Below are 65,349 nucleotides of genomic sequence, written 5' to 3'. Positions count from 1 at the left end.
CTTTGTATAACTATTATTTGATAGTGAAGATTTTTTTGGTGGCTCGTGATTTTTTCCCTCTACATTGGAGGGTTTTTCACGTAAATCTTGGTGTGCTTTATTTTTCTTGCGTGTTTGATTATTGATTGTTGTCTATTGCTTCTGTATTGTTGTGATTATTGCTTCAGGAGCAACAAGTGGTATCAGAGCGAGGGTTATTTTGAGACATCGATATAGAAGCATCCTAGGATAGAAGTAAATTCTGTTTGAGATCATGGAGGGTGATACAGGTTCTATGATAAAATTGACATCATCGAATTATTCAATTTGAAGGCCTATGATGGAGGATCATCTATACTGCAAAGATTTGTATGAGTCAGTATTGGGTGATTTGGCTAAATCAACAGATATGAAAGATGAAAGCTGGAAGAAGTTAGGTAGAAAGACACTGGCTACAAACAAAAAATGGGTTGATATCAGCGTGTTCCATCATGTAACGCAGGAGTTAGATGCTCACATTATTTGAAAAAAATTGACAGCATTGTATGAGAGAAAAATATATATGAATAAAGTTATGCTTGTTAAAAAGATTACAACTTTACAGTACAGGGATGGACGATCTGTTACAGAGCACTTGAGTGATTTTCAAGATATATTTAATCGGATGACTACTATAGAGCTTAAGATGGATGATGAAATGAAAGCATTATTTTTTTTGGGTTCATTGCCAGACAGCTAAAATACTCTAGTTGTGACTGTTCTTAATTCAGCTCCTGATTATAAGGTGACATTGGAGATGGTAAAGGACAGTATGTTTAATGAAGAAGCAAGGCGAAAAGATGTAGACCCTGAGAATCAAGTTCTAGTCACAGAGAACAGGGGTAGAAACATCGACAGAGGTCAGGACTCAAAAGGCCGTGGTAAGTCTAAACATAGATCCAAGTCTAGAGGTAAAATGAAATGTTTTCGTTATGGTAAGGCGGGTCATATAAAATGAAACTGTAAAATCTTGAAGCAAAAGTGAAAAGATGAGAAATGTAAGAGTTCAGATGATGGTAATATTGCAGCAGTGAATTCAGATAGTGATTCAGTTACTTTGATTTGTACACATAGTGATTGTAATCATGTTAGTGATCTCGGCATTGAGTGGATAGTTGACACAGGAGTGACATATCATTGTGTTCCTAAGAGAGAGTTGTTTACAACTTACAAAGTAGGAGACTTTGGTTGTACCAAGATGGAAAACAAGAGTGTGTCGCAGATTGTTGGGATTGGTGATATTATTGTACAAATTAGTACAGCATGTTGACTTGAGGGATGTCAGACACATTCCAGATATGAGAATGAACTTGCTTGCTATTAATGTCCTTGATAAGAAGGGATATGAAAGCCGACAAAAGAATGGACAGTGGAAGCTTCTCAAAGGATCTATGGTAGTTGCAAGGGGAAAACTATGCTGCACAATGTATAAGATATGGATGCAATTGAACGGTAACCAGGTAAATACCGTTGAAAATGATGCTTCAGTAAACTTGTGGCACAGGAGGCTGGCACACATGAGTGAAAAAGGGTTACAAGTTTTGGCAAGGCAGTCTCTCATTCCCTTGACCAAAGGTATGTCTCTCGATTCATGTGATTATTATTTGTTTGGTAAGTATCATAGAGTTTCTTTTCGTAAAAGTTCTCAAAGAAAAAGAAAATAGATTGGAATTAATTTATTCTGACGTATGTGGTCCCATTGAGGTAGAGTCATTAGGTGGTAGCAGATATTTTGTTACTTTTATTGATGATGCTTCACGTAAGACTTAGGTGTATATGTTGAAATACAAAAGTCAGGTACTGTAGTATTTTCAAAAATTTTATGCCATGGTTGAAAGGATGACAGGGTTACCCTTGAAGTGTATTTGAACTGATAATGGTGGAGAATACACATCTAAAGGCTTTGAAGAGTATTGCTCAAAGCATGGGATCAGGCATGAGAAGACAGAACCTGAAACACCGCAGCATAATGGTATAGCTGAAAGAATGAATCGCACCATTGTGGAAAAAGTCAGATGTATGTTGAGGATGGCAAAATTACCAAAGCCATTCTAGGGTGAAGCAGACAACACAGCTTGTTATTTACTTAACAGGTCACCATCAGTTCCTTTGGGCTTTGACATTCCAGAAAGAGTGTGAACAGAATAAGATACTTCCAAGGGAAAAACTTGAGCTTTGCAGTAACTTGGCCGGAATGAGTTTCCTGGCCAAGGTAAGTTCCAAATGAAACTGCTATGGTGATGAATCTCCTCCTAATAGGGCTGGAGGGGGAGATTGTTAGGAAAATGGGGTCCAGTCCCATGTAAGTGGTTTTGGACCAAGTAAAGGTCATGGGCTTTGATCTTTTATTTTACACAGAGCCCTAGCTACTTAATAAAAAAGAGGTGGGGTTGTTTTAAGTGTGTGTCAAAAATCAAGCAGAGAAAGAAGAAAAGTCAGGAAAAGCAGAGAGAGAAAAAAGAGAAGGGAGAGTTGGTTGAACGGAAGTCGATCTGTGATTCGATTGAGTTAGAACATTGTCATGAGGTTTATGATTCAGAGTTCTACATTCTGAACGGTGAAGATCGGGTTTGAAGCTCTCTAGGAATAAATCCATGGTGTATTTGTTGAGTCACTTATTTGATGAAATTTCTCCAATTGTTTCTCTAGTTGTTGATTAGTTCTAGTTTTAGCTAGAGAAAACTTTGTATAACTATTATTTGATAGTGAAGATTTTTCTGGTGACCCGTAGTTTTTTCCTTCTATACTAAAAGGTTTTTCACGTAAATCTTGGTATATTTTATTTTTTCTACGTATTTAATTATTGATTGTTGTCTATTACTTCTGTATTATTATGATTATTACTTCAGACACAACAATTTCAACATCTCTTCTCTTTTAGAGTTTTTTCAAGTTTTCTTAATTTTTCTTCTCCAAGAGATAACTATGGATAAAAATTGTGGATAAAAATTTTTTTGTCCTCTTCTCCTTTAATTAGTATGACTATCTAAAGTCATAACTAAAGGCAAATAAAAAGCATGAAGGTTCATTGAATCCAATTTCACTTTTCTATATGCCTGTTGATAATTTTTTGCAGGCGTGGAAAAATTAAAGGGGAAGGACAGCAGTGAATTTCATTGATCCAACCTTGATTGATGGTCCCAGGAATGAAATGATGAGATGCATCCACATTGGATTACTATGCGTTTAAGAAAACGTAGCTGACAGATCAACCATGGCTACAATTATTCCGATGCTTAATAACTTATCAATCTCCCTTCCGGTGCCATCACAACCAACTTTTCTTATGCTCACCAATATTGAATCTGGCATGTCATCCTCGTTGGGCTATGATTCCATGGTGTCCAAAAGTGAAACACTCTCATTGTCCAAGAACGAAGCTTCGATTATTGATCTATGTCTTCGATAGAATTTGAGAATTAAATGTTAAAATTACAGACATTTCGATTTAAATTTACTCTACCGTCTCATGCCTTTATAAGAATTCTACATTAAGCGTTTTTTTTTTCCCTTTATGGAACTTATGCTAATAAAATACTGAGTGTAAAAATTGTGGATGCATATATAATTCTTTTGATTAGAAATGAAAAAATTAAAAGATTTTTTTATGAATTCGAAATTTAATTTATGTAATTATGTTAAGATATGATATCAAATAAAATTCAATTTAAAATTTAATACTTATAATAATTTTATTCGTTACATTCTTTTTTGAAAAAAAAAAACTCCTATGATTATGTTTGAAAAACAATTACTCCCTCTATCTCTTTTTTTTTCATAATTTTTTTTAATGTTTCAAAATTATATTTTTCTTAATATTTAATTTTTTTTTTATATTTTAAGAACGAAGAGAGGATAAGTTTTTAATGTCTTAAATTTTTGTTGTAGATTTGTCTTACGAATCATCTTTCGATTTAGTCTTCCTAGTCAACATCTGTTCACCTGCTTTTTAGTCTGCTCAACAATTAATTTACGCCGTCAAGCTGTCAATTTTTCCTTGACCAAAATAAAAAATGTTTATATCCGTTTGCCCTTAACCAAAGCATTGAAATATAAAACATTAAAATATGAAAAAGGTTCCTTGTTTTCCTAGATCTTTTACAAAGACGTGCATGTATATACAACTTAAAACTTTGAATAGTTCAACCATTTAAAATATTTATTATCAAGTTTGCTATTTGAATAATAAATTTTTTAATTATTTAATCATTTCGAATAAGTATTTATTATTAAATAAAATTAAAATTTTTAATGATAATCTTTACTAAAATATTGATTAAAGTTCGACAAATAATTTACTAACAAAAATTATCAATGAAACTTGAAATAATTAACCAATAAAAAAAATACAATTTTTTATTACTTTATACACGATAGTTTTTAAATATGTTTTAGTAAATCTGTAATTTTATCTTTGTTTAATTTATATAACTATTTATTTAAAAATTAAACTATCACTTATGCATTATTCAGATTAAAGCACGCATCACATAATTACATAATTAAACGTAACTTATGCGACAAATCAGTAATGAATAATTTAAAATCTGACGTAATTTCAATTAAACTAATGTGAAACTCATTCAATTTTTTTTTTTTTTTGGAACTTGAGAAATATTACTATTCAAACATGCAATGAATTATTTTATGTATTACTTAATTTAAAGTTCTTTTTTTTATTGTTTACTTTGTTTTAGAAGTTATTTTGAAAAGCCAGTTAAGAATCGGTTGACAAAATTTTTAAGCAATATAATTTAAAAGAATTATTTTACCCCAATTTGTCAGTTAGTTGATGAGCCGTGCATTCTTTTCTATCATTAATTAATAATCAGGTGGAGAGTCATGAACAGTCGTTGGTGAATGGCTGGCGTAGGCCAAGGGACCACACGTATATAGTTGGTAAATAAATTAGTTTCCTAGGCCAAAAATTATAGACACTGGGAATGGGATCTTCAACATTTCTTCCGTTTTTTTATTCAGTTCTTCTATCCCTTGCTACTCTTACCCTTTCGGAGGATGTTTATTTTGAGCATAGCTGTAATGAAACCAGAGGCAACTACACTGCAAACAGCACTTACCAGGCCAACCTCAATAGCATCGTTTCTCAGTTCTCCTCCCTTACAGAATTCAATTACGGGTTCTTCAATCTGTCTGCTGGTGTAAGCCCTGACAACGTTAACGTAATCGCCCTTTGCAGGGGTGACTTAAACCAAAGCCAATGCAACAGTTGCCTCAACTACACCGCAACCGAGCTCGAGCAATTTTGTCCCTCCAACAAGGAGGCGACCGCGTGGTCTGAACTTTGTTTGGTGCGGTACGCCAACAGAGACATGTACGGAATGCTGGAGAACGATCCTCGCACTTGTGCATACAACCCAGCGAATGCATCGAACCCTGATCAGTTCAATCAGGCATTAAGTGAACTATTGAATAACCTGAGCAGCGAAGCTGCAGCGGGGGGTCCTCTTCGCAAATATGCGGCAGGTAAAGCTACAGCTGGTAACTTGCAAACGGTATACGCAACGGTGCAGTGTACTCCTGATTTGGAAGAGATAAATTGCACTACTTGTCTAAATTTCGCGATGAGCGAGCTTCAAAAGTGTTGCTATGGAAGGATAGGATGCAGGGTTCTCAGACCAAACTGTGTCTTGAGGTTTGAATCTAACCCATTTTATAATCAGATTGCCGTTCCTCTACCGCCTTCTTCTTCTCCGACTTCAACAGGAGGTAAAGGATCTTGCCTTTCCGCTAAAAGATATCGTTCTCTTTCCTTTTAATGCTAAGAATAATCAGATCTTGACTATATAAGGATTCTCTTAGCATAAGACATGTAATTTACAATTTACAAATGGCATATATCTTGGCTTTTCCGTTTTTGGGTACAAAACGAATTTTTGATTATTCCCTTGAATCCCTGCAAATTGGCTTTTTTATTTATTCATTTTCTTGCTTTAAGTTGCATGCTACTGATCCATAGACAAAACCACAAAGTTTTTGTTATAAGAAAGGAAACAGCCATTCCCTCAACAATTTTGTTGTTTTCTTCAATTTTTTATTGGGTTAAGATTTATTAAACCACTACTCATTTGCTGGTCTTCTAGGAATTGTTCTATTTCCTTTTAAGTGCTTTGCTCTGCTTGTCCTGTTTTTACATGATCTATTCAAAATCCTTTTTATTACTATAATTTTCTACAATACATGCAATTTAATTAGCTGATTTATATTAGCTTTATTAAAAAAAAAACTACTAAAATTTACTTTTCCTTTGCTATTAAGTTTTCAATTAAAAAAAAAACAAAGTTTTTGAATCATCATTATTGTAATTTTTCATCGCGGAGACAAAGAACGGTCAAACTTCAAAGTTGCAAAGAGATAGCCGCTCTTGAATAAATGAGTAGAAGTCTTCTGTGTAGTGCTTGCCAGATTCCAAGGGATCTTGCTTATTTATTTATTTATTTCTGTTTGTGGCATTAATTGCGGGGATTGTCTTATTCTAACATTGTGTTTTGCAGGAAAGGGGAACAACACAACAAGAACAGTAATCATTGTTATTGCTTCAGTTGTTGGCGTTCTGATACTAATCATCATCTCCATATGCATTTTTATGAGACGTAGAAAGACACCAAAACAATTTGAAAGTAAGTAAATTGACTCCTGACATTAAATTTGGCTTGATTCACTAAAATATAATGACAGAAAGACATTCGACGAAATTTTCTACCGCTAAAAACAAACAGCACACTACTGCTATGGTCATAGAGCAGATGGTGAAGAAACTGTACAATAAACATATTGCTTTTTGCAGCTAAGGATGAGATTATTGGGGCTGAGTCCTTGCAAATCGACTTTGATTCTGTTCTGGCTGCAACTAATAACTTTTCAGATGCCAATAAGCTTGGCCAAGGAGGATTTGGAGCTGTTTACAAGGTAAAGATCAGCACTGCTATCAGAAAAGAATGTAGTATATTTTATCTCAACGAGAATCATATTTCTAAATCCATCAGAAGTCACTTATGGTACATTCTACTATATTTCCAGGGTCAGCTTCCAAATGGAGAAGAGATTGCTGTGAAAAGACTGTCTATGGAATCTCAACAAGGAGACATAGAATTTAAAAACGAAGTCCTATTATTGGCCAAGCTTCAACACCGCAATTTGGTTAGGTTCGTTGGTTTCTGCTTGGAAGGACACGAAAAGATTCTCATTTATGAGTTTGTGCCAAACAAAAGCCTTGATCATTTCATTTTTGGTAAAGTTTCTGTTTCATTTTCATTTCTGATTGTATTTATATCAGTTTCCTTTTCCTAGCAAAAAACAAATTGGGTTTCATGTTTTCAAAGGCTATAGTACTTTGTATATTTTGTCTTTTAGCTGCCTAGCCAGCAATAGAGACATGTTAAGACTGATAATACCTGAGCAAAACCTATATTAATCCTAGAATTTGTTCCTATGCAATACGATTGATCTAAAAATTTTGTGATGATATAGATCAGATCAAGCGAGCAGAACTAGATTGGGAAACACGCTACAAAATCATCGAAGGCATTGCTCGTGGACTCCTTTACCTTCATGAAGATTCTAGACTTCGGATAATTCATCGGGATCTCAAACCAAGTAATATTTTGTTAGATGCAGATATGATTCCTAAAATTTCCGATTTTGGGATGGCAAGGCTGTTTGGACAGGACGAAACGCAAGGCAGTACTATGAGAATTGTGGGAACCTAGTAAGAGCTTGGAATTGTTGATGTTGTTTTTTTTCTTTTATTCATGCATTAATCTAGTAGTATTTTATCCAGCAGAAACAGCATGAAAATCCAAAATAGAATAAAAAACTCACGAGTTTTCCATGATGCAGTGGATATATGGCTCCAGAATATGCTATTCAGGGGCATTTCTCAGTAAAATCAGATGTCTTCAGCTTTGGTGTATTACTTTTAGAAATTATCAGTGGTCAGAAAAATAATAGCTTCCACCATGGGGAGAATAGTGAGTTCATGCTGAACTTTGTAAGTATATGATTTCTAAAGACTAGAGTCATGTTTATTTCCTCATGCAAATAAAATTGTAAATGTTAAGAGTCATATTTGAATGTTTTAAGTGGACATTGATGATTTCTTGTCAGGCGTGGAAAAATTGGAGAGAAGGGACAGCATTGAATCTGATTGATCCCACATTGAGTGATGGTTCAAGAAATGAGATAATGAGATGCATGCACATCGCACTGCTATGCGTTCAAGAAAACGTAGCTAGGAGACCAACCATGGCTTCAGTTGTATTCATGCTGAATAGCTTCTCGACCACCCTCCCAGTGCCATCACAACCAGCGTTTTGTATGCAGAGTAACATTGAAACTGACATGTCATCTTCATTGGCCACTAATTCATGGGCGTCAGAGTCCAAAAACTCCAACATCGAGTTACTTCCGGCATCCCTCAACGAGGCTTCAATTACTGAGCTATCTCCTAGATAGTGTTTGGGATTTGTATACAATAAGTTTATTATCTTGAATTTCATTTCAATATATATTTTATTCCAGTTAAAGGCTTTGCTGTATATCTCACCACCAAGAGGTGGGGGTGAAAGTTTGTGTGGAAATCTCACATCCTATACTAATATATAATCCACCTCTGTGATCAACGGTTTTCAACTTTTAGGATATCTAACTTCAGAGATGGGGCAAACAAATTGACCCAAATTTACTAGCTCAAGATACTCTTTCAGTCTTTCATTCTTTTCAGCCTACAAAATAGAACTCTACTGAGCACAATCAAGAAGAATTAAATAACCAAGAGCCACCTAATTCTCCTGGAAATTGAAGCAATAGCGATGCATCAAATACAAATTTTAACATGCATCACTTGTCCATGCATACCGGCACATAAAACGTAGAATAAATGAACATTAAAATCCAGGCTTACCTTTAGTTCATTAATCTTCTCTTGCAGACTCTCATTATACTCTCAGTTTGTCCGAAAATTAAATATGCCGCAAAAAAATCACCAGAAGGTTGTCAGAAAATTAAAAAAAACAAAAAACAGTAATTTAATACATGGGTTATCTGACAAAGAACAAAATTGAAATGTATAGAAGACAAATCTTACCTTAATCATTCAATTGTAGGCTTAATATACCAAATTCCAACATCTCTTATACTCCTGTGGGTTTCTTCAAGTTTTCCTAATTTTTTTTCTATCAGAGATGAAAACTGTGGTAAAATTTTTTTTCCTCTTGTCCTTTAATTTCTAAAGCATGGCTATCTAAAGTCATATCTAAAGCCAAATAAAATCATGAAGGTTCATGGAATCCAATTTCACTTTTCTATATGCTCATTGACAATTTTTTGCTGGTTTGGAAAAATTGAAGGGAAGGGATAGCAGTGAATCTCATTGATCCAACCTTGATAGATGGTTCCAGGAATAAAATGATGAGATGCATCCACATTGGATTACTCTGCGTTCAAGAAAACGTAGCTGACAGACCAACCATGGCTGCAATTATTCTGATGCTTAATAGCTTATCAATCTCCCTCCCGATGCCATCAGAACCAGCGTTTTTTATGCACACCAACATTGAATCGGACATGTCATCCTCGTTGGGCTATGATTTCATGGTGTCCAAAAGTGAAACACGCCCATTGTCCAAGAACGAAGCTTCGATTACTGATCTATATCCTCGATAGGATTTGAGAATTGAATGTTAAAATTACAAATATTTTGACTAAGTTTATTCTTCCGACGTATGCCTTCATAACAAATTTACATTTAGTGTTTCTTTTTCCTTTTTTTAACTTATACTAATAAGAAACTAAGTGTAAAAATTGTGTTTGCATATTTAATTCCTTTTATTAGGAAAAAAAAAGAAAATTAAAAGATCCTTTTATGAATTTAAATTTAAATTTAATTAATTCATGCAATTATTTTAAAAAATGACATTTAAATTCAAATTTCAATATTTATAATTTTTATTTTTATTCATTGCATTCTTTTAAAGAAAACAAAATCTCCTTTGGTTTGTTTGAAAACAATTAAAAATTTTTAATGTCTTGAATTTTTGTTATAGATTTGGTCTTATGGATCATATATTTTTGAATAAAGATCTATTTGAATGGACGATGAAATTAAAACCAATAATAGTGATAAAATTTATTATTATAATAGTGAGATTGATTATTATAATAAATAAATTAAAATTAGTGATATAATATATGTTTAAATATAAACATAATGCTGATAATATAATAAAGAGTAGTGAGAAAAAATGATTATTAAAGATAGTAGATTAAAGTTTTTATATAATAAAAAATTTAAATTTTTTAATATTTTTGAAGTTAATAAGTAATTGAAATTTATTAAAATAATTTATTCAATTTATTATTTATTTATTTATTCAATTTCTGGTTTTTTATTAATTAATTTATCCTATAATTATAAACAATTCTTTATTATTTTTAATTAAAGAATTTATTTAAAAAATACAAAATAAAAATGAAAAAATCTGACATCATAATCGTGGATGTAATTGGAATAGAGGCGGCGGTTGAAGATTCAAAACCTTCACTGAACCTTTTAGCCCCAGCGGGAAATTAAGACAGCAGCACAGTGAAAACAGTTTCATCACATCATAATCAACTGATCCAAATGAAATTCTAGCGTGATTGATAGTGCCAACCATGTCAAACCACGGTCAACTGAGGAGCCAAATGGACGGTTAAGTTTTGCCGATCAACGGTCAAGAATCAATTTGAACGGCTTTTTTGTTCGAGTTGTCACTTGTCAACCTTATCTGTTTGTCCTTAACTAAAGCATTGAAATATGAAAATAAAATTTGAGAAAGACGTAGCAACTTAGAACTTTGAATGTATAGCTCACATTATGAATAATTTAAAATATTTATATATCTAGTTTTTTATTTGAATAATTTTTTAAAATACTCAAAAAAATTATTTTATTAGCTATTTGAATAATAAACTTTATAATTATTCAATCATTTCAATTAAATATTTATTATTAAATGAAATTAAAATTTGAATGACAATCATTACTAAAATATTGATTAAAGTTCGCTAAATAATTTACTAACAAAAATTATCAATGAAACTTGAAATAATGAATCAATAAAAAATATAAGTTATTGTTTTCCTTATTACTCTATACATAAAATAGTTTTTTAAATTTTTTTAGCAAATTTGCAATTTTCTCTTTTTAATTGATTTAAATTTTTATGTAAAAATGATAATATAAAAAATAAATTATCACTCTTGCATTATACAGATTAAAGCACATCTCACATAATTAAATAATTAAAACTAACTTATGCCACAAATTAATTATAAGATATTTAAAAGCTTACATAATTTCAATTAAACTAATCTAAAACTCATTCAATTTTTTTCAAAATTGAGATATATTACTATTTGACCATTCAATTATAAATTATTTTTTGGATGAACAGAAAGATTTATTTTGGTGAGATTAAAGATAGCAGTGAAAGTAATATTGATTATTAAAGTGATTGGATTAAAATTAATTACAAAGATATATATTTGAATTAAATATAATGATAACGATGAGATAAATTATAATGAGAATGAAAATAATTCTTAAAAATATTAGATTAAAATTTATATGTAATAAAAAATTTAAATTATTAAATATTTATAAAATAAATAAATTATTAAATTATTTTTATGTTAAATAATAGTTTTATTAGTAAATATAAATAATTAATAAATTTATCTTTTAAAAAATTATTTTTAAAATTTTTAAATAAAAAAATTAAAAATGAAGAAAGTTGAAAAAAAAAAAAAAAAAAAAAAAACAAATGAAGGTCATTTCAGTGAACCTACCCTTGAAATTAAGAATCTTTCACGAGACTAATAAAGTTTTACTGAAGATGTATCATAGTAAGAGGTGCAGCACTGTTGTCACCCGAACGCGATTTCGTCCTTTAACAGTGCCTCACCATAACTCCGTTTAAATCCAAATCAAGCCGTAGGCGGTGGGACCAAACTTATACCATAAAAGGCGGTATTAGTTTCCCTAGGCCAAAATTTGTGACGGGCGAGGACTGGACGCCGGGGATGGGATCTTCAACATTTCTTCTGTTTTCTTATGCAGTTCTTCTATCCCTTACTACTCTTAACCTTTCGGATGATGATGTTTATTTTGAGCATAACTGTAGTGAAATCAGAGGCAACTACACCGCAAACAGTACTTACCAGGCCAACCTCAATAGCATTATCTCTCAGTTCTCCTCTCTAACTGAAATCAATTATGGGTTCTTCAATCTGTCAGCTGGTGTAAGCCCTGACAAAGTTAACGTTATCGCACTTTGCAGGGGTGACTTAGACCAAGACCAATGCAACAATTGCCTCAACTACACCGCAACCAAGCTCGAGCGATTTTGTCCCTCCAACAAGGAGGCGACCGCGTGGTCTGAACTTTGTTTGGTGCGGTACGCCAACAGAGACATTTACGGAAAGCTGGAGAACGATCCTCGTGAATGCAAAAACAACCCAAAGAATGCATCGAACCCTGATCAGTTCAATCAGGCATTAAGTGAACTATTGAATGCCCTGAACAGCAAAGCTGCTGCTGGGGGTCCTCTTCGCAAGTATGCAGCTGGTAATGCTACAGCTGGCAACCTGCAAACGATATTCGCTACGGCGCAGTGTACTCCTGATTTGGACGAGGGAAATTGCACTACTTGTCTAACTTACGCTATGGGAGTGCTTCGAAGCTGTTGCTATGGATGGAAGGGATGCAGGGTTCTCAGACCAAACTGTGTCTTGAGGTTTGAATCTAACCTATTTTATAGTCAGATTGCAGTTCCTCTACCGTCACCGTCACCGCCACCGCCACCATCTCCAACAGCTTCTTCTTCTCCGACGTTAAAAGGAGGTAAAGGATCTGGCCTTTCTGCTAAAAGATATCGTTCTCTTTCCTTGAAAATTAATGCTCAGAATAATAAGATCTTGACTATATAAGGATACTCTTAGCATGAGAAATGTAATTTAAAATTTGCAAATGGTATATATCTTGGCTTTTCCGTTTTGGGTACAAAATGGATTTTTCATTGTTTCCTTGAATCCCCTGCAAATGGCCTTTATATTTATTCATTTTCTCGCTTTAAGTTGCATGCTATTGAATCGTTGATCCATTGGTAAAACCACAAAATGCTATTGACCGTTCTTTGTCTCGACGATGTAGAATTATAATAATGATAATTCAAAAACATTTTTTTTTAATTGAAAACTTAATAGCAAAGGAAAATAAAAATTAAGTAGTTTTTATTTAAAAAGGCAATATAAATCAGCTAATTACATATGCATGTGTAGTAGAAAATTATACTAATAAAAAAGATTTTGAATAGATCAAGTGAAAATAGAGCAAGCAGAGCAAGCACTTAAAAGGGAATAGAACAATTCCTATAAGACCAGCAAGCACTGGTTTAATATGTGCCTACCAGATTCCAAGGGATCTTGCTTATTTATTTATTTCTGTTTCTGGCATTAATTGTGGGGATTGTCTTCTAATTCTAATATTGTGTTTTGCAGGAAACGGGAACAACACAACAAGAACAGTAATAATTGTTATTGCTTCAGTTGTTGGCATTCTGATACTAATTATCATCTCCATATGCATTTTTATGAGACGCAGAAAGACACCAAAAAAATTTGAAAGTAAGTAAATTGACTCCATTAATATGACATTAAATTAGGCTTGATTCACTAAAATATAATGACAGAAAGACATTCAACGAAATTTTCACCTGCTAAAAACAAACAGCGCTCTACTGCTGTGGTCATAGACCAGATGGTGAAGAAACTGTACAATAAACATATTGCGTTTTGCAGCTAAGGATGAGATTACTGGGGCTGAGTCCTTGCAAATCGACTTTGATTCTGTTCTGGCTGCAACTAATAACTTTTCAGATGCCAATAAGCTTGGACAAGGAGGATTTGGAGCTGTTTACAAGGTAAAGATCAGCGCTGCTATCAGAAAAGAACGTAGTATATTTTATGTCAACGAGAATCATGTTGTAACCTGCATTTCTCAATCCATCATCAGTCACTTATGGTACAGTCTACCATATTTTCAGGGTCAGCTTCCAAATGGACAAGAGGTTGCTGTGAAAAGACTGTCTAGGGAATCTCAACAAGGAGACTTAGAATTTAAGAACGAAGTCCTATTATTGGCCAAGCTTCAACACCGTAATTTAGTTAGGTTCCTTGGTTTCTCCTTGGAAGAACATGAAAAGATTCTCATCTATGAGTTTGTGCCAAACAGAAGCCTTGATCATTTCATTTTTGGTAAAGTTTCAGTTTCAGTTTCAATTTCATTTCTGATTGTATTTATATCAGTTTCCTTTTCTTAGCAAAAAACAAATTGGGTTTCATGTTTTCAAAGACTATAGTACTTTGTATATTTTATGTCTTTTACCTGCATAGCCATCAAGAAGGACATATGATAATACCTGAGGAAAACCTATATCAATCATAGAATTTGTTCGTATGCAATACAATTAATCTAAAAATTTTGTGATAATATAGATCGGATCAAGCGAGCACAATTAGATTGGGAAACACGCTACAAAATCATTGGAGGCATTGCTCGTGGACTCCTTTATCTTCATGAAGATTCTAGGCTTCGGATAATTCATCGCGATCTCAAAGCAAGTAATATTTTGTTAGATGCAGATATGACTCCTAAAATTTCCGATTTTGGGATGGCAAGACTGTTTGGACAGGATGAAACGCAAGGCAGTACTATAAGAATTGTGGGAACCTAGTAAGAGCTTGGAATTGTGTTTTTCTTTTTATACATTCATTAATCTAGTAGTATTTTATGCAGTAGAAAAGCATGAAAATCCAAAATAGAATAAAAAATTCACGAATTTTTTCATGATGCAGTGGATATATGGCTCCAGAATATGCTATTCATGGACATTTCTCAGTAAAATCAGATGTCTTCAGCTTTGGTGTATTGCTTTTAGAAATTATCAGTGGTCAGAAAAATAATTGCTTCCGCCACGGGGAGAATAATGAGTACATACTGAACTTTGTGAGTATGTGATTTCTAAACACTAGGGTCATGTTTGTTTCCTCATGCAAATAAATTGTAAATGTTACATGTTTCAATGTTTTAAGTGGACACTGCTGATTTCTTGTCAGGCGTGGAAAAATTGGAGAGAAGGGACAGCATTGAATGTGATTGATCCCACACTGAGTGATGGTTCAAGAAATGAGACAATGAGATGCATCCACATCGCACTGCTATGCGTTCAAGAAAACGTAGCTAGGAGACCAACCATGGCTTCTGTTGTTTTCATGCTGAATAGCTTCTCGACCACCCTCCCAGTGCCTTCACAACCAGCGTTTTGTACGCAAAGCAACATTGAAACTGACATGTCATCTTCATTGGCCACTAATTCATGGGCGTCAGAGTCCAACAACTCCAATATGGAGTTACGCCCGTCATCCCTCAACGAGGTTTCAGTTACTGAGCTATCTCCTAGATAGTGTTTGGAAGATGTATACAATAAGTTTATTATCCCGAATTTCATTTGTATTTCTTATATTCCAGTTAAAGACTTTGCTGTATATCTCACCACGAAGAAGGGGGTGAAAGTTTGGGTAGAAATCCCACATCCAATAATATTATGTAATCCACCTCTGTGATCAACGGTTTCCAGCTTTTAGCGTATCTAACTTCAGAGATCGTGCAACGTAATTGACCAAAATTTATTTGTACAAAATTAGAATTTATCTAAGCAATTAATGATGAAAGTTTCAACTTCCAAAGCTTCGAACAACATGGCTCCCAAATCTTCGAACAACATGGCTCCCAAATCTTCGAACAACATGGCTTCCTGTTCTCACACTCTTCCAAAGGAGAGGAGTAAAAAGACAAAGTACAAACTAAAAATTAGAAGTTATCCGACCAATAAATGATGCGAGTTTCAACTTTCAATCTTCGCCCAACATGGCTTTTAGTTCTCATACTCTTCCAGAGGGGAATAAAAAGTAAAAGGTACAAACTAAAACGAAAATCACCAAGATCAATGACAAATATAAGTTTGAACAATGGTTCTTTGTGCTGAGGACGGCAGGCACAAAATAACAGCTTGCCAGCTTGTGCAACCGGAGGACGGAGAATATTATCCTGTGATGCATCAACAGCAGCAGGAGGCAATAACGGCCGCATGGAAGCTCCAGGATAGACAACAAAGGGCACTAGCATGCCACCAACAACTTGGCCTGGGTTAAAAAATGGAGTTGGAAGAGCAGGAAGATGAGGTAGGAATCCTGGCTCAGAACCAAGGTCTTGACTTGCCGCTCAAGATTCTCTTTCTCAGTCTTTAGTCTTTGTTTCTCATGACCAAGTTCATTCTTTTCAGCCTACAAAATAGAACTCTACTCAGCACAACCAAGAAGAATTAAAGACTCTAGCCACCTAATTCTCCTAGAAATTTAAGCAATACCGATGTATCAAATACAAATTTTAACATGCATCACTTGTCCATGTATACTAGCACATAAAACGTAGAATAAATGAACATCAAAACCTAGGCTCACCTTTAGCTCATTAATCATCTCATGCATGACAGGTTTCTAAGATTAAGATCATACCAGCTTTTCAGACACTTCCTCGCAAAGCTTTTTCAGACACTTCCTCGCAAAGCTCCTCCTTTGAAGACGCATTATTATCCCTTAACTCAGAAACAACAGCATTCAACTCTTCTTCGTTTTTCTTCTCTAGCTCTGCAGGACAGAAAATTAAATTTACAAAATCTAGCATTAAAATAAACCAACTTTTCAAAAGCAGTAAAAATTACCTGTATCAATGCATTTTTTCTCAGCAGATTCCATTGAATTCTTTAGCTTCTATTTATCAAGTTCATGATTCTCTTCACATTGTTGAAAGCTTAAGCCTTTTATCATGTTCAGCTGGGTGTTTATATTTTGCCTACACCAAATAATCACCTACAGCAACAATAATAAAAACAAATTTGGGTCGGGTTGTTTAGCCCATTAATATAAACCTGCTCGACCCAGGAGTTGACCGATTGGCCCACCTTAACTTGCCTCGTTATATTTTGGTGCCGTTTGTTGAAGTCTGACAGTTTTGTAGCAAAGCATATGCCGATTCCACGTGTCAAAACACAAGCAGGCCACCATGGAACGCAATCCAACATGTCAAATGCCGAAATCATTGACCACCACATGTCTATGAACAATTGATATCCAGGTTATGCAAAGTAGAAAATAACAGATAAGGATCTGCCCGAAACCAATCTACGTCACAAAAAAAAAGAAAAAGATGCGAACAAACCTGAACAAATTCGTTAGTCGAACACCCCAATCCCATATAGTGATACTTATCCCAAAACAAAAATATAATTCTTCATCTCTTCTCTAAGCCCTGTCATATTGAAAACACTTTGTTGTGGAGATGGCAGAAGCAGTGGCATCCATGGCTGGCTTACTTGGATTCTCACAGGCTGTCCCGGAAGTCAGTCTCCAATTCAGTGGCCAAACCCGCTTGAACATTGCTAGCAACAATAAAGTGGCTGTGGCTAGGTCTGGTTTCATCGTTAGAGCTCAACAGGCACCTACTGAGCCTGAAACTGGACGCAGAGCCGTGTTGGATCTTGTTGCTGCTGGTTTGGCCACAGGCTCCTTTGTTCAAGCTGTGCTTGCCGATGCAAAAAGCATCAAGGTTGGCCCACCTCCACCACCCTCTGGTGGATTGCGTAAGTCATCAATTCTTTTCAATTTCTACAGATCTTCTGATGATTTTTTGCTCTCCCTGCAGTTAGCTTTGTTTGGAATGGTAGTTTGGTTAAACTTGTAAATCAGCACTGTACTTTGCTACGAGAAGGTAAAGAAAGTACATAAAATTGGAATGAAAATGACAAGATTTTTATCATTAGTTTTATGGATATTTGTCAATTGGGCTCCGTTTGCTAGAATAATGAAAGGAAAATGATTTTGCATATAATGAAAGGAAAATGATTTTGCATCGGAAACTTTTTCTTAGTTTCTAGTAGAAATCATTCATAAACAATCCCTTATAAATTGCTAAGAGGATTAACCACCAATGTAGTTTCCCAAATTTAATCAAAATTGCTTTGTAGTGTAGGGATCGTAAAGAACATGACAACTGAAATTGTAGGTTGAAAATGCAATTATTATATATTTGATACAGTTCAGTAATTTGATGGTCAAATCGGCATGTTGGCAGCTGGAACTCTCAATTCTGATGAGCCAAGAGACCTTGGTCTCCTATACAAATCCAGGTTCTTCCTCCAACCACTTACTCCAGCTCAGGCAGCTCAGAGCGCAAAGGAGTCAGCCAAGGACATTCTTGGCAGGGATTCAAAAAACGGGTTGATAGCGGAATAGCGGCCGCAAAATTGCGGTAGCGCTGCCTTCCGCTACCGTTAATGTATAGAAAGCGGTTGAAAAATTCATTCCCATCAAAAACGGAGAATAACGGCCGTAAAATAACAGCGTAACGGGCAATAGCGGCAATAACGGACCGTTATTATCGCTATTCCATTTTTCTACTCACGGATCTAATAGTTTTAACAAAAAAATAAAATTTTACGCCTGCAAAATAAAACAACAAACCTGCAAAAGTAAAAGTAAAAGTCAAATCAAAAAATAAAGCTCACAATCTCAAATCTTTATCATAAAAAAAAATTGTAAAACGAGCTAGAAAACAGAGTTTCAAGTTTCAACCATTTAAACGGCATTTTCGGCATTCAAATTCAAATCAACCTCAAGTTTTCGATCAACATTCAAGAATCAAAATCAAACAAGGTAAGAAAAGAAAGTTAAATTATCTTTTTTTTTTTGTAAAATTTCTGTAAAATGATCGATCTGCTGTGTCTTGTGAGAGTTTGAAAGATGAACAAGATCTGTAGATACTAGGTAAGTCAGCAAGTGATAGTGATAAAGGGATGTGAGAGAAAATGAGAGACGAAAAAAAAATTTTTTTCTGGAAAGCCAGAGAAAGTAAAGATGAAGAAGATGATGAACAGTAAAATGAAATGTTTCTAGAATGGTCTCGGCTCGGGTTGTTAGAAAGAGTCAAACAGATTGATATATTTAGGCACGTGGAGAGATTGGAGGGGGGTGGGAGGATTGGGTGTGGTGGGGCGTGGGGGGGGGAAGGTGGGGAGGGATTGGGTGTGGTGGGATGTTGGGAGGGAAGGTGGGGAGGGATTGGGTGTGGTGGGATGTTGAGAGGGAAGGTGGAGAGGGATTGATGGGGTGGGGAGGGATTGAGTGTGGTAGGGTGTATGGAAGGTGGGATTGAATTTTTTTATTTAATTTTGTAATTAATTTTTGAAAATTTTTTAGATAAAATTTAATTAGTGGTTTTGAAAATTTATAATTAATATAATATATAGATATTTTAAATGAAAATTTTGATAAAATTTTTTGTATAAGTTAGATGAAAAATAATTAAAATTAAATATTATATTTTGATTGTGTTATATATTAATTTATAATTTTGCATATGAATTTAAATTTTTTTTGTTGTTTTGATATTTATATTATTGTCAATTCTTTTGATGTTATATTAATTCTTGTTATTTTTGTGTAATTATTGAAGATTGTGTTTATTATATAATTATTAAAAGTTGTTTGTGATAAAAAAAATTTTATATCAATTATTGTATCAAAAAAATTAAGTTACTTAACAAATTTAGCATTTTATGATCTATTATTCTTATTAAGATTAAAAACTAAAAAATAAAAATATAGGTTTGAAAATTTTATTAAAATATAAGTTTGAAAACTTTTAATTTTTGAAATTTTTTTTAGATAAAATCTAATTAGAGGGATTGAAGATTTATAATTAAAAAAAATAAAAGATTAATAATTTAATATGATATACATAGAGATTGTAGATGAAAATTATTGATAAATTTTTTATATAAGTTAGACAAAAATTAATTAAAATTAAATATTATATTTTGATTGTGTTAGATATTAATTTATAATTTTGTATATGAAATTTAATAATTTTTTTTGTTGTTTTGATATTTATATCGTTGTCAATTCTTTTAATATTAGATTAATTCTTATTATTTTTGTGTAATTATTGAAGATTGTATTTATTATATAATTATTTGAAGTTATTTGTGATAAAAAAATTAATATCAATTAGTGCATCTAAAAGATTAAGTTATTTAATAATATTCTTAAGATTAAAAACTAAAAATTAAAAAATTTAGCCTAAAATCAATTTTTAATGATGTAATAAGTAATATTAATATTTCTAAATATAAGTTTATTTTGTTTTTATACAAAATAGTAAGTATGCCACCACGTGAAGAGTTCCCGAGTAAAGGAGTAGAGGGCGTGCCAAGTGATGATATAGGTTGGCATTTTGGAACACCTGTGCCAAATACAAGAGGAAATGTTTCATGTAAACTTTGTGGTAAAGTTGTAAAAGGAGGAATAACACGTTTCAAAGAACACATTGCTCATAAAACTGGCAATGTTGCACCATGCCCCAACGTTACTGGTATGTTATGTTTTTTTAATTTCTTTGAAAATATTATTGTTAATTTCTTAATAAAAATTATAAAATTACATAAGCATGTGCAACTAATTTTTTCTTTTTTTTTAAAACTATATTATTAATAGGTATAGTAAAAGAAAGCATGATGAAACTCCTTCAAGAAAGCAAATCAAAAAAGGCTGACAACAAAAGAAGAAAAAATGAATTTTTATCACAGTTAAGAGGGGAAGATGATTATGAAGGATTTATTAATGAAGACATTGCTACTAGACAAGCCGTGCGAGATAGTATCCAATCACAACATGAGTGGCACAGAAGACAAGAATTCAGACAAAAAACTAGTGGTTGGAGTAACATATATGAAGAAGGACGAAGCTCTCATGGTTCAGTTGCTGAATATTTTGAAGAAAGAACAAGAACTCCAAATGAGTCTGAATTTTCATTAAGGGGAGCTGTTCCTGAATTGGTTAGAAGTAAAAGTTCAAGACAACCAAAAGTAAGTGATTCATTTCTAAAGACATTAAGAAGAAAAATGGGTGAATCAGTATCAAAATTTTTGATATATGATCGACTTCCTTTTCAATTAGCAAATTCTCCATGGTTGCATAATTTGATTTCTGTGGCAGCAGAAGTTGGCCAACATGTAAGACTTCCAACACCTTATGAGGTCTCAGATGTGTATTTAGAGTCTGAGTATCAACAAGTTCATGAATGGGTTAATGGATTAAAAGCTTATTGGAATGAATTGGGTGTCACTTTGATGTGTGATGGTTGGACCAATAGTTTGAATCAAACGCATATCATTAATTTTCTTGTTTACTGTAGTAAAGGGACTATTTTTTGGAAATCTATAGATGTCTCAAGTGTTCGTAGTAGAGATACAAACTTTTACTACAGATTATTAGATGAAGTTGTGGAAGAAATTGGAGAAAAATACATTGTTCAAATAGTCACTAATAATGAGGCAGCACTTAAGGCCGCAGGAAAAAGACTAATGGAGAAGAGAAAACATTTGTATTGGACAGCATGTTCAGCTCATTGTTTGGACTTGTGCCTTGAAGATATTGGGAGGAAAAAAATTGTGGCAAAGGTTTTGGATGATGCAAACAAAGTGACTTGTTTTTTATACAATCACATTTGGACTGTTAATTTGATGAAGAAATATACACAAGGGAAGCAAATACTTCGTCCTGCTCTTACCCGATTTGCCACTCATTTCATACAATTAGAAGAAATAATAAGGCAAAAGCAAAGTTTAAGAGAGATGTTCAATTCAAAGGTTAGTACTTAGTAATTAGTACAATTATTTAAATCTAGCATCTTTTTATAATATTATTGTTTTAAAATATTAATTTAAAATATATTACTCTAAAAATTTATTGATGAATATATAGGAATTTAAAGATTCAAAATGGGGACAACAAAAATCAGGACCTGCTTATGAAGTCAAAAAAATCATTTTGGGAAAAGATTTTTGGAAAAAAGCAAGTGATATAATAAAAGTTTATGAGCCTTTGGTAAAAGTGTTGCGCCTTGTGGATGGTGATGAAAAACCAACAATTGGCTTTATTTACGAGGCTGTGGATAGAGCTAAACAAGCAATTCAACAAACTTGTCGTTATTCTGCTGAATATGAAAAGATTATTGACAATAGATGGAGTTTCATGCACTCTGACTTGTATTCAGCTGGTAAGTAAACCAAGAATATAGATGGTATTTAAAAAATATGTTTATTTTTTATACTTAAATTGCTTATATATTTATTTTTTATTCCTTTAATATAATATTGTTATAAATTATGTTTAGGTTACTATCTAAATCCACAATTTCAATTTGGAGTGAAAAATTCTGCAAATGTATTTAACGAAACATTAGAAGGTATAAAAGCAGTTATTGAAAGATTAGAACCTTCGATAGATACTCAAATCAGAATGATTAATCAGGTTAGTATTTAATACTATTTTATAACTTTAACATTTGTTTTATGTATTAAAAATTAAATTATTTTTGATTTATTCATTTATTATTGTATTTTCAATGATGTAGTTGTTATTATTTCGAGACAAGCATGAAACATTTGGTAGTCCACAAGCACAAAGAGCTTGGAAGCAAATGAATCCAAGTAAATAGTAAGTTAAATAATTATAATTTATTTATATTATTTAATTGTATAGCCCATTGAAATTTAATTTAAATAATTTTATACAGCTGAGTGGTGGATGATATATGGCACTTGTGTTCCTGAATTACAAAAACTAGCAATCAAAGTGCTTAGTCAAACAACATCTGCATCAAATTGTGAACGTAATTGGAGCACATTTAGCTATATTCACACCAAAGCAAGAAACAGATTGAAGTTTGCAAGACTCCAGAAACTTGTATATACCTATTATAACATGAGGTTGAGGATGAGACATCAAAAAAGAATGAGCATTGATGAAATAAATAATAGTTTTAATCTTATTAGCCTTGACCATATTTTTGAAGATGATGATCCACTAACAGAATGGCTGCAAGAGAAAGAAAATCCTCTATTAGATGGTCAAAACTCTGATTGGTTACCTGCAGATAATTCTGATAATGAAATGAATGTTGAACGATCACGTCAATCTCAAGAAAGGAATGTATCTCATTCAAGTTCAAGTCCAACACCAAGTCAGAGTGATGATGGTGGTGGTTTAAGTCCAGATGATGATGGTGATGGAGATGGTGATGGTGATGGTGCGAATTTTGGTGATAATATGGATGCAAATCGACCTTACAGCCCACTTGGAGGAGAATTTGGGCTTGCTGCTACTGGTGGACTTTTTATTAATATGGCAGAATACGGAAGAAATCCATTTGCTGAATCTAGTAAGGGTCAAAGTGCACGTACAGCTCGATCAAAAGGAAAAGCAAAGAAGCACCACTATGAAATTTCTAGAGGTTCTTCATCTTCAGGTGAGAGACCAAATTCTAGTAACTTTGAATATAGTGAATCATCTGCTAGTACTCAAAGACATTACTATCCACCAGAACAACATAATTTTCAACCTCCTCATGGTTATCCACCTCGATATGGTTATTATCCACCTCAAATGTATCCTCCACCTCCTCAAATATATCCTCCACCTCAAATGTATTAGTTACCACAAATGTACCCTCCACCACAAATGTACCCTCCACCACAAATGTATCATCCTCAAATATATCCTCCACCTCAAATGTATCAAGAACAAAGGTCTCAGAGATGGAGATGGAGTCAACTTGGCTCTCAAAGTGAAGATAGAGAATCTGATCCTCCTCGTCATTCTACCATGTGGTAAATTTGAAATATGTATCAATAATTGTAGTTGATGGAATTTGAAATTATTATATTTTTAAGTTTGTAATTTTATTAAATTAAATGCTTGGTATTTAACATATTATGTTTTGTTAATATTTGATTTGTCTAGAATTAATATTGAATATGAACTTGGCCAAAAAAAATTTTATGGATAAATCAAATATGAATGCTTTTTATAATCTTAATAAAATTGTGAATAATTTTTTTAGAAAATAAAAAACATAGAGTGTCATAAACTATTTTTAAAATTATTGAATAAGAGTTTTTATAATTATAATTATAATTATTACATTTTATAATAAATTGTGCAAAAAAAAAAAAAATTTCACGACCGTGATGACCGCAGTGACCGTAATTATCTCCGTTATATTCGAAAACGCGACAAATGCTACGCAACCGAAAACGTGACCGCGACCGCTATTTAAATCCCTGATTCTTGGTGTCAAGAGTTTGATTGACAAAAAAGCCTGGCCTTATGTCGAGAATGATCTCCGTCTCAAGGCTTAGTATCTCCGCTATGACCTTAACACTGTCATTTCTGCCAAGCCCAAAGATGAGAAGAAGTCTCTCAAGGATCTCACTAAAATCTCTTCGACGTACGTTTTGAAGTTTTCTTTGGTGTTTTCTGCATAATTGCCACCCAATTACTATTATTTAACGAAACATGGTAAATTATCATGAGTTTCTGATATGATTTTTTTTTTCTTATGATCATTTTTTCTTATAGCTGGACCATGCAGCCAAGATCAAGAGCACCCCTGAAGCAGAGCACCCCTGAAGCAGAGAAGTATTATGCTCAGACTTTATCTACTCTGAACGACGTTCTTGCCAAGCTTGGCTAAGGGAATTGTTGCATTTTGAAGTAAGCCTTGTTCATCATTTTAGAGACAATTTCATTTCTATGCTATCCAAAGGGAATCTTTGTCTATTAACGAAATTGAAACTTGTTAATTTGTGAAGCACTTTCCCGTCACTCAAAAGATTTTAGTTTCAGGAAACAAAGTGGAAAACAACAGCCAATCAATTTAAGCAACAATCAAAATAAATAATGCACACTTTTGCCTTGCTCGTGGCAGTCGGAATATTAGTTTGAATTATTTTTCCATTTATAGTTTCCGTTAGTGGTCACAAAAAAAATAGTTCATTACTGAGCTTGAGTTCGGCTTGATTGGAAATTTTGAGGCTTGAAACTTGGTTTGAGCTCAACTGAGCTTATTTTTTCATTCTCAAATTTGGCTTCTTATTTACTCGAGCTGCCTTAGGTTTGACTGGATAAACTTGATTAAGCTGTTACTTGATACTTTACAAGTTTTGGAATTGGCTGGTAATGCTGCAAGGGACAAGAGAAGAAAGGGATTGTTCCAAGGCACATTCAGTTAGCAGTTAGGAACGATGAGGAACTTAGTAGGTTGCTTGGAACCGTTACAATTGCTAACGGTGGTGTTTTGTATAATATTCACAAGTCACAACATGTTGTTGCCTAAGATGGCTGGTGCTGGCTCCAAGGCCGGCCTTGCTGATTATGATAGTTAGGCTTATTCAAGTTATGAAATATCAGTATTCTTTCTGGGTTTTTCATCTTTTAGATTTTTTTTTTTTTTGGAGGATTAGTTTGAGGGAATATTTTAAGATTGGCAATGGCTTCAGTTGACGTTCTAAATCAATTTCTAATTGAATCATACGATTTCTTCAGTATTGTTTCTGCTTTCAAGAAACCTTTCTCATTGTATCCAAAATATCAATACAAATAATTAAAAATCAAATGTTAACTTTGTTACAGAGCTTGGAAAAGTTGGATCCCGTAAATTAAGAAGTGGCTCGAGGTTGATTTGCTCTATCTTCTCGGGCTGCTGCGGTGGCCGATACATAGTAAGCAACAGTGAAAAGTCCATGGATAAAACATAGAATTCCTCCAATGGAGAAAAGCCGATGATGAGTTATGCCGCATGTTTTCCTTGACTTTGAGTTTGACAGTGTCCCTATGATCAGCATTGAGAATCCAACTGCTAATACTATCCTGTATTTGTCATCACAAGTTAGAGGGCATGATTATATATCTTTGCTCAAAAAAAAAAAAAAAAACCTTGAGTACTGATTTTAAGTAGATATTTCTTGACCATAAAGGAAAGCATGATTTATATCTCTGGCAAACTTTGTTAGGAAAAGGTTTTGAATATGGATTGGGGTACCTTCAGGCTTAAGCCTTCACATTTTTTGTGCAAATGAAATGAAAATAATAATTTCAAGGTGGACTCGAAACATTTAATTCTCAATTTGTTATGAAAAGGTGGAGATCAAGGAGTGGCAAGGCCCGGATATAGAGATTGTTTCAGGTTTTTATCAACTTTGGGCCTTGCCCTGAGATATTTTTCTACTTTTGATTCTATCATACAATGTGAGCAGTTTATTTGTTGGTCATGAAGAAGTGTAGATAAAGATACAAGACCGAGAGGGAGATGAAGGGACATTAGAAGACATACCATGAGAAAATGAGGGAAGCCACGGCTAATTGTTTGTTAGCAGTTGCTCTGTCTAAGTCTTCCTTGGTCCAAATGCATACGCAACCACCAAGAAGGTTGCCAATAACATGGGCAAGGCCAAGAAGTACTGCTGCCGCCAATCCTAGCTTGAAAGCAGTAAAACTGGGGTCTCTACACTCAAAAATCCACATCCTCAAATGCTTCACCTGTTTAACAGCAGCATGTATCGATCATTAAGAAAAACTTAAGACTAAAATTCTATTTTCATTCTAACCATACCTTGTTTTCAGCTATTTCCGCTTGAATGCCAAGTATCCCAGCAGTAATGTCCATGGCCATGATCAAGAGACAAATCAGAAAACCAAAGTTTTTTGCCATGTCTATTATAGAAGTTTAGTATGGAGCACCAAAGAATATGATTGCAAAGAAGGCAGGAGAAACCTCTCAGTGAAAGGCCCCCTTTATAAGAGCAAGCTTTATGAATTCTGGAGTCCGAATGAAGAGGAGAATACGAATAAAGTAAGACCAGGCATACAGATTAATAGTAACAAATACGAGGGAGATTGGCTGTGAGCTGTTAGTTTTGGATTTAAAGCTTCTTTTGTTCATACATTTTTCTTTATTCTTCTTTTCGCACCTTTTCTTTTTGAATTCGTATTCCTTCCATGGGGAACAAGAAAAGTAGATTATCCACAGGACTAAGAGAAACATTTGATCAATCCCTGAGTTGTGTGGACAGTAAATCATATCCCAACTTGATCTTAATTGTAAGTAGAAACCTTTTGATAAGTCATGGCTTAATTCTCAAAGGCCATCATGGCCCATGGTCAAAGCCATAGCAACAAACCCCAGTTTAGCTTGGGGCATCGGCAGTAGCAACTGTATGATATCCTAGCCGTTCCTTTCTTTTCCAGGTTTCCCAATTTCAAGAATCGGTAACTGATCAAAACGTTTTGGAATCAGGAAAAGGTGGCACCAACGTAACTTTGTGAAGCAAATGACATACATCAAAACCTTAGCTAGAAGCCTGGAATCAAACTTTTCTTTTCTTTTTTTTTTTTTTTTGTTCATTGCCTGGAATCTAACCTTAAGTGGGCAGTGTCGCACCTTTAACTGTTTCAAATTTCTCATAAAGCCTTTACTTAAAAAAAAAAAAATTCTCATGAAGCATACATATTTTCACATAGGATAATGAAGGAACATGTACGGGAATCATTAAATAAATTGCCAATGTAGCTACTGACATACTGTAGCTACATGAAAATAATTCTCCAAAATTTGATTTGTTGAAACATAAAATTCGGCTTGATGATCTCACGCTATATTATCAACGGAACAGATTTAACAATTTAAACATTATGAAGATTAAAAAAAAATTCACTGAAAAAACAATTTTACACGTGGCCCGAATTTGCTGAGAAAGTACAGGTGTTGGGCGGGTCCCGACCATGGACCGAGTCTATTCGAAACACATTTCTCTAGAACCAACTCAAAACTTCAGAAATCTCCAGCGTAGACATCAAACAAAGGTTATAGTAGGCTTTTTATTAATAAATTAAAAAAAAAAAAAAAGAACTATCTACAAATACATAAAATCCCAAAAGAAAGGGTTAACAGAAATGTCGATGTATTACAGATGGAAGAACTTCGAGGAAGACGAGGATCGACCCGAAAAGCCTCGCCGGTTTGGGGTCACAGAAATGCGAGGACCCAATCACACTCTCTTGACCCAGAACGTCCTCCAGGTATGGGAATTCATGGGTTGTTTTTATTTCTGATCAACTTCTTTGTTGATTGTCTGTTTGGAAATTTGGGGTTGAGCTCAAAATTTGTTTCTTTTACCAGGAAATGTTTGAGTCAATGGGTCAATTTGTTGATGGATTGAAGTTCTCTGGGGGTTCCCATAGCTTGATGCCAAAATCATTTCTCAAACAAGTGATTGACATGGCTCACCAGCATAATGTTTATGTTAGCACTGGTGATTGGGCCGAGCATTTGCTTCGTAAAGGTCCATCAGCGTTTAAAGACTATGTTGAGGTACACCCAGATGAAAGTTTTAATGCTTTTTGTAAAATGTTTTCCTTTCTGATATAGTAATAATTTAATGTTAATAGGAGTGTAAGCAAATGGGGTTTGACACCATTGAGCTTAATGTGACATCGCTTGAAGTTCCTGAAGAAACTCTTTTGAGATATGTGAGATTGATTAAAAGTGGAGGCCTAAAAGCCAAACCTCAGTTTGCTGTCAAGTTTAACAAGTCTGATATTCCCATTGGTAGAGATAGAGCATTTGGGGCTTATATTCCTCCTTCGCCTCGATCAACTGGTAGGGGATCAGATTCTTTTAAATGAGCTAGTAAATTTTTTTAATGATTTCCAATTTCTCATGCTGGCTTTGATTTTTTTTATTTTATATTTATTAAGTTAAGCTTCAGAAGAGTGGAACAGATAGCTAGTCACACTTTTTTAATGATTTCCTTTTTGAGACCCCTCATTTTGTGTCTATGAACATGTCTTAGCAATAATGTTCAGCATTTGCTGTGTTAGAGTGAGTGGAACCATTTAAATATGGAATTTCATGTCCTCTTGGTGCTATGATTGTTTTGTCTTGAAATTGCTTTGGATGAGTGTTTAGAGTGAGTGAAGCCATTTAAATAGGGAATTTCATATCCTCTTGGTGCGATGATTGTTTTGTCTTGAAATTGCTTTGGATAAGTAATTTTGTGCTAAGGGATTTTAATTATGCCAATTATACACTGCAAGATAGTTGTCCTTGTATCCATTTCATATATTTTTTTGTGAACTGGTGCTTGGTGTTGAGAGATTCAAATTCTGCTCGCACCTCTTTATGTTTTCATCAATATTTGTGCTTAAATTTTTAAGTTTTGAGAAGCTCCAATTCTGCAATTTACATCTTTTGCACTATGTTGACCTGAGAGATTTAGGAAAGGAAGACATGGTTGAACCAATATGGTATCTGAGCTAATTTGAAAACAACCACAATTATTACGTTTGCTTAGCTAGTGCGAAGTGGCTGCTTAGCTTTTCTAGTGAATGTTGCCTGGAATAACACTCGATTGTGTTTATGCTTTTGGGTTGGGAAAACTTGTCTATAATCCTAAGCTTACCTTTGTTGACAGAATTTGTTGAAGATGTGGATCTATTGATTGGAAGGGCTGAGCGATGCTTAGAAGCTGGTGCAGACATGATAATGATCGATGCAGATGATCTATGCAAACAAGCTGATTCCGTACGGGCAGACATAATTGCAAAGGTTATTGGGCGTCTAGGTCTTGAGAAGACCATGTTTGAAGCTTCAAATGCAAGAGCTTCTGAGTGGTTTATCAAGCAATATGGACCAAAGGTATAATGATTTTTCACTCAGTTTTCCTCGTACCAAACTTTGATGTTCTGTGCGTACATCATCCACATTCATGGCTTGTTCTTTCAGGTGAACCTCTTCGTGGATCACTCTCAGGTAATGGATTTAGAGTGTCTCAGGGGGCGCAACCTGGGGAAAAATCACACCTCGGTTCTTGGTTCTTCTTATTTTCTGTTCTGAACTGATAAGGACTTCTAAAATACCAATTCCCTGTTGTCATTTGTCAAGTTAATGTTGTTACATGTTACATGTGGTGACTGTGTGTTATTTTTGTGCTGTGAGTGTGATGTTAAATGAAAATGAAAACTTTATTGGCTATTATTTCGATAAAGGTTAAAAAAATTAGATGCGTAAGTTGTATTTTTTTTTTTTTATCATATTTGCAGCTTATGTAAATCCACAGAACACCTAAGGGGAGGAGCTCCTTGGACCTATAGAATACATGAAACGAAAGAAATGAAAAGGGTGCCTATGCACAGTCCAGATATTGAATTAAACGAAGTTTATAATATTCCTGAAATGCTGCCAGAGACGATTGGTGGCCACAGATGGATAAACAATGAGAAACAAAAAAATCAATAAATATTGGTTTAAACTTCACAGAGTCGGAAAATGAATTACCGCGTTGTCGGTGAATGCGCGGACAATGAATTATGCTACCCTGTTATGGTTTCTTAGATCCAATATTTAGGAGTACATGTTTCCAGCAGGGTGAGCGGCAAAAATTTTTCTGCTGATTGATGTCTCTAGTCTGGACTGATAAGCACGTCGCAGCTGATAACAATATCTTAATCGCTGCCGTTGGTCACACCCTTGTATGCTACTTAGCACGTAAGAACAAAAGCTTTAGGTGAAATCGTAAAGACATTTGGTATTTGAATTATCATAAGACTAATTACTATTATGTATAAACCAGCTTTTAGGTTCTAAAAACCCCTAACAGAGATGATTAAATAACATCTATCACTTGCAAATTTTGATTAAAATGATCGAAGTTCATCAGGTTATTGCCTTCAGTTATAGGTAATGTAGCCAAGTTTCTGTGGGCATGTTTTTATGAGGAAGTTTGTGAGTCAAGGCAAATGTTTCTTCGCTTGTTTCACGGAATCAGTATGCCATAAAATCTCTCAAGCCTCTGATAGACCTAGGAATTAGGGCATTTCGGATCTCTAATAATTGGTTCTTGATTGATTGAGGGCATTTATTTTAGTGTTTCCAACCCAAAAGTTTGACATTCGTCTTAAAAACAAAGGAGAAGAAAGAAAAGGCAACTTAATGATTGGAAACATATTACATATATTAATCTGCATTCTTTTAACGTGCCTAATATTTCTTTCTTTTTTTACTTTTGCCTTTCTCAAAACTTGTAAGATTATGTTATGGGTATGGCTGCCCCAAACATGGAAATAACAGAAAAACGCGTTGAATAGGATGCAAAAACAGAAACAATGTGCAAAGAAAATCTGTCTTTCCTTGATGGTATGAACGCTTGTCTTGGTAATTCTAATAGTGTGATCAGAGGCTTCGAAGATGGAATTTTTAAGAGTTTTCGGAGATTGAAGACATAAAAACATATCGGTAGAGAAGAAGAGAAAAAAGGGTTTAAAATAAGGGAGATGATGCCTGAAGCTTGGTTTTGTCTGAAGAGATCAGTTAAGTGTAAACCAGAGCTGTCTGATGTACAGGATCCCAAAGGCAACAGTAGTGAGACAAGACAGCCATGCTTATGTAGGTCCGGGTGTTCAAGATCCATATCCAATTTAAGAGATGTCATTCATGGAAGCAAGAGACACACAGACAAGGCAGCAATTGGTAGCCCAAGATCTATAGGGAGCAGTGACATTCTCAATCCGATAATCCATCAAGTAGTTTTCACTGGCTCAAAATGTGAACTCAAGATTAATACTCGGTGTTGTGATGATAATGGCAGTGACAAGAGGGGTTCAACTTTTGTGGGAACCCTTAGGCCTGGTACACCTGGCCCTGGAAACCGCCTTATGGAGCCCGTCTACAGTGGTAGAAGGTCATTCGGCCTTTCAAGGACGATCCTTGGGGGCCCTTCCTTTTTGGGAAGCAGCAATGGCATCTCTTCAAGGCCTAGGAAATTTCTCGATGCAGAGTCCCAAGGTTTTGTTTGCCAAAAATGTGGTGAAAAATTTAAAAAGTTGGAAGCCATGGAAGCACATCATCTCTCTAGGCATACTGGTAAAGTTCATTTACGCATGTATACATATTTAAATGCATTTTTCATTGAGAATTTTTCTGGAATTCCAATTGTTTTATATTAAAGTAGTTTGGGTTATTGAAAAACCTGACAATCATCTCGTATGTGCAGTCACTGCACTTTCTGAAGGAGATTCCTCCAAGAAAATTGTGGAATTAATATGCCAAACAGGTTTTTCAGAGTCTGAAAATAAATTCGGTCATATTGAAAGGATATTGAAGGTACACACCATGCAAAGAACCCTTGCTCAGTTTGAAGATTACAGAGAAATGGTAAAGATTAAGGCTAACAAACTATCCAAGAAACATCCACGTTGCCTGGCTGATGGGAATGAGCTTTTGAGGTTCTATGGCACAACTGTTGCATGCTCTCTTGGCACGAAAAACACTTCAAGCCTATGCACATTGGAGAAATGCGGAGTATGTCAAACTCTAAGACATGGGTTCTTCACCAAGAAGGAATCCAACGGTTTCCGGGGTGTTTTTACTTCTTCCAAAAGTAGAAGAGCTTTTGAGTGTATCGAGCTTGATGAAGGGAACCGAATCAACAGATATCTAAGGAAAGCTCTGGTAGTATGCAGGGTAATTGCAGGAAGGATTCATAAACCTTTAGAAAATTTGCAAGAAATGGAAGGTCAATCAAGCTTTGATTCAGTGGCCGGAAAAGTTGATTGCCATTCAAATATTGAGGAACTTTATTCACTAAATCCCAGAGCTCTCCTCCCTTGTTTTGTGGTCATCTGCAAACCCTCAAAGCAAACTGCTGAAATTATAACTTAGGTAGGAATAGGATTAATCAATCAAAACATATTTTCTCCTCTCTGTTTGTCCACATTCCTCTTCATTGAGGCCTAATTTCTTTCTCCAACCTTCCCCGAGGATTTTTTTTTCATAGAGTTTTTTGTGCTATGATTCGATAATTTATATATTTTGTATGTATTTGATAAAAAAAATACAATACAGTTATATAAATTATCAAATTATCTTAAAAAAAAAGTTACAAAATTTGTTCAATGGTATTTTCGGCCACATGTTATCATTGTCTTTTTAATAATTTTTTTTATATTTCTATAATGTTTGGTGAGGACTGAGAAAGGAAAAGAAGTAGAAATATTGACAAAGGAAAGTAAAATGAAATAGAAATAATCGGTTTCCTTGTTAGGATGATTATTGAGGTGAAAAAATGGAAGGGGCAAAAACTTTTTTCCTTTATTCTTCGGCAAGTGATTGAAAAAGGAAAATAAATCAAGAAATTCTTTATTTCATTGGTACATTACTATTTATATGCTCACGTGACTAATTTTTAACTAGGTTACTATGGTTATCCACACGAATCGATTCAATTGAAAATTAAAAAAAAAAAAAAAACCCTTCTTTTAATGTCATTATGTCAACAAAGATTGAATTTTGAAAAATATATATTTTAAAAATAAAATTATGAAAATATACCAAATTGATATAAGGGAATAAAGCACTAATCCATTTTCCATGGGCTAGTCAGTTAAAAATTAAATTATTATATATATTATCTTCTCAAAAAGATTACAACATATATTATATTATATATTACATCAATAAAAATCAATTAAATAAAATTAACGTAAAATTAAATCAGATTGATACATGTTAAATTTTGAACTTAAAAATTTTAAAAGTCGTATTATTAACCATTTTACTTATTTTAACTTGATTTTAAAAGAAAAATTAATAATAAAACTCTATCATGTACTACGATTAATTTAATTAATAAGAAAATAAATTTTTATATATCAATTAAAATTTGATTTTAAAAAAATATTTTAAAAATAAAATCTTACATGCATTGAATCGAAAATTAAAATATACACATTTAAATTGCAAAATAAATAAATACAAACAAAATTAAAAATATCTCTAATTTTGTTATAAAAAAAAAAATTCTAAAACTCTATGAAACAAGGAGATGATAACGAAATGGGGAACGCCTTTTTCGAACCCCTACCAAACAAAAGCTCCACAACCACCCATTGTTATCCATGACTTGCGGATGTCACATACAGCTTCCATCACTGGTCTCTCATCATCATCAATGCCAACAGCAGGTTCCACAGGCAAACATTGTAATAAAAGGTTTACCCCTGTATTTATTATTCTTTTCACGTTATTCAAAAGGGTCAACAGATACATCTTCAAGCTTCACACGACTTATTTTTCAAGCTATAATTTTAAAAGGAAGTAAGAAAATATGATATTGTAATAATGACGACGCAAAAAAGCTATGAATTTAAAGATACATTATAGTGTAATTTTTTAATTTTATTTTCGTTTATAAAATTAAAAAAAAATTATACAAAATAATTTCGTAGATATAAAATATTAAAAAATAAGTTCTTAAATTACTGTAGTTTGATAAAAAAAAAAAAAAAAAACACGTCCGTGAAACAATTGGACAAGGTTCAAGCAGTCTTTCATTCTTCAATCCAGCAAAGGCCATTCTAGTCTACACAGCTTTTAATTTGGGGGATGGCGTGACGCACAGATATTCGTTAGCGAAAATGATTTAAACCGTCTCTTGTGAGTGAGTGAGTGAGTGATTCACGTGTGGTCTCTCAGCATATTCACCCCCACTGATGGCTGGTGCCATGTCTAAAATTAAGCATGTGTATAATTGTCCAAGTATTGGATGAGTGGTTGTGGAAAGAGAATTGAAGATTCAGAGGGTGTCCATTTAATGGACGACGCCCACCGCTCAACAACCTAGGACTTATTGCCTACGTGCCGAGCTGAATTTAATCTCAAGCCTTAATTTCCGGTTTGTTGGCAATTAATTTCAAGAGATAGCAGTTTTTTTTTTTTTTTTTTTTTTGCAACGCTTTTAGGAAAGTTAATTAGGACTGCATCACCTAGAGCTTGAAAAGTTTATTTTTTTAATTTATCTAAAATATTAACTGTTATCGAGGGAAAGAATACCCTTCTAAAATGGACTAATTTCGCTAGGAAAGTCAAGTAATATTGAACATCAATAGGGAAAAAATTTAGATAAAATTTTTTAGGTCAAAATTTTATATTAAAAATGATTAAATAAAAATTAAATAAAAAATTAAAAAATCCTGTTATATAAATTAAATATATAAAACAAAAAAATTTTAATAAATTTTAATATATATATTTAGATAGATTTTTATTTTATTTTACGAAAATATTTTATCCCATAATCAATATTAATTAACAAATACGATTAGGAGAAGGACTATTACCCAATTAGGCTAATTAATATTTTAGGGGGTCATCCTTTAAAACATGAACTAATTACCCAACTAGACCATGTGGGAAACCTCTCGCACCACAAGGAAATAGCGGGTAATTGGAAGTTTGGAGCTTGGACCCAATTTTCAATCGTGTTTTCGGTATAAATGGTTGTGATATTTTGATTTTAGGAATCAAATTTAAATTTTAATAATTTCAAATATTTAAAAAATTATTAAAATTCAAGATGTGATGTTACATGTTTATGTTCATATTTTACATTGTTTAATTAGTATTAAGAGATAAAATTAACACATGAAAAAAAAATTGGCACGTCTGTTTAGTTGACAGCGACAATGATTGACTTTTGTGCGCTGGATTCTTTTGATCATCAAGATTCGATTAACCTCAAAACTCAAGTAAGAAAAGGACAACGGCACTCTTGATGCCTTGGCTGATTATAAATAGGGCATAAACTTTGGCGAAGTAAGTCACTTCTGTTCTTCTAGTAATTCTGTAGTAACACACGTCAATCTATATATCATAAATCCCTCAGCTTTTATCTATACTCATAATTCATCACCATGGATTACAATAGCCAATTGCAAGCAGCTCAGCAGCAAGTTCTAAGTGACCAACTCAAGTCCGAAGCCTTTGATCATGTGATGAAACAACAAAGGCGATCTGCAAATTATAAACCAAACATTTGGAAATATGATTTCCTACAGTCCCTTCGTAGCAAATATGACGTAAGATTGATTCCAATCCTAGTGACTTTTAATATAAACCATTTCGTGCATGTACATAATGTCAGTATGTCACCCCTTTTCCCTTATGGAAAATTAAGGAATGAATAACTGAAATTTTGAAACTTTTGCAGGGGCAGGAATACAAGAGAAGGACTGAGAAGTTGAGAGAGAAAGTGAAGGACATGTTTATTGAAGCAGTGGACGAGTTAGCTACACTGCAGCTGATTGACATGATCAGGAAACTAGGTCTGGCGGACCTCTTTGCTGATGAAACGCATAAAGCTTTACAAGCTGTAGCATCTTCCAATAAGAACAGGAAGAGTAGTGAAGAAGAAGAAGACCTCTACATAACCGCGTTACGCTTCAGGCTCCTAAGGCTGCATGGCTACGAGGTTTCACAAGGCATGAATCTAATTAATATATCCATGTATTTTTTTTCTTGCTTTGAAATTACCTTTCCTATTTTCTACGATCTAACTCTCTGATCAAACGCGTGTTGCCAATTACTCAGATGTGTTCAACGCCTTCTTGGATGAAAAGGGTATATTCTCAGTAAGTAAATGCACAGAGATCAAAGGACTCCTTGAACTTTTTGAGGCCTCATATCTGGCTTTCGAAGGAGAAAACATTTTGGAAGAGGCTAAAGCATTCTCAACAGAAACTCTTAGGATTGTTTATTCTACTCTGGGTACAAATTTAGACAAGCAAGTAGCCCATGCTTTGGAGCTTCCAACGCACTGGAGGGTACAGTGGTTTGATGTCAAATGGCACATCATCATGTGCGAGAACAATAAAAACGTAGACAAAATTTTACTTGAACTGGCTAAACTTAACTTTAACATAGTCCAAGCTACCCTTCAGAAAGATCTAAGCGAAATTTCCAGGTGACAAACCAGATAAAACTTATAAAAAGTTTCCCTCACAATTTTTGAGTAAAATTAACAAATTAAAGATTTTGATTTGTTTCTTCTCAATGTATTAAGGTGGTGGAGGAATTTGGGACTGATGGAACATTTAAACTTCACAAGGGATCGCCTGGCTGAAAGTTTCTTGTGTGCAGTTGGACTTGCTTATGAGCCTCAATATAGTTGTTTCAGAAAATGCCTCACTAAGATCACCACTATGATATTGATAATAGATGATGTTTATGATGTTTATGGTTCCCTAGAAGAGCTAGAGCAATTCACCGATGCTGTTGATAGGTAAAGTATACAATATTTACCTACGTGCAGCATGCAGTAGACACTTATGCCATTTTTGTAAAGCATTTCTATTGAAAATTTTAAATCTTAAATTCAGGTGGGATTCAAGCAAAATTCAGCAGCTGCCAGGGTGCATGAAGATATGCTTCCAAGCTCTATATGATATTATCATTGAAATTTCTCATGACATCCATGAACTCAATGGTTGTGATGTCCAAGTATTACTTCATTTGAGGAAAGCGGTACTAATTAATTGATGCTTCATTCCATATCCATTTGTTGGGTTTACGTTAGATGTTTACGTTTAGCTTTTATTTTCAGTGGGCAGGGTTTTGTCGAGCACTATTTGTGGAAGCGAAGTGGTATAGTGAAGGATATACCCCTTCACTTCAAGAGTATCTGAGCAATGCATTGATTTCATCCGGAGGCATTGTTATTTCTGTCCACTCAATGCTTTCTTTGGGGCATGCTGTAGCGAATGAAATGGTCGATTTCTTGGGCAAAAATCAAGATCTTGTCTACAATATATCAGTTATAACCCGACTCTGCAACGACTTGGGAACTTCAGTGGTAATTGTCTATTCATGTATTTTCTCAAGTTTCTTAATGTTTTACTTAAGAAAAATGATTGAATCAACGATTTCCAACAGGCAGAGAAAGAGAGAGGGGATGCTTCATCATCAATCCTGTGCTACATGCGAGAAGTGAATGCTTCAGAAGAAAAAGCTCGAGAGCATATTAAGGAGATGATAACCGACACATGGAAGAAAATAAATGGTCAATGCTTCAGTAATCAATCACCTTTGTTGCAAACCTTTGTCAAAGTTACCACAAATGTTGCTCGTATGGTGCATTGCCTGTATCAATTTGGAGATGGGTTTGGCATTCAAGACCAAGAGACCCGAAGACACATCCTATCTCTCTTAATCGAGCCTTTCAAGCTCGATTAATTATAATGAAGTTCTAATCAAATATAGATGTATATAATTAAGAATTAAATAATAAGGGTAAAAAAGAGCAAAGCGCAGCCTGCCAACCTCCGAACAAAAGGACAAAACAAGCTTTTCGAGCATGTGCTTCACCAGATTGCACGTACGACACAACTTTTTTGAGGTGGAAATTGAAGGTTCTCGCCTGCTTGAATGAATTAACGCACTAATTGTTCTCTTGGTAAGTCCACCAACAGTACGAGGGTCGCTGTTTTTACCAAAAATGGTTGTTGTTGGTTGATGAAAGGGTTTAATATGAGGTGTTTTGCTTTGCTTCTTCTATCAGTTGCAATCCGTTCATGTTTTTGTCAAATTTCTCATTCGCTGTTGTACCATTGCATGCTCAATGTTATTTTCGATGGAAATGAACTTCTAGAAAAAAAAAATTTTTCAATTGTTTGATAACTTATAAATTAAAAAAAAATTAATATCCATTTAATATATATTTAATAATATTTAAAATTTAATATATATTACATAACTATATTTATTTTTAGTATTAAATTAAAAATGATAGACTATTGAAGATTAAAAAATAAAATAATAATGTATAAAATTAATATTAATATTTATATTATATTTATATTATTAATATAAAAAATAATTTTATAATAATTATTAAATGAGTATCATAATTTATTGTTTAAAATAATTTTTATATGATATTAAATAGCTAATTAAGTATAATAATTAAAAAATTAAAAATTAAAATAATCTTTATATATTTATATTAAATTAAAATAAATATAATAAATATGTTAAACATATTAAACATGTTAAGCATATAATCATATGATAAGATTAAATTAAACGTATTATTTTTGTCATGTCACATATTTAGATGTGTCAATATGTATCACATAAATAAATACAAAATATACTTTTTTAAAATACAAATATAATTTTTTTGTGTTATATTATGTCTAAAATTATTAAATTTACTTAGAGCTAATCTCATGAAAATTGTCTTCCCTATTGCCTTCTGCTAAAAAAAAAAAAAAGGAAGACAATTTCTGTGTTTTGCCTCACTTTTTCTTTCAATTGACTATAACTGTTGACTATATTATTGTTAGTTATCCAAAGAATCAAAAAAGAAGAAATAAACTTTCGAAAATTATTTTCATGCTTAACAAACGGAGGCTTAATTTGATATAATGTTCCAATCTTCTCTTTTTTTTGCTTTATGTTTTGATTTATACTATTCTGGGTATAATCCAAAATTTTAAATTTGGGCCTTTCTGGCCGGACCCAACTGCCATTTCCCGGGCTGATGGATCCAACTCCAAGGAAATGGCTACTAATTTTGAGAGGTTTATTGCCTCCTTCGCAGTAAGCAGATGATGTTACTGCTGTAGACACCGATTTTATTTGGATCTATTATTTTAATAATAATAATAATATTTTTAATAAAAAAATTATTAATAAACAAATAAAAAATAAAAACAAAAAACAAACAAAAGAAAACAAACAAAAGAAACAGAATAAGACAGAAATCAGAGAGTCAATACGGCATCGCTGTCACCAGCCCTCGATTAGCCTCCCGACCAGCCACCCTATAGCCTCCAACAAACTACCTTACAGCCACCTAAACCCCCTAAATTGAAACCCTTTAAAATCTCCAGCCATCTTTCTCATTCCAGGTCTCTGCACTCTCTAACAACAAAAGGAAGAAAACCCATTCTCAGACGAACTCTTCCCCCTCAAAACACCCTCAACACTCTCAGACAGACTCCATTCTGATGCAAAAAGAAAAATCAAACTTCAAATACTCCCCAAGATACCTAAACCGAGAACAAAAACAGATCTAGCCAAAAAGAAAAAAAAAACAACAACAAGAAAACAACGCAGTCCTCCCCGTAGGGAGGAACCTTAGCGCCAAGCTCCCTGCAAAAGCAAAAAAATCATCAGTTTCGCCAAAAAAAAAAAAGAAAAGTATACAGAAAACTTCAAAACCAGATCTACGCGAATCAAGGTCGTTTCGGTGAAAAGAGCACCAGATTTGAGCTCAGGAGGTTGAACGGACCGCCGACAGCAACCAGCACAGTGATCGACCAGACGACCGGCTCGGATTCCGGCGAGCCAGAGAACCCCTCCAGAGCCTTTTTTTTTCTGTCGAACGAACAGACTAAAAAATTTTTTTTTTTTTACTTTTATAGAAAAGATAAGATCAAAACGACGTCGTTTCGAGCATAGGACCAAAACGACATCGTTTTCAATCGTAGATGATCCGCGCGTGGACCAAATCGACCCGAGATCCGTGCAACCCGACCCGACGACCCGTTTCAACCAACCTTGAACCGGTTCAGACGAACCACCAGTGAACCAGTCTAAACCGCTGGTCGCCCAAACCGCCGATCCAACCGTCGAATTGGTCCAACCGCCCGGATCAACGTTGACCGGACCGTTGACCGATCCGGGTCAAGTAAAAAAAATTTTTTTTTTATTTTTTCTAAATTTTTTTTATATTATTATTTTTTTATTTTTATATTTATGTATGATAAATGTTTAGATTTATTAGGATAAATATCTAATTGTTATTAATGATAAATAAATGAAAACAATAAATGTTAAATTACAAATTAAAACAATTTTTATCCAACATCGAAAATAGCGCATAATTAAATGGTATCAATTTATGGGCGTTGTGGGGGTGCTAATCTTTCTCTACACGTAACCCACTCCCGGACCCAACCTGATTTTTTGCAGACCGAAATTTATTTTTTTTATAAACTCTAAACTCATTTTTATAATTTTATTAAAAAGATAAAATTTTGGGTGACCAATCACACCCTAACAAAGATTGGTGACGACTCCCCATTTTTTAAAATAAAAACTTATTTTTACGTCTGACGGTCTCAAAACGTTACGATAACTGCTAACTGATTTTTTTGCAGCCATTGATTTATAATTATGCTGTATGACTCATGAGTCATGAGTACCCTAACTCATGAGTTATCATTGTCTTTTTAATAAGTTTTTTTATATTTCTATAATGTTTGGTGAGGACTGAGAAAGGAAAAGAAGTAGAAATATTGAGAAAGGAAAAAATGGAAGGGGCAAAAACTTTTTTCCTTTATTCTTCGGCAAGTAATTGAAAAAGGAAAATAAATCAAGAAATTCTTTATTTCATTGGTACATTACTATTTATATGCTCACGTGACTAATTTTTAACTAGGTTACTATGGTTATCCACACGAATCGATTCAATTGAAAATTAAAAAAAAAAAAAAAAAACCCTTCTTTTAATGTCATTATGTCAACAAAGATTGAATTTTGAAAAATATATATTTAAAAAAAAATTATGAAAATATACCAAATTGATATAAGGGAATAAAGCACTAATCCATCTTCCATGGGCTAGTCAGTTAAAAACTAAATTATTATCTTCTCAAAAAGATTAGTATATATATTATATTATATATTACATCAATAAAAAATCAATTAAATAAAATTAACATAAAATTAAATCAAATTTATATATGTTAAATTTTGAATTTAAAAATTAAAATGGTCTCGTTATCAACTATTTTGCTCGTTCGAACTCGATTTTAAAAGAAAAATTGATAATGAAACTCTATCATGCACAATGATTAATTTAATTGATAAAAAAATAAATTTTTATATATCAATTAAAATTTGATTTTAAAAAATATTTTAAAAATAAATTCTTACATACATTGAATAGAAAATTAAAAAATACACATTTAAATTGCAAAATAAATAAATACAAAAAAAATTTAAAATATCTCTATTTTTATTAAAAGGAAATCTAAAACTATATGAAACAAGGAGATGATAACGAAATGGGGAACGCCTCTTTCGACCCCCTACCAAACAAAAGCTCCCCAACCACCCATTGTTATCCATGACTTGCGGATGTCACATACAACTTCCATCACTGGTCTCTCATCATCATCAATGGCAACAGCAGGTTCCGCAGGCAAACATTGTAATAAAAGGTTTACCCCTGTATTTATTATTCTTTTCACGTGATTCAAAAGGGTCAACAGATACATCTTCAAGCTTCACACGACTTATTTTTCAAGCTATAATTTTAAAAGGAAATAAGAAAATATGAGATAGTAATAATGACGACGCAAAAAAGCTATGAATTTAAAGATACATTATAGTGTAATTTTTTAATTTTATTTTCGTTTATAAAATTAAAAAAAAAATTATACAAAATAATTTGGTAGATATAAAATATTAAAAAATAAGTTCTTAAATTACTAAAGTTTGATAAAAAAAAACACGTCCACGAAACAATTGGACAAGGTTCAAGCAGTCTTTCATTCTTCAATCCAGCAAAGGCCATTCTAGTCTACACAGCTTTTAATTTGGGGGATGGCGTGACGCACAGATATTCGTTAGCGAAAATGATTTAAACCGTCTCTTGTGAGTGAGTGAGTGATTCACGTGTGAGTGAGTGAATCACGATTCACGTAGGATGCTTAAGGTCGATTGTAACGTCTGGCGTAGATACGATGATTCGTTTATTTGCGTTGGATTTATTTTGTTAAATATATATAATATAAAAATTATAATGTTGTAATTTATTATATTAAAATTTAAATTATATTTTTTATTTTTATTAAATTTATATCTGATTATTGTTAAAATTTTAAAATATATTTCTGACTATGGTGGAGCCAAAAATTTTTATAAAGGGTTAAATATATATATATATATATATGTGTGTAAGTACATAATTATTTATATATACTTTATATTACGAATATATTTTACATATAAAATTAAGAATAAAATTATAATAAAAGCAAATATTTAGTTAGAAGTTTATTTTTATTAATTCATGTTATTTGTATTTGTTGTTATTTTTTTATCAATTCAAAATAATTAGTTAAGTTGATTTTTAATTAACGATAAGTATTTTTTTTATAAGACAAACTAATTATATATAGCTTTTCATGAAATATTGAAAGTTTTTAATAAAATGGATAGATTAATAAAAATTAATAAATAGATCAAAACATTGTTACTTTAATGTTTTCAAAATTTTCAATTACATAATCTAATCAAAGTTCTTAAATTATAATATGAATATTATTTTTAATTTTCATTCATAATCTTCATATAATTCGCTTTTAGTCATAAACTTCATGAATTTTATTTAAATATTTATATGTTTTGCTATTTTATCTTTTTGTTATTAAAGTGTTTAACTTATTTACAGTTAAGTATTTAACTTAGTTATTAATACATAATTCCCCACCCAACAGAACTTGAATTAATCCATCCCAAATCAAAAGTGTTTAGCTTATTTATTGGCAATATAAAATATGATTAAATCATTTTACGTAAAAAAATCCTTATAATTTACAAAAAAATTAAATTTAAAAGCTATTATTCAAGGGGAGAGATTGACTTATACAAAAAAAAAATTTATACTTTATATTAATTTTAATAAATTCAAATGATGAGATTAAATTATTTTTCTCTTTTATTTCTTAAATCTACTAAAATTAATGATTAAAAAATATATAAAATTTTTTAATTTTACACTAAAATAAGGTGATCCCTTCTTATTATTTGTATATATTTTTTAATACCATAAATATATATATATATATATATGTATTTATCTGTGGTCTCTTGGGTCTCATGAGTCATATTCACCCCCACTGATGGCTGGTGTCATGTCTAAAATTATGGATGTGTATGACTGTCCAAGTGTTGGATGAGTGGTTCTGGAAAGAGAAGTGAAGATTTTGAGGGTGTTCATTTAATGGACGACGCCCACCGCTCAACAACCCTGGACTTATTGCCTACGTACCCAGCTGAATTTAATCTCAAGCGGCAATTACCGGTTTGTTGCCAATTAATTTCAAGAGATAGCAATTTTTTTTTTTTTTGTTACGCTTTGAGGAAAGTTAATTAGAACTGCGTCACCTAGAGCTTGAAAAGTTTATTTTTGTAATTTCTCTAAAATATTAACTGTTATTGAGGGAAAGAATACCCTTCTAAAGTGGACTAATTTCGCTCGGAAAGTCAAGTAATATCCAACATGGACTAATTTTGCTCGGAGAGTCAAGTAATATTGAACATAAATAGGGAAAAAATTCAGATAAAATTTTTTAGATAAAATTTTTTAGGTAAAATTTTATACTAAAAATGATTAAATAAAAATTAAAATAAAAAATTAAAATTTATAAATTAAAAAATCTCGTTATATAAATTAAATATATAAAACTTAAAAAATTTTAATAAATTTTAATATATATATATTTAGATAGATAGTTTTTTATTTTACGAAAATATTTTATAAATTTCAAATAAATTTTATCCCATAATTAATATTAATTAACAAATTTGATTGGGAGAAGGATTGTTACCCAATTAGGTCAAGATAACACTTTAGGGGGTCATCCTTTAAAAAATGAACCAATTACCCAACTAGACCATGTGGGAAACCTCTCACACCACAGGAAAAAAGTGGGTAATTGGAAGTTTGGAGTTTGGAGTTTGGACCCAATTTTCAATCTTGTTTAAGGTATAAATGGTTGTGATATTTTGATTTTAGGAATCAAATTTAAATTTTAAGAATTTCGAATCTTTAAAAAATTATTAAAATTCAAGATGTGATGTTACATGTTTATGTTCATATTTTACATTGTGTAATTAATGTTGTTTAATTAGTATTAAGAGATAAAATTAACACATGAAATTTCCAGGTGACAAACCTGAAAAAACTTATAAAAAGTTTCCCTCACAATTTTTGAGTAAAATTAACAAATTAAAGATTTTGATTTGTTTCTTCTCTATGTATTAAGGTGGTGGAGGAATTTGGGACTCGTGGAACATTTAAACTTCACAAGGGATCGCCTGGCTGAAAGTTTCTTGTGTGCAGTAGGACTTACTTATGAGCCTCAATATAGTTGTTTCAGAAAATGCCTCACTAAGATCACCACTATGACATTGATAATAGATGATGTTTATGATGTTTATGGTTCCATAGAAGAGCTAGAGCAATTCACCGATGCTGTTGATAGGTAAAGTATACAGTATTTACCTATGTGCAGCATTCAGTAGACACTTATGTCATTTTTGTAAAGCATTTCTATTGAAAATTTTAAATCTTAAATTCAGGTGGGATTCAAGCAAAATTCAGCAGCTGCCAGGGTGCATGAAGATATGCTTCCAAGCTCTATATGATATTATCAATGAAATTGCTCATGACATCCATGAACTCAATGGTTGGGATGTCGAAGTATTACTTAATTTGAGGAAAGCGGTACTAATTAATTAATGCTTCATTCCATATCCATTTGTTGGGTTTACGTTAGATGTTTACGTTTAGCTTTTATTTTCAGTGGGCAGGTTTTTATCGAGCACTATTTGTGGAAGCGAAGTGGTATAGTGAAGGATATACCCCTTCACTTCAAGAGTATCTGAGCAATGCATTGATTTCATCCGGAGGCATTGTTATTTCTGTCCACTCAATACTTTCTTTGGGGCATGATGTAGCAAATGAAATGGTCCATTTCTTGGGCAAAAATCAAGATCTTGTATACAATATATCAGTTATAACCCGACTCTGCAACGACTTGGGAACTTCAGTGGTAATTGTCTATTCATGTATTGTCTCAAGTTTCTTAATGTTTTGCTTAAGAAAAATGATTGAATCAACGATTTCCAACAGGCAGAGAAAGAGAGAGGGGATGCTCCATCATCAATCCTGTGCTACATGCGAGAAGTAAATTCTTCAGAAGAAAAAGCTCGTGAGCATATTAAGGAGATGATAATCGACACATGGAAGAAAATAAATGGTCAATGCTTCAGTAATCAATCACCTTTGCTACAAACCTTTGTCAAAGTTACCACAAATGTTGCTCGTATGGTGCATTGCCTGTATCAATTTGGAGATGGGTTTGGCATTCAAGACCAAGAGACCCGAAGACACATCCTATCTCTCCTAATCGAGCCTTTCAAGCTCGATTAATTATAATGAAGTTCTAATCAAATATAGATGTATATAATTAAGAATTAAATAATAAGGGTAAAAAAGAGCAAAGCGCAGCCTGCCAACCTCCGAACAAAAGGACAAAACAAGCTTTTCCAGCATTTGCTTCACGAGATTGCACATACGACACAACTTTTTTGAGGTGGAAATTGAAGGTTCTCGCCTGCTTGAATGAATTGACGCATTAATTGTTCTCTTGGTAAGTCCACCACCAGTACGAGGGTCGCTGTCTTTACCAAAAATGGTTGTTGTTGGTTGATGAAAGGGTTTAATATGAGGTGTTTTGCTTTGCTTCTTCTATCAGTTGCAATCCGTTCATGTTTTTGTCAAATTTCTCATTCGCTGTTGTACCATTGCATGCTCAATGTTATTTTCGATGGAAATGAACTTCTAGAAAAAAAAATTTTTTCAATTGTTTGATAACTTATAAATTAAAAAAAAATAATATCCATTTAATATATATTTAATAATATTTAAAATTTAATATATATTACATAACTATATTTATTTTTAGTATTAAATTAAAAATGATAGACTATTGAAGATTAAAAAATAAAATAATAATGTATAAAATTAATATTAATATTTATATTATATTTATATTATTAATATAAAAAATAATTTTATAATAATTATTAAATGAGTATCATAATTTATTATTTAAAATAATTTTTATATGATATTAAATAGCTAATTAAGTATAATAATTAAAAAATTAAAAATTAAAATAATCTTTATATATTTATATTAAATTAAAATAAATATAATAAATATGTTAAACATATTAAACATGTTAAGCATATAATCATATGATAAGATTAAATTAAACGTATTATTTTTGTCATGTCACGTATTTAGATGTGTCAATATGTATCACATAAATAAATACAAAATATACTTTTTTAAAATACAAATATAATTTTTTTGTGTTATATTATGTCTAAAATTATTAAATTTACTTAGAGCTAATCTCATGAAAATTGTCTTCCCTATTGCCTTCTGCTAAAAAAAAAAAAAAAAGGAAGACAATTTCTGTGTTTTGCCTCACTTTTTCTTTCAATTGACTAGAACTGTTGACTATATTATTGTTAGTTATCCAAAGAATCAAAAAAGAAGAAATAAACTTTCGAAAATTATTTTCATGCTTAACAAACGGAGGCTTAATTTGATATAATGTTCCAATCTTCTCTTTTTTTTGCTTTATGTTTTGATTTATACTACTCTGGGTATAATCCAAAATTTTAAATTTGGGTCTTTCTGGCCGGACCCAACTGCCATTTTCCCGGCTGATGGATCCAACTCCAAGGAAATGGCTACTAATTTTGAGAGGCTTATTGCCTCCTTCGCAGTGAGCAGATGATGTTACTGCTAATTGGTTTTTTTGCAGCCATTGATTTATAATTGTGCTGTATGACTCATGAGTCATGAGTACCCTAACTCATGAGTTATCATTGTCTTTTTAGTAAGGTTTTTATATTTCTATAATGTTTGGTGAGGACTGAGAAAGGAAAAGAAGTAGAAATATTGACAAAGGAAAGTAAAATGAAATAGAAATAATTGGTTTCCTTGTTAGGATGGTTATTGAGGTTAAAAAATGGAAGGGACAAAATCTTTTTTCCTTTATTCTTTGGCAGGTGATTGAAGAATGTAGTCATCAAATTTTGTTCAGAGTTTATATTTTTTAATAATAATAATAATTTTAAAATAAATAATAATAATACTAATAATATTGATTTAATTATAATTAAAAAAATTAATTAATTAAAAATAAATAAATAAATAAATAAAAGAGAGAAAAAAAAAAGACAAACAAAAAAGGTCCAAATAGAAGAAGAAACAAAAAAAAAAAAAGGGCTGGTGTTAGCGGGTGCCGTACATGGCACCGCTGGCCACCCATGCCCTGCCAAGCCAGCCTAGCCATCATGCCACTACTTCAGCCATCATACCACCCCCTTGTCCAATCCATTCACTCTATTAGCACACGTTACCATCGTTTCTAACCTTATAAAATATACGATCTCCCTTCTCTGAAACTCTCGGACATCCTTCACTCGAGAACACCAGAAATACGCACATTTCACCCCTATCAAAAACCTTTCAGACACAACAAAAAAAACGCAAACAACCCCCCAAATACCTAAATAGATCTACGAAAATACAAAAAAAAATAAAAAAAATAAAACACAGTCCTCCCTATAGGGAATAACCCAGCACCGAGTCACCTGCACCAAAAAAGAAAGGTATCAGTTAGTTTTTGAAAAGAAAAAGAGAAAGAAAAGAATACCAAAAACTTCAAAATCAGATCTACGCGAATTGAGGCTATTTCCGGTGAAAGGGGTACCAGATCTGAGCTCAGGAGGTTGAACAGAACCTCTCGGTCAGTTTTGAAGTTTTCGACCACCGACGACCACCATCGACGGTGGACCAAGCCGCGGTCGGCGCGACGCTCGGGTGGCCAGATGGCGAGAACGCTGAAACTCCTCCCCAGAGTTTTCTCCCTTTTTTTTCCCTGAAATAGAAAAGAATGAACTAAAAAAAAAAGACTGACTTTTATAGAAAATATAGAAGCAAAACGACGCCGTTTCAAGCATAAGAGGATTCGCGCGTGGATCGAACTCGACTCGAGATACGCATAAACCGACCCGCGGACCCGCTTCAACCAACCTCCAATCGATTTGGATGAACCGTCAGTGAACCGTTCGAATCGATCCGAACCGTTGATTAAACACCCGAACTGGTCAGACTGATTCATACTAGGGTTGACCGGACCGTTGATCAGTCCAGTTCAGGTAAAAAAAAATTTTTTTTTAATTTTCTAATTTTTTATATATCATTATTATTTTTGTTATTTTAAGTTTTTATATTTATGCATGATAAAATGTTTAAATTTATTAGGATAAGTATCTAATTGTTTTTAATAATAATAAAATGAGAACAATATAGGATAATAACTAAAAAATATTAAAATTGCTTAAATAATAATAATAATAGAATATTTTTTTATTTTTTTCCTGCCTAGATGTTGGATGAAATTAAATCATGTTTCAAAAATAATAATTTCGCCTAGATATTGGGGAATTATTATTAATAAATTTTCATAAAGAAATATATGAGTTTTTTTAAATTAATTTTCAAAAATCATTAAAATTGAACTTGCTTCGAAAATTTGCCTAGATGTTGAGGATTTTTAGAGAGGTTCGTATTTTTTTAAAAATGAAACCTTACACACTAATTCTTAATTTTTAAATTCTTAGGTTTCTAAAACTCCTAAAATCCAAAATCCCCTAAAATTCAAAATCTTAAAATCCAAAATCCTAAAATCCGAAACTCCTAAAATCCAAACCCCTAAAATTTGAAACCCCTAAAATCCGAAACCCCTAAAATTCGAAACTTCTAAAATCCAAAACCTTAAAATCTGAAACCCTTAAAATCTGAAACCTAAAAATCCGAAATTTCAAACCTTTAAACTCTTAAATCCAAACCCCTAAAATTCAAACCCTTAAATCAAAACCCCAAACCTCAAATTTTAAAATCGAAACCCCAAAATCTTCAAACTCTAAAATCAAAACCCTAAATCTATTTCAAAACCTTAAGGATACGTGTGAAAATCTCACATGAAATAGTTTGTTCTCGAATGCTGCGTAAATAATGAGGTATTTAAGAAACTCTATTTCATTAAGTTTTTCACACGAGTTCTTAATTCACATTAATAATAAGATTAATGAATAAAAAATATAATAGTAAATTGGGATCTTAAATATAAACAGTCGCACCTAAGCTCTGTCTAGATGTTGGAGAGTCGAGGTGGTCTCATTATACTTAAGAACCCAACTTTTAAAGTGCATTTCATTTTACATGACATTCATTAGCATACATACGTTAACGTGTTATCATCAATAATTGTCGGCATTATTCTCTCTTTAATTTACTGTTTGATAATAAAATATTTTACAATAAAAAAAGAATAATGCATTTTTTAAAAAATTGTGATATTACAAAATAAAATAAAAATAACATTCCGAAAGAAATAATTTTTGGTACTCTGCCTAAATGTTGGAGAGTCACTAACAATTATTTTCTATGAAGATTGTTATTTCATTTTAAGGATTATTGTGTTAAATCTTAAGCGAAAAGAGTCATTTTAAATTCTGTCTAGATGTTAGAGAATTTTAAGATAATTCTTTAACTTAAAGATTTTCTCAATATTTCTAAATAAAAATTTTTAGCAAAATTTTACTTTTCCAAATGAAAGAAATTATTGTTAAATTTCAAATTGAAACCTTTTTTTATCTAACACCGAAAATAGCATGTAATTAAATGGTACCAATTTATGGGCATTGTGCGGGTGCTAATCTTTCCCCACATGTAACCAACTCCCGGATCCAACCTGATTTTTTGTAAATCAAAATTTATCTTTTTGATAAACTTTAAACTCCCTTTTATAGTTTTATTAAAAAGATAAACTTTTTGGTGGCTAATCACACCCTAACAAAGATTGGTGGTGACTCCATTTTTATTTCTCTTGATTTTAAAACTTTTTACGTCTGACGGTCTTAAAACCGTTACGACAGCTTGACGACTCCACCGAGGACTTTAATTTGAGAGTCAAGCCAAAACTTTTAATTACGTGTTATTAAGAATTGTTAGATTTAATTGGTTTTATTTCACATTTCATTTAATCTCTTTTATTTTGATTTTTCAAAAAAATATGCATTAATGAATAAGATAAATTGTATGTTAGTTGTTATTTTATTTTAATTTTGTGTTTATGGTATTTTGATTAATACATTATTTTGCACACACTTTGCATATTCATGCATGAGCTCTAAACCCGGACTCTATCCCTTTTAGGAGGAAGTGAAGTAGCTACGCTCTCATGAGGTGATAACCTCTGTATTTGCTAGCGAAACACTTACACTCAGATTGAACCCGTTCCGTTAGTAGCTTGTAATAGGTGAAGATCGGGGAGCCTTACTAGTCTATAATGGATGATGATGTGAAGAATAGTCTGGGAACCTTTAGACACGTAAATCTTAACCCGGCATATAGTGAGCCGTGAGGTTCAACTTTAGGATAGAGCCATGCTATCCCTTTTACGAGAAAATTACCTAAATTAGGACACTATGTATATTCTATTATGATGCATGTTCATTCATTTACTCATTTTTATTTATTTGTTTTATTTACATTATTGATTTGTTTAATTCTTTTATTGTCTCCAACTTTGTTGCATGCATCATATAGGTACCATATTTCTAAAGGGTATTATTTTGTACCAATCTTCAGCAAGAAAAACTTTCAAAAAACTTAAAGGATGTCATCTGTGTGTAAGAGCTACTTAGAGGTCAAGAGCCATTCAGAAAGTACTCAGGAGAAAGAAAGATATTGCTTAGTAGATGGTCATATATCGGTGCTACTACAGTCAATGCATATGAATCTCAGTCAAAATAATATATCAGAATTGAAAGCTATTTGGAAACAGTGGAGAACAGAGAGAAAAGAATCTTTTTCCAAGAAATACGAGGATGTGGCATTGCTTATGTCAATAAAGGTTGATGAACAGCTAATGAGAGCCGTAATACAATTTTAGGATCCATCTTATTGATGCTTTGTATTCAACCAAGAAGACTTGGCCCCCACAATCGAAGAATATTTTTTTTTACTCTGGATAGAGTCTACCAATCAAGATAAGATCTATTAGAAAGAGCATAAAACTATCGGATATAGAAAGAAATTAGCCAAGATCATGCAAGTAGAGGTTAAAGAGATAAACAAGCACAAGAAGGAAAAGAACGGAGTTAAGACCATTTCATCAACTTTTCTGCTCGAGTACATAAAGAAGGATATTAAAACTGATCAGGGATTGGATGTATTTACTTTGGCTATGTATGGATTGATGATATTTTCTAAGGTGTTAGGACATATAGAAGCATCGGTGATTGATTTTTTTAAGCAATTAGATAAAGGAATAAATCATTTACCAACTATTTTGGCAGAGACTATTAGATCATTTAATTTTTATCGAAGAAATGGTGAAGGACGATTTATAGAGTGTGCTCAATTACTTTTTGTCTGGCTTAGAAGTCATTTTTGAGGAAAAAAAGACATTATTTCGGCCATTTTTCATTCATTTTAGTCCTATCAAGGAGTTTATTGCTAAAGAATGGAGAAAAGATTGGACAAAAGGTCAGTGGTTGACATTCTTTCTGAAGCTCACTAGTGATGATGTAACATAGAGGGCACCATGGATGCTTTCGATGGCCATCTTGTATAGTTGTGGAGATGAGTCATGGGTACCATTGTTAGAAATATGAGGGGCAGTGAGTTATGCACTACTTATAGTTCAAAGATAATATGACTCATGACAGTTCATCCTTATGATTCATAGGTTCGGTTCACTTAAGTTTGATTATGAAACACCCGATTATGTGAAAAAGGTTCGTGAAATCATCAAAGCATGAAAACAGGTCAATCGAATGAGCCCAACTAGATTCACAGATAATGTTGTAGAAGGTTACCTTACGTGAATGATGAAAAGGGTTAACAAAATTAGGTCTCTACCAGTTGATGTTTCAGAGAAGTTGTTAGCTCTTATTTCAGTACCGGTATTGTCAACTTTTGAGATTGTCCAACGAAAGTTTGAGATTGAAAAGAAAAAGTTAGAAAAAGAAAAGATGGCTATGATGGATCAAGTTAACCGATTGAGATATGATTTAATGATGAAAGATGATGCAGTACAGAAACTGACCAAAAAATAAAAAGTATTAAAAAAAGATCTACAAAATCTATATCAAGAAAATAAAAAACTAAGGTTAGATAGTAAACCTTTGAAAGGATCCAAGAAAGATGTGGAAGAACTACGAGATATGGTAGAGTATTGAAAAAATAGAACTCGAGAGAACAAAGAAATGATCTCTGCACTCACCAAAGAATAACATGAATGGAAAAAAAAAACTTTCAAGAGCTTCTGAAAAGGTAGCAAGGCACCAAAGAGAAAGTGAAAAGCTAAAAGTTGAACTAAAGAGGGAACAAAACAGGAACTCTGATTTGCAAAGTGAAAAAAAAACCTTAGAACATGAATTAATGAGCTTGGAGCTTCAATTGATAAGCAATCAAAGTCACATAGATAAGATTTTGACTGAGTGGCAAGAGATAAAGGATTATTGGGCTCGCACTTGTAATATGGAGGTGGATGCTAGAGAGATATAGAGAGCGAAAAGTTTAGGGAGGTAACAATAAATCGAACATCTAACTGCTCAAATCCATAAGACTATTCGAAAAGCAAGCAACATTTTTTAAAAGGCGAAAGCATTGAAACGAGAGATTGTACCAATCTAAGGTCATAGTCAAAGATTATTGCACTTTTTGTATAAAAGCTAGGGAGCAATATGCTCAAATCAAATATTTTTATGGCTTTAATGCAAGAATAATTGGATGATGTATAAAAACTCCTATGGTTAATGAAAGTCTCTTTTGTTTTGATCGATCTAAGACAATGCCCCAATTTGCATTTTATTCATTTCATGCATGCATTTTCATATTTGTAAATACTAACAACAATATCAACGACATTATATCATGCGATCTAATTCATGGTTAATAAACTAAGGTTCAAGGATAGCAAAGTCGAGGAATCAAAATCAATCAATTTTGCATAGATATAATACTTGTTCTCAGACTCAAGCCATGAAAAAAGAGAATACAATCATATTTGAAAAAGTCGAAAGGGCACATGAGGAGATACGAGAAAGAGTGATGAAAATACAATAAAGCATCAAAACACAAATGGCTAAATTAAAACAACTGTTACTTGGTTCAATGAAAGGAAAAAGAGTCACTGGCATGTTAAGGATAAGAGATGAGGTTAATATGAAAAAGCCATTATACCCTTCGGGATTCACTCCATCTCAGGCTTAGGTTCAAGTCCCTCAGGGTATACACATATAGCCACCAAGTGCACAGTCAAACTCCTATGTCAATTATTCTATAAGTCAACAATCGACCCACTTGAATGTTAACTCGAGACTTATCCTAGTTGATCCCATTATGGTGCCAAATCTTAATGACCCTGTTGAATAGAAGAAGTCTCACGAAATGTCAAAACCTACTATAAATTAAAAATTTTGAAACAAGTATGACCAACTTGAAGAGAGGCTCAAAGTGATTGAAGGTAATGACATTTATGGGGTTGTTGATGAAAATGAGTTGAGCCTAGTTCCTGACTTGGTTATCCCACCAAAAATCAAGGCTCTAAATTTTGAGAAATACGATGGAACAAAATATTTTTCCACTCATATTATCATGTTCTGTAGAAAGATGACGGGTCATATTCATAATGACAAACTATTGATACACTGTTTCCAAGATAGTTTGACTGGTTTAGCAGTAAAATGATACGTACAATTAGATCGAAGCAAGATCCGTTCGTGACAAGACTTGAACAAAATTTTTCTTGCTCAATATAAGCATGTCTTGGATACAGTCCTAGAGAGGCTGTCATTGTAAAATATAGAGAAAAAATAAACAAAAACCTTCAAGAAATATTTGCATCGATGGAGAGATACGACAACCCAAGTCCAACCACCATTGACTGAAAAAAGAGATAACTGTAATATTTATCAACATGCTAAAGCCCCGTATTATGACAGATTGGTGGGGAATGCCATCAAAAACTTTTCTGACATGGTAATCCCAGGAGAGATGATAGAGAACGCTATCAAAAGTGGTAAAATTTAAGGACCCAAAAAGAAGACAACAACTTTAAAGAAGAAAGAGCAGGAGACACATGCTGTCACTCACAGAAATCTCTCGCACCATTCTTTTGTCCCATATAATCCATATCCCCTTATTACCCTACCACAAACCAAATTTCTCAACAACCATATCATTACCGAACACCCTAACAACCGTTACCCAGACCAAACTTTAGCTCTCAACCATCCAATTACACCTTTGCACCTTCAACTCGATCATTTACTTGACCAACCTACCCAAACAATAATCAAAGAAACTCACAGAATAATAACAATCGAAAAAGACCTCATTTTGACCCAATTCTCATGTCTTACATTGATTTATACCCTCAGTTAATGAAAGGCCCCTTTGTCACTCTTTCTTATGAGAAACCATTAAAACCACCTTACCCTAAGTTGGTATGACCCTAACGTCAAGTGCGATTATCATTACGGAGTTACAAGACACTCTACTAAAAATTACATGGTACTTAAACATAAGGTGTAAGGTTTGATAAATGATGGGCTTTTATCTTTTGATACCAAATTCAAGCCAAGTGTCAATGAAAATCTTTTATTGGATCACATCGAAGGGAAAATCAATATAGTGGGTAAGGAAAAGTATGAGAAGATCAAAAGATGCACGGATAAAGTGAAGACCCCTTTTGAACAGGTATACTACTGTTTGTATGAGACGAACATGATTCAACCATTATTTTTAGATAATGAAAGTCATGAAAAACCCTGATCATTTTTATAAATACCTTGGGAAAACAATTAGACATTTGATCCAAAGTTGTGAGGTCTTTAAGTGAACATTACAGAGCTTAATGGATGAGGCCATCATTGAGGTCTGTGATGAATATGATGGAAATAGTGTGAATACAGTGGGTGACGAGCGTCCTGACAAGTCTTTTATCCCCAAACCCCTCACTATTTACTATGATAAGAAATCAGAGCCCTTAACTGATAAAATCATCTTTTTTTTAGGACACCAATGACCATTTATGTCCTTAGTCCATTCCCTTATCAGATCGATAAAGCAGTCCTATGAAGATACGATTATGATGTAGTGATGTAAGGGTTTGATATGACCTTGTATAATCCAAGTATGGAGAATACTGCCAACATAGTGAGAATAGGATGAATGACCCAAAGTGATTGAATTTACACTCCTGAAATGTCAGAAAGGGCCAAGAAAAGAAAAAGTAAGATAAAAGAAGAAGACACAAAGGAAAGCTAAGATTTTAAATCGGTGGTAAACTCAAAAGTACAAGTTAACAAACCAGTGTCAGAAAAAGAAACTTGTGAGTGTCTAAAGATCATCAAACATAGTGAGTATAATTTGGTTGATCAGTTAAATAAATTACCAACTCGTATTTTCTTACTATCGCTACTATTGAATTCTGAGCCGTATAAGAATGCTTTGCTGAAAGTGCTCAACCAAGCTTATGTCGAGCATAACATTTCTATTGAGAAAGTAGATCACATGGTTGAAAATATTATAGCCTCAAATTTTATTATCTTCAATGATAATGAAATACCTTTGGATGGATGTGGTAGTGTTAAAGCTTTACATGTTACTGTCAAGTGCAAATCCCACACTATGGTTAAAGTGTTGATTAACAATGGATCGTCTATTAATGTTATACCTCTGATGACATTATCAAAGCTTCTAGTGGATCCCTCTTACATGTGAAATAGCCATATGATTGTAAGAGCATTTGATGAGGTACGAAAAGAGGTAATTGGTGATATAAAAATCCCATTATAGATCGATCTTTGTACCTTCAATATCATATTTCAAGTAATAGACATAACTTTTACATATAGTTATCTATTTGGAAGACCTTTGATTCACACGATTAGAGTTATACCTTTATTTTTACATCAGAAGGTAAAATTCATCATGAAAGAAAAACAAGTTTGTATGGATGGTGAGGAGGATTTATTGGTAACAATGACCTTAACAACTTTCTACGTTGAGACAGCAGTAGAAGCAATCGAATGTTTTTTCAGAGCTTTTGAAATAGCAAATGTTACTTACATAAAAAAAGGGTCAATGATACCGATCCCTCAATTGTCAAAAGCCATGAATATGGTAATCAAGTAGATTGCTAGTAAGGGTTAATGAGTTGGGCAAGGCTTAAAGAAAGCTCTACAAGGAATTGCAAGAGCACCATGCTCGATTGAAAATAAAGAAAGATGGGGGTTAGGCTATAAGCCTACGGTAGTTGATAAAAAGAATGTAATGCTGGAGAAGAAAGAAAAGGGAATGGCATACCTCAAAGGGTAAAATTCGATTGATGAAAAAATGGTGTTCTTTTATTTGTATAAAACCTTTCGTTCAACCAGGCATGTCTATCTTGGGTCGACAGAAGTTGAACAAAGGGGACTGGTAATGAGATTAGAGAAAGCTTTCTCATGATTTCAAGTTAAAATAGATGAAGAAGTCATACAAGATGAAGAGATCTTTTTTTTTTTAGGGTGTATCATTTTTGTTATCCTTGAACCCTTTAACTTAAAAATTCCAATTGCTTCTGCCCAAGAGCATGCGGAGGTTAAGTGTATGGGCTTATTTTTATTGTCTTAATAAAATGATGAATGCAATGCATTTCACTTATACCATGTTCTCTATTTTTCATTTTTCTTTTCTTTCATTACCATTCTCTTTGCCTTTGCCAAGATCAATATATATTTCTTTATGATCATACCCATTTTCAAGTTTTCTAATAATGAACTTTATGGATGACCAAGGTAATAACACCGGGTTTGATTTTGAAAATTTGACTCACATTAGCGAGCTTGATAATTATGTTGATTCGAAAGACTATGATTTACCTCATGATCTGTTGAAATGGATGAAACAAGAGAAGAAAATTATAGAACCCCATTAGGAATCAACTGACCCATTAAATTTAAAAGATGGTGACAATAAGAAAGAAGTTAGGATCAGTACTTCACTATCACCGATTGAGAAGCAAAAGTTAGTGAATTTATTGTAAAAGTACATGGATGTATTTGCATGATCTTACCAGGATATGCTAGGACTTAGCACAAAGGTGGTTGAACATAGGTTGCCTTTAAAATCAGAATGTTGACCAGTACAACAGAAATTGAGATGCATTAAGCCAAAAATGTTACTGAAAATAAAAGAAGAAGTAAAAAAGTAATTTGATGTTGGTTTCCTAGAAGTAGCCAAGTACCCTGAATGGGTAGCCAATATAGTCCCAGTTCTTAAGAAAGATGAAAAAGTTAGAATGTGTGTGGACTACTGAGATTTAAATAAGGCTAGCCCAAAAGATAATTTTTCATTGCCACATATTGATACCCTTATGGATAACACTACTAAACATCTCATTTTTTTCTTCATGGATGGGTTCTTCAACTATAATCAGATCAAAATAGCTCACAAAGATATGGAGAAAACTACATTTGTGACAATGTAAGGGACATTTTGCTATAAAATCATGCTTTTGGGCTGAAAAATGCTGGTGTCACATATCAAAGGGTAATGGTCACTCTCTTTCATGACATGATGAATAAAAAAATAGAGGTATACGTTGATGATATGATAGCTAAGTCTTAAGAAGAAGAAGATCACGTTGTTAATCTCATAAAGTTTTTTGAAAGATTACGGAGATATCAGCTCAAGTTGAATCCAACCAAATGCACCTTTGCTGTTAAATCTAAAAAATTGTTAGGGTTTATAGTTAGTAAAAGAGGTATAGAAATAGACCTTGATAAAATTTGAGTCATTTAATAATTGTCAGCACCACGTACGTAAAGGGAAGTGAGAGGCTTTTTGGGGTGATTGAATTATATTTTTCACTTCATATCCCAACTTACCTCAAAATGTGATCCAATCTTCAGGTTGCTTCGTAAAAATAATCTTGGTGAATGAGATGAAAAATGCCAAAATGTCTTTGAAAAGATTAAAGAGTATTTGATAAGCCCACCGGTGTTGGTTCCACCAGTTGCAATAAGGCTATTGATTTTATATCTAACGGTTCAAGAAAAATTGATGGGATGTGTATTGAGGCAAAAAGATAAAACTAGTAAGAAAGAGCATGCTATTACTATTTGAGTAAAAAGTTTACGAAGTACGAGGCCAAGTACCCCCAAATAAAAAAATATGTTATGCCCTAGCTTGGACTACTCGTAGACTCAGACAATACATGCTCTACTATACGACTTGGCTAATCTCGAAATTGGATCCCCTCAAGTATATTTTTTAGAAACCGTCTTTGTCAAGCAGGATAACGAGATGACAGGTCATGCTCTCAGAATATGATATTATGTATGTGACGTAAAAATCCATAAAAGAGAATGCAATTACTAATTTTTTTACTGATCGAACTATAAAAGATTATGAACCAATGAAGTTTGAGTTTCTAGATAAAGATTTGATAGTGATCTTACAAGATGAAGATGAAGAGCCTATAGGAAAAATGTCAAAAATGTTTTTTGACGGGACATCCAATATCATGGGGCATGGTATTGGGGCAGTGCTAATATCCCCAGAAGGAAATTATTACCCATGTATTGCAAGGTTAGATTTCAATTGCATAAACAATGTCACTGAATATAAGGCATGTGTCATGGAGTTACAAATGGCTATTGAAAAGAAAATTGAAACACTAAAAGTATATGGGGATTTAGTCTTGGTAATCTATCAACTAAAAGGTAAATAGGAGACCAGGTACTCAAAACTAGTGTTATACCAAAGGCACATAGCTGGCTTGATGAAACATTTTAAAAAGATTTAATTTCAGCATGTTCCTCGAAAAGAAAACCAGATTGCTGATGCCTTGGCTACTTTGGCAGCAATGTTTAAGTTAAATAATAATATGAGAATCCAGCCCATTAGAGTGCAAATGAAAATTTTACCAGCCCACTATTCAAATGTGAAAAAAAGAGATAGATCGACAACCGTGGTACTATGACATTGTACAATATATCAAGTGTCAAAACTACCCAGAGCATGCTTCAAAAAATGATAAGAAGATCATTCAAAGATTAGCAGCATGTTTCGTGCTTGATGGAGAAATCTTGTATAAAAAGAGTCGAGATCAAATTTTGCTAAGGTGCGTCGATGCTGTGGAAGTAAGAAGGATACTTAAAGAAATACACCAAGAAATTTGTGAAACACATGCTAACGGGCATATGATGGTCAAACAGATTATAAGAGCTGGTTATTATTGGTCTACAATGGAAAATGATTGCATCAGTTATGCTAGAAAGTATCATAAATGTTAAATTTATGCAGATAAAATTTATTCCCTTCCAATCTCACTACACGTCTTGACGCCATGGGCTCCCGAAAATATGTCGGCATGGGCTTTCAAAAAAGATCATTTCAGATAATGCTAGTAATTTAAACAATAAAATGATGAAATAATTATGTGTGTAGTTCAAGATCAAGCATCATCATTCAGCACCATATCACCCAAAAATGAATGGTGTAGTGAAAGCTACAAATAAGAACATTAAGAGAATACTGGAAAAAATGACTGACACATATAAGAATTGGCATGAAAAGTTACCTTTTGCTTTGCTTGCCTATAGAACAACAATCCGAACCTCCATAGGGACCACCCCATTTTCACTAGTGTATAGATGGAAGTTGTACTGTCGATTGAAGTAAAAATTTATTTTCTAAGGGTGTTGATAGAGACAAAATTGGATGAGACAGAATAGATTCAGAATCATTTCGAGCAACTAAATCTTATTAAAGAGAAAAAGCTCTCAGCACTCAGTTATGGATAAATGTATCAAAGAAGAATCATGTGAGCACATGACAAAAGGATACGACCTCGATGCTTTCGCAAGGGCGAATTGGTTTTGACAAGGATTTTACCATGTCAGCATGACAATAGAGGAAAATGGATGCCCAATTAGAAAGGCCCATATGTGGTAAAAAAGACATTTTCTAGTAGAGCTTTGATCCTTACAAAAATGGAAGGTGATGAATTGTCAAATCTTGTAAATTCAGACATTGTCAAGAAATATTTTGCTTAAAAGAAAAAGAAAAAAAATACAAAAAAAAGATAGAAAAAATGGACAAAAAAAAGAAAAAAAAGAAAGTGATTCAGATTGAAAACTCAAAAAAGGCAGTTTGAATCAAAAGGGATCATTTAAGCTAAAAACCTATAAAGACGACTTGAATGAAGGTGGAGCTCAGAAAAAGTCTTTCAAAGAATGAAAGAGTGGCACCGAATGGATGAATTATCATCAAAATTAAAAGAGATAACTTTTATGGGGCAAGTTTTCATTAGTCACAGATATGAGGCAAGGATTGGTTATATGAAATCACAGGTGACAAAATCGTAAATATAATGAGTTTAAAAAAAAAACGTGGTCTGAGTAAGCCAAGGTCATTCAAATGTTCATTATCTAGAGAATTGATAATTTGGTTCTTGAAATACTTTTGAGTTAACTATTTTTTGTGTTCAGAAAGGCTTCTCCTTATCTTTCTAAACCCAAAATACCCTATTACTGACTTTGTTTCACACCCAATTTTGAACCTGAAATCATTGTATTTGTCATTTAGAATTAAGATAGTGATTGATAAAGTTTATAATAGACCAATGCATCACTCAAAAAGAGAATACAATATAAGGATGACAAAAATAGTAATATGAGGGCAGAAAGAATGAAATAAAATTGATTGATTACTGAAGACAAAGAAGAGAAAGGGGATAAAGAATAAAAAAAAATTTTAAGCAACTAAAAGCCAAATGGGTTCATCATGAGACGAAAATGTCTGATCGAAAATTGAAAGATTTAAAAGGATGAGATTACTAGAACTTGCTTTTAAAGTTTGAAAGAATTGAACCAAAAGTTGAATTAACTTGGATGAAAATGCATGATATAATTCGTTAACCGCATCTTTGTTTTTTCATTCATCATAATCATTACACGCATTACATACCTCTTGATAAGTTGCATAGAAGGTTTTTTTATGAGACATCAGGAAGAATTAATATGTTTCTTTTACGAAACAAAGATGATGGCCTTGAAGATGGTATGTTAGCACATTCCCTAAAATCAAAACTGTCGATCTATAGGGTACCTAATCCCCTTTAACTCATAACTCAGTCTTATATAGTCCTCTGGCTTACGGTTCAGTCCCAGTCATTTTTAATATTTGGGTTGAGGTTTAATCTTAGCCATTTCTTTATTTTCTAACTTACAATTTAATCCCAGTCTCTTTTATCTCTCTAACTTACGGTTCAATCCCAGTTATCATCAATATTTAGCTTATGGTTTAATCCCGATCATGTTATTTTTTGACTCACGGTTTAATCCCGATCTCTTTATCCTAGAAATCACGGCTCAATCCGATCTCTTTAATTCAAAATCGTAGTTTAATCTCAGTTGTTGTTATCCTTTGACTCGTGGTCTAATCCCAGTCTCTTTATTTTCGAACTTGTGATTCAATCCAAGTTAACGTCATTTTCTAACTCGTGATTTAATTTTGATCTCTTTATCCCCCGATTTACAGTTCAATCTCGATCTCTTTAATTTAAAATTACAGTTTAATCTCGGTTGTTGTTATCCTTTGACTCGTGGTCTAATCCCGGTCTCTTTATTTTCAGACTTGTGATTCAATCCAAGTTAACGTCATTTTCTAACTCACGGTTTAATCCCGATCTCTTTATCTTTCAATTCACGGTTTAATCCTAATCTCTTTAATTTAAAATTGTAGTTTAACCTCGATTGTTGTTAACCTCGGACTCGTAATTTATTCTCAGTCTTTTTATTTTCTGACTTGTGATTCAATCCAAGTTAACGTCATTTTTTGATTCGTGGTTTAATCCCGATCTCTTTATTCTTCAATTCGTGGTTCAATTCTGATCTTTTTAATTTAAAATCATAGTTTAATCTCTATTGTTGTTAACTTTTAACTTGCGGTTTAATTTCGATCTTTTTATTCTTTGATTCGCGGTTCAATCCCGATCGCTTTAATTTAAAATCGTAATTTAGTCTTGATTGTTGTTGTTAACCTTTGACTCATGGTTTATTCCCGGTCTCCTTATTTTTTAACTTATGATTCAATCCAAGTTATCATCATTTTTTAGTTCGGGTTTAATCCCGGTCTCTTTATTCTCTGATTCACAATTTAATCTCGATCTCTTTATTCTCTGATTCGCAGTTTAATCTTGATCCTTAGTATTTTTCTTACTCGTGGTTTAATCCCGCTCTCCTTATTTTTGACTGGTGATTTAATCCAAGTTCAATCCTGATCTTGTTAAACCTTGATTTACGGTGTTATCCTGATCGATTCTTTAATTTTGACTTAGGATGTTGTTTCGATCGATTCTATAAGACCTCCATACGTGATTTGTAAGACTTTCGGGTATAATTTTGATTCATGATATTATCCTGATCGATTCTTTAATTTTGACTTGCGATGTTATCTCAGTCGATTCCGTAAGACCTTTGAGCATGATTTCTGTAAGACCTCCGGGCATGATTTCTAAGACCTTTAGATATAATTTCGATTCACGACATTGTCTTGATTGATTTTTTTTATTTCTCGACTTACGGTGTTTTCCGGTCGATTCTTTACTTCTCGACTCACGGTGTTGTCTCAATCGATTTTTTACTTCTTGACTTACAATTTAATCCCGATCGTTTTTACTTTCTGACTTGCGGTTTAATTCCAGTCATTCCTATAGTTTCTCAATTTACGGTTTAATCCCAATCACTTTTATCTTCCGACTTGCAGTTTAATCCCAGTTGTTTTTTTTATTTCTCTGACTTACGATTCAATATCAGTTATCATTAATCTCTGACTTATGATTTAATCCCGGTCATTCTTATGTTTTTGACTTACAATTTAATCCCAATCACTTTTATTTAGTTAGCTTTGGACAAAATCGTTGTCTTTATCTTTGCCTTATTACTGATTTTTAGTAATATGCAAAAAGAGACAGCTGTAGACACCAGATTTTATCCGGGTCTACATTTTTTTAATAATAATAACAATTTTTTAAAATAAATAATAATAACACTAATAATATTGGTTTAATTATAATTAAAAAAATTAATTAATTAAAAAAACTTTAAAAAAGAGAGAAAAAAAGATAAACAAAAAAGGTCCAAATAGAAGAAGAAACAGAAAAAAAAAGTTGGTGTCAACGGGTGCCGTACATAGCACCACTGGCCACCCATGCCCTACCAAGCCGGCCTAGCCATTATGCCACTACCCTAGCCATTATACCTCCCCCTCGTCCAGTCCTTCCATTCCATCAGCACACGCTACCACCATTTCTAACCTTATAAAATACTCGATCTCCCTCCTCTGAAACTCTCGGACATCCCTCACTCGAGAACACAAAAAATACGCACATTTCACCCCTATTAAAAATCTCTCAGACACAAAAAAAACGTAAACAACCCCCTCAAATACCCAAACAGATCTACAAAAATATAAAAAAAATAAAAAAAATAAAACACAGTCCTCCCTGTAGGGAGGAACTCAGCGTCGACTCACTACACCAAAAAAGAAGGGTATCAGTTAGTTTTTGAAAAAAAATACAAAAAATTTCAAAACCAGATCTACGCGAATCGAGGCTATTTCCTGTGAAAAGGGCATCGGATCTAAGCTCAGGAGGTTGAACGGAACCTCTTGGTCAGTTTTAAAGTTTTCAACCACCGACGACCACCACCAACAGTGGACCAGGCGGCAGTCGACACGGCGCTCCGACGATCGGACGACGAGAACGCCGAAACTCCTCCCCAGAGCTCTCTTTTTTTTTTTTCCTAAAACAAAAAAGAATGAACTGAAAAAAATGGGCTGACTTTTATAGAAAATATAAAAGCAAAACGACGTTGTTTTGAGCATAGGTCCAAAACGACACCGTTTCAAGCATAAGAGGATTCGCATGTGGACCAAACCTAACCCGAGATTCACGTAAATCGACCCGTCGACCCGCTTCAGCCAACCTCCAGTCGGTTCGGACGAACTGCCAGTGAACCGATCAAACCGATCTGAACTGTTGATTGAACCGTCGAATCGGTCAGACCAGTCCAGACTAGCATTGACTGGACTATTGATCGATCCAGTTCAGGTAAAAAAATTTTTTTTTTAATTTTTTAATTTTTTTATATATATTATTATTATTATTATTGTTATTTTAAGTTTTATATTTATGCATGATAAAATGTTTAAATTTATTAGGATAAATATCTAATTGTTTTTAATAATAATAAAATGAGAACAATATAGGATAATAACTAAAAAATATTAAAATTGCTTAAATAATAATAATAATAATAGAATTTTTTTTATTTTTTTCCTACCCAGATGTTGGATGGAATTAAATCATGTTTCAAAAATAATAATTCCACCTAGATGTTGGGAAATTATTATTAATAAATTTTCATAAATAAATATATGAGTTTTTTTAAATTAATTTTCAAAAATCATTAAAATCGAACTCACTTCGAAAATTCGCCTACATGTTGGAGATTTTTAGAGATGTTCGTATTTT

General features: G+C 32.9%; 8 protein-coding genes, 1 long non-coding RNA gene and 1 pseudogene across 15 annotated transcripts; 8 read left to right on the top strand and 2 right to left on the bottom strand.

The window, feature by feature from the left end:
• The first annotated feature begins 4,936 nt into the window (after nt 1–4,936).
• LOC111278236 (cysteine-rich receptor-like protein kinase 8) lies at nt 4,937–8,561 on the top strand. 2 transcript variants are annotated; one of them, XM_089764985.1, is made up of 7 exons: nt 4,937–5,745; nt 6,531–6,656; nt 6,824–6,945; nt 7,057–7,267; nt 7,507–7,744; nt 7,876–8,026; nt 8,143–8,561. In XM_089764985.1, the coding sequence occupies exons 1-7, from the start codon at nt 4,962–4,964 to the stop codon at nt 8,488–8,490; spliced, it is 1,980 nt and encodes a 659-aa protein (XP_089621111.1). In that variant the 5' UTR covers nt 4,937–4,961; the 3' UTR covers nt 8,491–8,561. The 2 variants fall into 2 exon arrangements, with proteins under 2 accessions (XP_089621111.1, XP_089621112.1); XM_089764986.1 differs by having other exon boundaries at nt 4,952–5,745; nt 7,512–7,744.
• Nucleotides 8,562–9,069: 508 nt separating this feature from the next.
• Nucleotides 9,070–9,699, top strand: LOC111278494 (cysteine-rich receptor-like protein kinase 26 pseudogene; annotated as a pseudogene).
• A 2,099-nt stretch (nt 9,700–11,798) lies between these two features.
• LOC111278235 (cysteine-rich receptor-like protein kinase 26) lies at nt 11,799–15,773 on the top strand. 2 transcript variants are annotated; one of them, XM_089764981.1, is made up of 7 exons: nt 11,799–12,919; nt 13,576–13,701; nt 13,876–13,997; nt 14,121–14,331; nt 14,572–14,809; nt 14,932–15,086; nt 15,193–15,381. In XM_089764981.1, exons 1-7 carry the CDS (start codon nt 12,100–12,102, stop codon nt 15,234–15,236), a joined length of 1,716 nt encoding a protein of 571 aa, XP_089621107.1. In that variant the 5' UTR covers nt 11,799–12,099; the 3' UTR covers nt 15,237–15,381. The 2 variants fall into 2 exon arrangements, with proteins under 2 accessions (XP_089621107.1, XP_022720552.2); XM_022864817.2 differs by having other exon boundaries at nt 11,806–12,919; nt 14,932–15,082; nt 15,193–15,773.
• An 87-nt stretch (nt 15,774–15,860) lies between these two features.
• Nucleotides 15,861–17,491, bottom strand: LOC149517690 (uncharacterized). 3 transcript variants are annotated; one of them, XR_016344168.1, is made up of 5 exons: nt 17,354–17,491; nt 17,097–17,248; nt 16,857–17,004; nt 16,651–16,782; nt 15,861–16,419 (listed from the first exon to the last, which is right to left on the bottom strand). It is a non-coding gene; the product is annotated as an uncharacterized LOC149517690 (long non-coding RNA). The 3 variants fall into 3 exon arrangements; XR_016344167.1 differs by having other exon boundaries at nt 16,597–16,782; nt 16,857–17,248; XR_016344166.1 differs by having other exon boundaries at nt 16,857–17,248.
• Nucleotides 17,282–25,305, top strand: LOC111278233 (oxygen-evolving enhancer protein 3-2, chloroplastic-like). Of its 3 annotated transcripts, XM_089764982.1 has the most exons (5): nt 17,282–17,774; nt 18,266–18,392; nt 24,326–24,481; nt 24,613–24,747; nt 25,148–25,305. In XM_089764982.1, exons 1-3 carry the CDS (start codon nt 17,474–17,476, stop codon nt 24,390–24,392), a joined length of 495 nt encoding a protein of 164 aa, XP_089621108.1. In that variant the 5' UTR covers nt 17,282–17,473; the 3' UTR covers nt 24,393–24,481; nt 24,613–24,747; nt 25,148–25,305. The 3 variants fall into 3 exon arrangements, with proteins under 3 accessions (XP_089621108.1, XP_089621109.1, XP_089621110.1); XM_089764983.1 differs by lacking the exons at nt 24,326–24,481; nt 24,613–24,747; nt 25,148–25,305 and having other exon boundaries at nt 17,283–17,774; nt 18,266–18,818; XM_089764984.1 differs by lacking the exons at nt 24,326–24,481; nt 24,613–24,747; nt 25,148–25,305 and having other exon boundaries at nt 17,286–17,902; nt 18,266–18,390.
• A 386-nt stretch (nt 25,306–25,691) lies between these two features.
• Nucleotides 25,692–27,400, bottom strand: LOC111278234 (transmembrane protein, putative (DUF1218)). Its single transcript, XM_022864815.2, has 3 exons — nt 26,645–27,400; nt 26,366–26,571; nt 25,692–25,902 (listed from the first exon to the last, which is right to left on the bottom strand). Exons 1-3 carry the CDS (start codon nt 26,741–26,743, stop codon nt 25,692–25,694), a joined length of 516 nt encoding a protein of 171 aa, XP_022720550.1. The 5' UTR covers nt 26,744–27,400.
• Nucleotides 27,401–27,882: 482 nt separating this feature from the next.
• On the top strand, nt 27,883–30,067 carry HSA32 (Aldolase-type TIM barrel family protein). Its single transcript, XM_022864814.2, has 5 exons — nt 27,883–28,110; nt 28,211–28,402; nt 28,480–28,690; nt 29,505–29,728; nt 29,816–30,067. Exons 1-5 carry the CDS (start codon nt 27,985–27,987, stop codon nt 29,924–29,926), a joined length of 864 nt encoding a protein of 287 aa, XP_022720549.2. The 5' UTR covers nt 27,883–27,984; the 3' UTR covers nt 29,927–30,067.
• Nucleotides 30,068–31,228: 1,161 nt separating this feature from the next.
• LOC111278231 (uncharacterized) lies at nt 31,229–32,887 on the top strand. Its single transcript, XM_022864813.2, has 2 exons — nt 31,229–31,951; nt 32,082–32,887. The coding sequence occupies exons 1-2, from the start codon at nt 31,363–31,365 to the stop codon at nt 32,747–32,749; spliced, it is 1,257 nt and encodes a 418-aa protein (XP_022720548.2). The 5' UTR covers nt 31,229–31,362; the 3' UTR covers nt 32,750–32,887.
• Nucleotides 32,888–35,708: 2,821 nt separating this feature from the next.
• LOC111278668 (alpha-farnesene synthase-like) lies at nt 35,709–38,454 on the top strand. Its single transcript, XM_022865293.2, has 7 exons — nt 35,709–35,943; nt 36,075–36,345; nt 36,455–36,827; nt 36,927–37,145; nt 37,243–37,387; nt 37,467–37,715; nt 37,796–38,454. The coding sequence occupies exons 1-7, from the start codon at nt 35,779–35,781 to the stop codon at nt 38,093–38,095; spliced, it is 1,722 nt and encodes a 573-aa protein (XP_022721028.2). The 5' UTR covers nt 35,709–35,778; the 3' UTR covers nt 38,096–38,454.
• A 2,611-nt stretch (nt 38,455–41,065) lies between these two features.
• On the top strand, nt 41,066–46,472 carry LOC111278493 (alpha-farnesene synthase-like). Its single transcript, XM_089765097.1, has 6 exons — nt 41,066–41,094; nt 41,536–41,592; nt 44,926–45,144; nt 45,242–45,386; nt 45,466–45,714; nt 45,795–46,472. Exons 1-6 carry the CDS (start codon nt 41,066–41,068, stop codon nt 46,092–46,094), a joined length of 999 nt encoding a protein of 332 aa, XP_089621223.1. The 3' UTR covers nt 46,095–46,472.
• The last annotated feature ends 18,877 nt before the right edge of the window (nt 46,473–65,349 follow it).

Source organism: Durio zibethinus, chromosome 8, assembly GCF_047325235.1.
Source record: "Durio zibethinus cultivar Kanyao isolate XHJ-2024 chromosome 8, ASM4732523v1, whole genome shotgun sequence".
Classification (NCBI taxonomy): domain Eukaryota; kingdom Viridiplantae; phylum Streptophyta; class Magnoliopsida; order Malvales; family Malvaceae; genus Durio; species Durio zibethinus.
The sequence above is the reverse complement of the archived record's forward strand: the minus strand, read 5'-3'. Positions and strand labels throughout refer to the sequence as shown.

Excerpts from the sequence above, each read along its gene's own strand:
- LOC111278493 (XM_089765097.1), top strand. The coding sequence starts at position 41,066 with ATGAGTACCCTAACTCATGAGTTATCATT. Across the intron at positions 41,095-41,535 it reads CTAACTCATGAGTTATCATT|TATATATATTATATTATATA; the intron begins GTCTTTTTAATA and ends CAAAAAGATTAG. Across the intron at positions 45,715-45,794 it reads ACGACTTGGGAACTTCAGTG|GCAGAGAAAGAGAGAGGGGA; the intron begins GTAATTGTCTAT and ends GATTTCCAACAG.
- LOC111278231 (XM_022864813.2), top strand. The coding sequence starts at position 31,363 with ATGATGCCTGAAGCTTGGTTTTGTCTGAAGAGATCAGTTAAGTGTAAA. Across the intron at positions 31,952-32,081 it reads TCATCTCTCTAGGCATACTG|TCACTGCACTTTCTGAAGGA; the intron begins GTAAAGTTCATT and ends TCGTATGTGCAG.
- LOC111278236 (XM_089764985.1), top strand. The coding sequence starts at position 4,962 with ATGGGATCTTCAACATTTCTTCCGTTTTTTTATTCAGTTCTTCTATCC. Across the intron at positions 5,746-6,530 it reads TTCTCCGACTTCAACAGGAG|GAAAGGGGAACAACACAACA; the intron begins GTAAAGGATCTT and ends TGTGTTTTGCAG. Across the intron at positions 6,657-6,823 it reads GACACCAAAACAATTTGAAA|CTAAGGATGAGATTATTGGG; the intron begins GTAAGTAAATTG and ends TGCTTTTTGCAG.
- LOC111278234 (XM_022864815.2), bottom strand. The coding sequence starts at position 26,743 with ATGGCAAAAAACTTTGGTTTTCTGATTTGTCTCTTGATCATGGCCATG. Across the intron at positions 26,572-26,644 it reads CGGAAATAGCTGAAAACAAG|GTGAAGCATTTGAGGATGTG; the intron begins GTATGGTTAGAA and ends GCTGTTAAACAG. Across the intron at positions 25,903-26,365 it reads GCTTCCCTCATTTTCTCATG|GATAGTATTAGCAGTTGGAT; the intron begins GTATGTCTTCTA and ends TGACAAATACAG.
- LOC111278235 (XM_022864817.2), top strand. The coding sequence starts at position 12,100 with ATGGGATCTTCAACATTTCTTCTGTTTTCTTATGCAGTTCTTCTATCC. Across the intron at positions 14,332-14,571 it reads CCTTGATCATTTCATTTTTG|ATCGGATCAAGCGAGCACAA; the intron begins GTAAAGTTTCAG and ends GTGATAATATAG. Across the intron at positions 14,810-14,931 it reads ATAAGAATTGTGGGAACCTA|TGGATATATGGCTCCAGAAT; the intron begins GTAAGAGCTTGG and ends TTCATGATGCAG.
- HSA32 (XM_022864814.2), top strand. The coding sequence starts at position 27,985 with ATGTCGATGTATTACAGATGGAAGAACTTCGAGGAAGACGAGGATCGA. Across the intron at positions 28,403-28,479 it reads CGTTTAAAGACTATGTTGAG|GAGTGTAAGCAAATGGGGTT; the intron begins GTACACCCAGAT and ends TAATGTTAATAG. Across the intron at positions 28,691-29,504 it reads TCCTTCGCCTCGATCAACTG|AATTTGTTGAAGATGTGGAT; the intron begins GTAGGGGATCAG and ends CTTTGTTGACAG.
- LOC111278233 (XM_089764982.1), top strand. The coding sequence starts at position 17,474 with ATGGCAGAAGCAGTGGCATCCATGGCTGGCTTACTTGGATTCTCACAG. Across the intron at positions 17,775-18,265 it reads ACCACCCTCTGGTGGATTGC|CTGGAACTCTCAATTCTGAT; the intron begins GTAAGTCATCAA and ends GCATGTTGGCAG. Across the intron at positions 18,393-24,325 it reads TCAGCCAAGGACATTCTTGG|TGTCAAGAGTTTGATTGACA; the intron begins CAGGGATTCAAA and ends CCTGATTCTTGG.
- LOC111278668 (XM_022865293.2), top strand. The coding sequence starts at position 35,779 with ATGGATTACAATAGCCAATTGCAAGCAGCTCAGCAGCAAGTTCTAAGT. Across the intron at positions 37,146-37,242 it reads TTCACCGATGCTGTTGATAG|GTGGGATTCAAGCAAAATTC; the intron begins GTAAAGTATACA and ends TCTTAAATTCAG. Across the intron at positions 37,716-37,795 it reads ACGACTTGGGAACTTCAGTG|GCAGAGAAAGAGAGAGGGGA; the intron begins GTAATTGTCTAT and ends GATTTCCAACAG.